Source organism: Bidens hawaiensis, unplaced genomic scaffold (assembly GCF_021521415.1).
Source record: "Bidens hawaiensis isolate Kalapana, Puna unplaced genomic scaffold, B.hawaiensis_p1.1 tig00001575_1, whole genome shotgun sequence".
In the NCBI taxonomy this organism is placed as follows: Eukaryota; Viridiplantae; Streptophyta; class Magnoliopsida; order Asterales; family Asteraceae; genus Bidens; species Bidens hawaiensis.
This window is the reverse complement of record NW_027491088.1, coordinates 601448-673536: the sequence shown is the minus strand read 5'-3', so window position 1 is coordinate 673536 and position 72089 is coordinate 601448. Positions and strand designations below refer to the sequence as shown.

General features: G+C 37.1%; 1 pseudogene; it reads left to right on the top strand.

Annotated features, from left to right (window-relative positions):
• Positions 1 to 24348: 24348 nt before the first annotated feature.
• LOC143584850 (polyadenylate-binding protein-interacting protein 9-like) lies at positions 24349 to 41850 on the top strand (annotated as a pseudogene).
• Positions 41851 to 72089: the final 30239 nt, after the last annotated feature.

Here is a 72089-nt window from a genome sequence, read left to right as displayed (position 1 = left end):
CTTTTAGAATTATTATTATCATTACTATCATTTATCATTAATAATATTATTATAAACTTTATTATCAATTCATTTTATGAAAACCGAATTCTTGATCTAAAAGCCGTCTTGTTTCTAGTTAATATTGGTTTAGTTATTTAAAAGCTCCAATAAAATAATATTATTTTTATTTTAATTATCAAAGTTATTAAGACGTCTAATATACTTCATTGGAACTAATCAAGTGCTAGGTTTTTAATGCGGGTATAAGCTTTAAACATGGTAATATAATTAAGAAAGAAAAAAATAAAGAAAATTGAACAATAAATATAAAACATTAAAGCATCACCATTTTAGTGGGATGCATGATCATGAGGTTATTCTTAAGGTATGGAGGGTTTCAGTTTTGTTTTAATTATCGGCAAATGTAAGCGTTCTAAAATATAGACAATACTATTTTAAAGAGGAGATTCGGACTCAGGTAATAAAGATAGCAAATGTTATGTCACTATATCAGATTTCTTCAAAAATACAAAACATAAAACATTAAATATTTGTTAAATGATATTTAGTGAAACACGTTTAAAAGCTAAAATCCGCGTTAAATCCTCTATAAATGATTTATAAGTTAAAACGGGTCACGTTCATCCAATTGTCACATCGCACGCCATTAATCCATCACGTTTCTGTTTGTCATTTTCTATCATCATTTTTCAAATTAAAGAAATTTGATTCCTTTATGTTAGCAACCAATCAAATCCAAGTATCCAATCAACCGGTTTCTTTATTTTATTGATTGGTGTTGCTAAACGTAATCAATCTCCCTTTAGTTTTACTAAATATATTCACTCCCTCAGATTTAGCATTAAATATAATTTAAACATTTTTTTATTCTTTATCATTTTGTTATCTTTTATTATTGTTATTATCTATACTAAATATAAAGAGAATCTCAACTATCTCTTAATTTTTAAGAGATCTAATTTATAATGTACAAGTCAATGAAGCATTAAAGTAAAATTTAGTTATGCAACTAAAAACCTATAAAATATTTATAAACACCCATTGTTTTATTTTACATTGTCAACTATGAAATTAGAAAAACCCACCCAACTATATAATTTAATTACAAAGCAATCAGAATAAAATAAACTCAATCTACACATAAACTTCTATTTAGTTGTGGAATCACAAAATGATCCACATATCAATATATACCAAAAATTTATTAATATCAAATGATCGACAATTTTTAAAGTGAAGAAAGGGTTTATTATATTTCGACAAAGTTGAGGGCGATAACCTCAACTTTTATCCGACCGAGTTCCTAAGCTCACTAAATGTTAGTGGTTTGCCGCCTCATAAACTTCGACTGAAGATTAGATGTCCAATGACATTGATGCAGAATATGGATCCATCACGTGGTTTATCTAATGGCACAAGTGTTTGATTTTACTTATTTTTTCTTCATGTTTTTCCATCATACTAAGTTAATCATTTTTGTATTACATAAAGGGTCATTTACATATATCCCCTCCTTAACTTCATTATTACATATATCTCCAACACAAACTTAAATTACATATATCCCATTCCTTAAAAGCTAAAAATATCAAATTTACCCATTTTATTTAATTTTATTAAAATTAAAATATATAATGACAATTCTGCCCACCCCTTTTCTTTTAAATTACAACTTCAAATTTGCAGCTTTTACCAGATTCCATCCAAATCTAATTATGTTTTTCTTCGGATGTTTGATAGAATCCAGATACCATATTTTTGTTTCGAACCTAATTCTACATAAGAGTCAAAACTATTAAATATGAGTATATCTTTCTCGCCGGAGATGGATTTTAGTACCGCCACAAATCTCTTTCGCCGGACCTGATCTAATTGGAATCAGGTCACTTTAGTTTCACCAGAATAATCGAGCTTGGTGCATCACCCTTTTCGCCGCCGCCGTCTTCTTCATTCTCATCATCCCACCGTCGTCACCACGCTACCGTTATCGGAAATAATGTAACGCCATCTATTTACTTCATCCACGGATGCTGCCGGAGATTTAGCAGCAACCGACCGTTTACTTGTCTTCGTCTTGCGTCGCCGGAAATAAGGGCCTCATCGGAAAACTGATTGTGGTTTTCTGATTGACATGGGGGTGTTTGGCCTGGCTTTTTTAACAAAGCTTATAGCTTTTTTTTTATAAAATAGCTTAATTTAGTGTTGGGTTTAGCTTTTTAAACTTATGCTTATGAGCTTATATAAGCTCATTTAGAGGAGCCTATGTGAAGATGGTTTTTTAGCTTATTTGAATAAACTTATTTGTTTAAGGTTGTATGTTATTTATTTGCCCTCAAATAGTGATGGATTAGTAATTATTGAAGCAACAAATTAAAGAATGGTGGATTTAACAACTTATTAAGACACATTATTAACTTGTAGAATATAAGCTAATCCAAACACTTAAAAATAACTTATCAAATCATAGAAAATAAGCTATAAGCTAGTTTCAAATATAAGCATAAGCCAAAATAAAAAAGCTAGGCCAAACACCCTCATAATCAATTGATTGGAGAAACAAATTCAGATGAGGTTTAGGTTTTAGTAAAACATTTTGATATACTCTCTAAAATGGCATTTTTGTCATAATGTTTAGTTTTATAAAAAAGCGAATATATGTAATTTAAGTTTTTTTGTTGGGGATATATATAATAAATGAAGTTAAGGATGAGATATATGTAAATCTTCCTTACATAAATTAGGAAATTATAATGAATGAAACGTAGAAAAAGTTTGACTTTTGGCATGTATACTAACTACATATAACATTATTACTTTGTTAAAACATATATAAGAGACTAATATTATTATTTTTTTTCAGTATCGAAACCTGCTATAGAAGATGTGACAATACAAGTAGACAGCAAAAAAGAATCTCAGCCACCACCAAATTTATCAGGGGCGTCAACCTCTTTGTGAATCTTTAGATAACATGTTCGTCAATGATGAATGGTGGTTGAAAAATCAAGATAAGAAAATTAGGAATTATAGTTTCCTGAATTAGACAATAATTTTAATGTCAAATTATATTTTATTCACACGTTTAATGGTTATGAAAAAGACATGCATATTGATGTTGCTAACTTGAAATAATAATAACAGTAAAAATAGATATATAATAGAGTTTTGAAATTATTATACGAATAACAAAACTAATGAACTAAAGTACTATTATACAATATGTCGTGAGTTGACTTATGAACCAACATAAACGACTACAACGTTGTAAATTGTCGTCGCCGCCGCATTGCACGAACACTCTACTAGTATATAAAAACCATAGTTTTTAAGGAACTTTTTTTTCTTATTTTTCTTCTTACATTGTAAAACACTTTTTTTAGTTTTTAAAAATAACAAAACAAATTATGTAAAAAACATTTTTTTATTTAAAAAGAAAAAAAAAATTCTACCAGTGTTTTAAGTTTTAGAGTGAATTTTTAATTAATTTTTTGAGATAGCTTAATTTTTTGAAAAGAAAAATCGAATTGTTTATTAATAAATAAAAATGATTAAATAACATACCACTTAATCAACAAATTGGTTCTTTTCTCATGTGATACTAATCTTATGCGCCCGAACCTTAACAAAAAATATTCAAATGATTTTTTTTATCAGGAGGGGAGGCATATGATAAGATCAAAATATATAAAAAAAAATTAACGGTTTTATATAGACATTATTATATGATTTATATCATTATTTCTTTCAAATACATTTTTGTAATGCATCTAATAATAAATAGTATCACTATGATCAAGAAAAATCTAAGAAAAAAAATGAGGAAGTTTTAAAATAAAGAACAATCATCATCATCATCATCATCATCATCATCATCGTACTCAGTATATCCCACCAATAGCAAAGCTATAGTAGGGTCTGAGGAGGGTAAGATGTAGACAGCCTTACCTCTACCTCATAGGAATAGAGAGGCTGCTTCCGGTGAGACCCTCGGCTCGATAGTAGTTTTGCATCAAGCCTTGGACATAAGACACATAACACTCAACCATCGGGACACCGACCGATTGGTGCATGTACCCTTGTCTTTCGGCTATCAACGCCACCACATGATAAAATAAAGAACAATTATTGAAGGCAAAATTGTAATGGCACGTTCCATAAATTGGTATACTATAAAATACAAGATTTGTAATTCAATATTTAATTTACTTTTGTTTCGTTATCTCATTCTAATTAAAAAAACTTGGTTATATATATTTAGCTTGAGAATTTGTACTAAGAATTAATTAAACAAAATTGTAAAGAAAAAAAATATAAATAAGAGGTGATTAAGAGTTCAAGGAGAGAAAGTTAACTTTTACTTTTAGAAGTGAAGGGAACATTACAAATTAACATATCTATTAACTTTTCTTTAATGGTAAATTTCTTATTTTCTGGGACTTGAATTCATGATCTTTAGATGTTAAGAGGTTTTGCGTATCGTTAGTTTTTTTTCTAACCTTAAACGAGTTAGCGTGTTAAGTACTTTATATGAATTAACTCGTTTATTAAATGAGCCGTGTTTAGGTTTGCCTGCTTAATAAACATATCATATTGGTTAACCCAATATCACGTTGTGCCAGAAATTGCAGCCATAGTTACTAGTTTACTAACATTGATGGTGTCAAACATAAGGTTAAGGGTAGTGGGGGGTGGATGGCTGGGCGCGGATGACGTGGCCGGCATGCACACCACTACCCCCTGCCGTAGACGGGGGCGCGGGCGGCCGTCTTGGATCGGTCCACGGGGCTTGAACTAGTCGTTGGGCATGGGTTGGATAAAAACTTTGGGGTGGATCAATCAAGCCCCACTACACCCAATGAAGCTTGATTCAGGGGCTTGATCTTGTGTCACGTCAACTCCTACGTGTCGTGAATGTATTGGATCACTTGAGGCTTGATCAAGCCCCACTACACTTAGCCTAAAATCGACGTGAGAGATACTAATGCATATGTGTAGTGTGACACCCGGTAATTTCCCAATCCTATAAACTAAGTAATCAACCTAATAATTAGGTGATTGTGAATATTATGCGCGCTATATTAGAATCAGCGCGGGCATGTGTTATGTGCGCTCTGCGCGAGCGCGCTATGTTAGAGTCACGCGGGCACGTTATGTGCGCCCTGCGCGAGCGCGCTATGTTAGAGTCAGCGCGGGCACGTTATGTGCGCCCTGCGCGAGCGCGCTATGTTAGAATCAGCGCGGGCATGTGTTATGTGCGCCCTGCGCGAGCGCGCTATGTTAGAGTCAGCGCGGGCACGTTATGTGCGCCCTGCGCGAGCGCGCTATGTTAGAGTCAGCGCGGGCACGTTATGTGCGCCCTGAGCGAGCGCGCGATGTAAGAACCAGCGTGGGCATATGTTATATGCGCCATGCGCGAATGTTTTGGCTTTATGTTTTCATGTAACTTAACTTTATGTTGTCTAATGGGTTGACCGTCCCGCATGATGCTAAGGCGGGTGCATCCCAAATCGTTTATGCGCGTGCAGAAGGGGAACTAACCTCCCCGCATGGCGGGAACATTGAGAGTTAGTTTGTCTGAAGCTCCAAGATGGAATTGACTTCAACATAACTGATCACTATGTTGAAATACCAAGACCACCTGGGGAATCTACAAATGAAACTCAATGTCCCTGACTGCGAGAAGGTTACGAACCTACCCGCAGCAAAGAAATGTCCTTCACGCAGAAAGCTATGCGCACAAAGTTATACGCGCAGAACACTTAGTCTATTCTCCATATGTAAGGAGATTATTCCCGCCCAAAAGGAAACAGTAGCGTGTTTCAGAGATTTCCACTTTTTAACTGTACACTGACAAAAGCATCTGAAAAAGCATACTGTAACATGAAAAGTCAACTGTCAGCCACCCTACTCTCACCAACCACAGACCTGCATGTCCTGTCCAAATCAAATCAGAACCCACTCCTCCACTTTTAAATAAATAATAATAATTTCCATACTTTATCATCATTACACCTAGATATGAAAAGATTACAATCCCCTAAAGCAAGGGATTGTGTTCCCTGAATCTTGCCTATAAATATGTAACCCAAATTATCACCCAAACACACTTCAAACTTCTCTCTTAAGAACTGCAACCTTGCACTAATCATCTCCCAAGCATCCGTTGTTTTCATTTCCGATCCTGTTACTAGGTAAGCCGAGATTATAACCTTGAGATCTACTTTCCAACCCTTATGTTCTCCTATTTCTTGATCTTAATATATATACTTCTTGTTATTTAATCGTATTCTAGACCTTCAATTCCGAGGCCAACACCAAGAAAACCCGAATCTCGATTAATCCCTTAACAAAAACCACATGTGAGTCTCACAGCCCCTATTTTCACTATTTTCACTGTTTTTAAACTGTTTTCGGGGCGAGGGACACGTACTTAAATTACGATTTATCATGGTATACTTACAAGTTATGCGAACGATTGTGTTTAAATTATGTTTCATGATGAGCAATGCAAACGGTTATCTATGGTTTACGATGTATGTGCGCCAGAATTCGAGTAAGTGATCACTTTACCATTGGAACTCTAAGGATAGGGACTGCTGGTTTGATCAACCCACTCGTAGGGGTCGCACCTCTTTGCATGGACGAGTGCCTAGTATGGTCATGGGGCAGTACTACGGGATTGAGCCCGCTCGTAGGGGTCGCACCTCTTTGCATGGACGAGCGCCTTGTTTTCCGGCACAACGTCCGCGCGTAACCCGCTGGACAGTATTATTGATTAGCTCGTAGGGGCAACGCCTCTTTGCATAGACGAGCACGGTTTTTCAGAAATGTCCACGCGCAACCCGCGGGACGGTATTACATTATTTTAGCTCGTAGTGGCAGCGCCACTTTGCATGGACGAGCACGTCCTCCAGAAACGTTCGCGCGTAACCCGCGGAACGGTTCTATCAGAAATATGTTGTCAGATCTATGTTTTCATACGGTTTATCAAGCATATGTTTAGACATAAAATCAGAAATGTGTTACAATATGATTTTTCGCCAAGACTATGATGCAATACGATTTATCAAGTTACTAAAACTTGTGAACTCACTCAGTTTATACTGATTCAAATGTTTTACGTGTCTTTCAGGAGATAACTAGGTAGCGCATGGAGTCACACTTAGAGCACCTCACGCTGAACATCTAAAACTAGCTTTTTGGAAGATTTTAGTTCTATCCCTTCGATGCGCGTGGTTGTTCCCGCCGCGCAAGGGGATATGGCGTGGAAATCTTCAACAGTTTCTATACTTGGATGTTTTTTTTTTAAACAATGTAATGTATTTGTATTAAACATTTCATGCGCAATGAAAATCTTACTTTGAATGTTTGCAATGACCCGTGCTTAATTATCAATCCCCACTCGCGCGCGCCCGGCTGTTTCCGCCGTTCAGGGCCGGGTGTGACATGTAGTCATTTATTTATTTGGATTTTAGGAAACCACTTGGGAGGATGAATGTGAAACATTAGGGACTCACATCCAATTATCCAGAAGGCCACATGGAAAGCCTTAAATTATTGCAGCAATGTGTAACATGGTTTTGGCTATCTTGAACTTGTGCTTTTTGTGGAAGTGGACTGTGGAGGTGGGCTATGTTCTTCCATTTTCCTCTTAATAGTTGCACACATTGTTTAGGAATTTGCTTTATATTAAGGTGGTGTTTGGGTTAACTTCTACCATTTGCTTATTTGTTTTTTGAAAAACAAAAGTTATTTGGCAAAACTCCTCCAATAGGTTCAAATTAGAGCTTTTCAAAAGTGTTTTTACTTTTCAAAGAACAGATAAATAAATAATCAAGTTTTAGAAGCTCACCCAAACCCCCCCTATCTAAAATAATCTAAGACTGTTGGGGGGTACTTTTTATTTTGGGATACTAGATTTTAGTAATACAAACTTTGACCAATTGGTTGGTGTTAAACTTAACTTTAAAAAATGTATCAACAATCACAACTTTCTACCTGTTTTCTTCTAACCAGTTTTTCACTAGCAGAGTTAGACGCGGACCATGATGTATATACTTATAATTTGGAGTGCTTATGAACCGATTTCGAGTCCACAACTGGACCAAATGGTACCATTAATTAGTGACCGGTGGTAGACACCACGTGTACATGATTTATTTGAGAATAAAAAGTTTTATATTTTGCACTTTTCTACTTTTCAGACATTCGAAATATACGTGCAATAATTTGCAAACATAAAAGTATAAAACTATGTAGAATGAAGTGGAAATGCAATGTGCCAACTTTAAACGCATATGTGCTGACGTGGGAGAAATTTTGAGGCGCCATATTCGCAATCTCCATCGTCCTTTCGGGTGCATATATACAGTTCAATAGTCATGCACTAATCATGTTAACACGAAAAAGAGAATGAGCGGTACACAGAAAAAACAATGGCTTTAGGCTTTCAGTTTTTTAACACACTCAAATTCTAAAAAGCAATAGATTATATGTAAGTAATTTTGGTTTTGAGATTGTTTAGCCATAAGGAACGGTCTATAATTACACAAACACAAGTTTGAAAGTAATTTCTTACAAAAAAATCATCAATTTTATTATGCCCTTAGATTTCCAAAAGAATTAAGACCACCCTCATAAAACCAATCACAAATACTATTAAATATATAAAAATAATATATAATATGATTGGTGTCAGGGCCAGCCCATAAGATGAGGTGGATGATCGGGCATGACCCGCTCTCCCCAGGGTCATAACTGTTAGAAAAAGTTATATACAAATTAATTTTAAACAAAAGCTTTTCAAAATGGGTCTTTATAGTAGCTTTGCAATGTAAAAGGGTATTGTATATGAAAATAAAGGTTTTGGGTTTAGGGGCCCCAATTTTTTTTAAAAAATTTAGGGCCCTGGATTTTAAAGGTTTTCGGGAACAACCCTAACTGATAGTAAAAAGTTTTTTCAGTTTTTAAATTATTTGAGTTCAATAATGAATTATTGGGCTAACAGTAGGAGTTGGGGGGGGGGGGGTGTTTAACGCTCCGGTGTTTTAATCCATAGCAACCGGCCTTATAAAGAAGAATGGGTCCCCGCCGTATAGCTCAGTTGGTTAAGGGGGCGTAAGACTTGGGACTATTTACCTCTCACGTCGTAACCTAGAGGTCGTGGGTTCGAAACCGATCCTAAGCGTCAATCGCCTTGCCACTGAGTGAGGCTGATTTACCTCTCACGTGATGGGCCTGAGACGGTCTGGCGTGGGCCGGTTTACGTGTCCGGAACAACACGTTTTGGAACAATAAAGAAGAATGGCACCCATTTAAAATACAATCAGTTGATCCTTTCACACACTTCCATTTTCTTCCACTGTGTTTGGGCACACCCGTGATATATACTTCTCATAGTTTCAATAATTCTGACACTCTATATATTCCATGCCCATTTACACAATAACATACATACATGCACTCTTGTGTCTTGATCGCACATGGGACGTATGCTTTTTCCTCTTTCAAATAGTACTAGTGCTAAATGGAACTATTAAACTTTAAGATGAACCCAATACCTCCGGTCTTACACGTCGATTCTTCAATAGCCGCACATTTATACATTACCGTAGTGGTACAAAAAAGATTATTGTTTAGCAAAGGAAATATACTACACCGCAGATAGAATTAGATATATGTTGTACTGTTTTTATGTTTCAGAATCATATACAAATAATTTTTTACATGAATACAATGAGAACTAATTTGTTGTTATTATTATCTTTGTTGTTATTTGTTGTTATCATAATCAAATACAAATCATTTTTTAAATATATACATTAATATTGTATTACTTGATGGATCTTTCTTTGGACCAAGCGCCGCGGCCCCACCATATTTTTCGCTCAGTACGTAGTGTATTTTTTGCGGAATATATACACACACACATTTATTGAGTCCGGCACATGCAAGTTATTTGAGTCCGGGTCAACCTCCAATTTACAAAGAAATAAAGTTTGTCTAAAGCCAAAGAACGAGAAATCGTTTATGAAATAAACGTGAAGATAAATAAATGCTAAGAAATAAACCTTCATAAGGCTAAGCCCAAGCCCAAGCCCAAATTAATTTCAAACAAAAAAATAAACATTAAGCCCAAAATCAACCCTACCATCTAGTCAATGTTCGAAAACAGCAACAAACGGGGTTTCTATTGTGCTCTGGCCACGGTGTGACTTACTGACTTGTGCGGTTCGACACATAAGTCAGAACCGAAGTTGAGAAGCAAGTAGGTGAATTTGTGAAATCGTTTGCGTGTGAAATCGATAATCGATTGATTGGGCGTGAAATCGATTAATTGAAATAGTCAACAGAAGCAATTAGAAACCAGGTTTGACAATTCGCATTTCACCATTTTGTATTTTTTCCAATTTGGTGGTTAAGGTATAGAATTATTGTTTGACCCAGATTTCCGACCCCGAAACTTAGAAGTAAGGTAAATTTTTGGGTCTTGTGACTTTTGGCCCATCCATACAAGATGTTCAAGATCCGCCGCTGATTGTATTTGGCCTAGGTGCAGAACATCAAGGAGCGAACTACTTGGTAAATGAATCAATGAACTCGGGAGATTAAATGGCAGCCGGATGACTTTTTCCAAGATAAATCATCAATTCACTTATGCATTCGGTTCTTTATGGTGATTATCATCTTATATCGATTGTTGAGATTTTTGTATTTGTTGTTGATTAGAAGATATGACAAAACGTTGGACCATGTCGTTGCATACCACGATGGCCACTGCCGGCAAGCTCAACAGTAATATCGAAACCCTACTTGAGGACCCGACCACATATCGAAGCTAGCAGGTGCCCTTCAGTATTTAACCTTTTACAGGTCCAGCTACTTATATCATAACTTTAATTTGAGCTACTAGGGATGTCAATGGGTCGGGTTTTGGTCGGGTTTAGGTATTCCCAAACCCATACCCGGTTATTAAAGTCCATCTCAAACCCGTCGGGTTTTAATAGGGTAATTACCCGTCGGGTTTCAGGTTTCCCATCGGGTTTCGGGTTTCCTATTGGGTTTTGATAAAATACCCGCCGGGTATACCCGGCTCAAAACCCGCCGGGTTTTCACAAAATATAACTAATCAATTACAAAGATGGTTACTTTAAAATAAAATATCTCAAATAATTAACATAAACAAGCTTCGACAAATTATATATATGGAATATAGTATAATATAATATAATAAGCTATATCGGGTACATTGGGTATATAATCGGGTAAATGAGTTTATGTTATCGGGTATATTAGAGATCCCAAACCCGTCCCAAACCCGCGAAAAATTTTAAAACTAATCCCAAACCCGTCCCAAACCTTAATGGGCCGGGTATTACCCGTCCCATTTATGTCGGGTTTCAGGTTTTCTCATCGGGATCGGGTTTCATTGCCATCCCTATGAGCTGCAGACCCCACTCTGGAAACAGAGATACCCACATTAATAGCGGGTCAGATTCGTGACAACGTCAGTGCTATTTATCTCATCGGTAACCTGATTCAGCATCAACGAACAAAACATATTGAGATCGATATCCACTTTGTCTAGGAGAAAGTTCAACAAGGACAAAATCGTGCTCTCCATGCGCGTTACCAATTTGCAAACATTATTTACCACTGCTAGAAAATGAGTACCATTGCTACGCAAATTTGTGACGCATTACCGCATGCTTTATTTGATGATTTTCACGCCAATATAAGGAGGAGGATCACAACTTATACAACTTTTCAATATTGTATAACACCTTCACCATATTTAGTTTCCAAAAAATTGTGGCTAAATTATTGATCGATTGTATACCGGTATATATTGTGAAGAGTTGAATGAAGATAATCAGGAATTAATTAATCACTGAGGGGTTGCATTAGAATAGTCAAATAAAAAGCATTTCGTTTAAGATAAATACATCACAAGGAAATAATCAACTTGATTAATTTACACAAATGCAAAGCACTAACTAAGGCAGTAAATGCCTGATATTTTTTTTTTTGAACGGCCAACAAAAACACCATTATATTATTTCACCAAACCGCAAGCGAGTAGCTCGCATTGTACACCAGGACAAAAGAGAAGAACAGTTTACAAAAATAAAATGTTATCTAATTTTTCACCAACCAACAAATTGTAAGTCGAATCTTCTCCATATTTCCCAGTTTAGAGCCGTGTTTTTTGATCTCGCCTTGACCCATAAAAATGACATGGCCTTTCAATTTGTAAATGCCTGATATGCATGTGCAGTCGTCTACCATCCGATTTTTCAATTTCTTTTAACAATAAAGAAATATAAAACATAAGATAGCTGACGTGGATCTGCTTGTGTAGCAGCATTTTATGTCTGGGGTTCACATGATGAATTTGACCCAAAGATGTTGGGTCGGAGTTGACTCAAAAAACGACACCGACTCATTATATAATTCCCAGACAAGTTGTTTTCTTATATATGTACTTGTTTGTTGAATACAAATAATTAACGTGTTTCATCTCTTAAGTTACTAGTAAACAGGACCCGCATGTTGTGATGAAATAGTGAACAACATGAAAAATAAAATAAAACCAACTGTTTGCATACGTGCCTTAACGAAGCGAATCTATTGGGCATTGATTCGTCACCTAGCAATATGAGTCGGGCTAAATAAGTATAAAAAGAAGGTTAGACAAGAAGTTAAAATCACTTTTGAAAACACTAGTAGTAGTGCCCGCGCGTTGCAACGGGTGTCCCAATTGATGTTAAATTTCTTTGTTGTTACAGCCCTCATTCATTATTTAAACCACACTCATGTTGTAACACATAAACCCTAATAACTTCTTCACCGGTCATTATCGTACCGATATATGCTACAGCAAAATTTATATTCGGTATAATTTAAGATACAAAAATACCAAATTAATATAACATAAGCTAAAAATCAACAAATTAAAGATTAAAAAACAGATGCACACAAGATGTGTATCATGTCAACCCAGGCTGACACGATTCAAACCGTAGAAAAGAATAATATATCATTCACAGACCATGCCAATCTAAAAAAACAACACTTTGTACTTCGTAAACAACCCTATATGGGTATGCTAAAACTTCGAATGAAGTCGAGGTTAAACTTGGAAGATCTATGTAATGAAGTACTCTATTTATATGGTTATTATGTATATACATATAATATATAACTACATTATAAATAACATTATCATTTTTTTCGAACGACCAGTTTGGATCACTAAGGATCACTAAGGCCACTGACACACCCGAAACTGACAGGCCAATGAACCACCCGAATATATATTAGGGCTTATATATAGCCAACCTGTTAGTTTTAAATACCAATAAAAAGAATAAATAGTTTTAACTTTAAGAAAATAATTGATTGAGTCAAAAGATATAGATACAGATGTGTACTAATTGTAATAATCAATCATTCAGAGATTTATCAATATTTAGGTCTGAATATATGCATATCAAGTCACAAACCTCTATACATGTTATGTCACCAACCTCTATCACATGTATATATATAATTACGTACATTGAAACCACCGTTAAGGATGAAGTTGAGCAGCCATCAAACAATTGATCGTCAACAACGTTATAATACATGGAAGATAGCGTGTTATCAAACTTTGAGACCGCTTTATGAACCGATAATCCACAATATCGGTTACTGATCCTAGCAATCTAAATGTCTATGATTTTGTTGAGCATGTTGATTCTTATGCTTAACGGTTGTTCAACAAACTCCTTTTACGCGGTCCACTACGTAACCAACAAAAATATATTTTATTGTGTCTGTTTGTGGTGATATTTAATTTTTTACACAAAGTCAACCCGGTTTACCTTTGCTACTTGAATTTCAAGATCATCGGTATTGATCTCACTTGAAACGGTCCTCAACATGCAGATGAAGAACAGATCTGGTTTTTTAAAAGCCACATTGTGCAGGTGCCGAAAAGTTATAACTTCCAAGAATTCAGTATCAATCTGAAACACGAATACAACCCGTTTAACCCGATTCTTTAATATGTTAATACTTTTTCTACAACAAAATGCCTAGTTACATGAAAAATTATACCTATGTATAGATTTAAATCGGTTTCAATTTTAACTTTTAGTTTTAGGATGAGGTACTCAAATCAATTTAACTTTTGACATTAAGTGATAAAACAAATTTTCTAAAATGATTAAAAACTAAACAGTTCAAATGGGTCAGCCTGCAACCCCCCAGGTTTACATGAAAACCCCCTGTTTATCCAAACGTGTTCACAGGTTCGACCCAAAACTGAAACAGCCTCTACATTGGCGTATAACTTTCGATCTACACAACATATTCAAAATTGAAATAATTATTAGACCACATTTAGGAGCAAAGTTTAAAATTAAAACACGAAGTCAAAAAAATGCAGAAGACAGTTACTCTTTGTAGTGTACTTCAGTTTGCCAAATAGAACGGGAAAGACTTACAGTGGTATATAACTGAGACGGATCCGTATTCAAGCTTTGAAACAAAGGCTAGACATAATTTCATAAAATATCAAAACTGAAAGGATAACCTTGTAATTTATAATCTCACTTCAACAAAAGGAGATATACTAAGCATTTATGTCATTTTTGTTCAACTTACGTAGGGTTGGATGCATAATCTTGACCCAGGGATGACTTTTCGGGCTTCTTTACAGCTTTAAAACCCGCATCATCTCTGCAGTAGCAAGAAACTGACAACACCTGATTCACTTATTAATGTTAGATCATTACATTTGAGGGAAAATTTAAAAAAGCTTCAACATAAATATCCCAAAGTTGATCAATAAAACCCACTGTTAGCGTTGTTGATTTGTATTCATGAAAAATATTATACAGAACAAACAATCATAGCCATCATAAGAGATTGAATTCAGAAGACAGATTACGTAAAACACTCTGGCTCAAAAAATATAAATAAAACAAAACATAGTGAGGATATACGTTTTATCCCTAAATTCAAAAACCATAAAATATGAGTTTAATGTCAATCATTCTTAAAATAATCATTCGAAAACATCATAGCAGCTAAATATTACTATTGTTAACTACTACTCTTCAATATGCTAAAAACTTTTAATCTATTTTATAAAATGAGATAGAAACATAGAAACCCTAGGCACAAATCCTAAAAATTAAATATAAAGAACAAAAAAGCGGCAAACGTAAAAATCAAATCCTAACAAAGTACCTGGGTCAAACGTAAAAAGCAACTCCTACGTCCCGATAGCAAATGTCATGGTACACCTCAATTGACACAAAAACTTACTTAACAACATCAAAGTCTCATACTTTTGACCTGAAATATCAAGATTCAAGATTCTCAGAAGGCAATGAACACCTACAAGGTGTAGTGATCATTAAAAAAAATAAATTGTGCAGCTAGGCTATACGCCATTCTCATTTAGAATAAAATTTTAAAAATGCGTATCACTATTTGTTGTTACCTATAGACACATCCAAACTTTTAATTTAAAAAGTTAACAGTCGTATCATATCCGATCCAATTCAAGCCAACATAAATGGCAACTCCATAAAAAAAATACATATCACCAATCATAACATGAATTAGCACAATATATTTAATTCCAACTTGGCAGATGCCATTGTTATCAAACATTATTTTGATTATAAGAAGGATACAAAAGTAAAAGGAGCAAAACACTACACATATTATAAAATTAACCTCTTGCAAGACTATGAATACATTGAAGCCATACCTCTTCCCCTAATAACATTCAGCTTTTCAATCACATCTGCAACAATTGTTTTCAGAATTGAATTTTACACTTAACTAATTCATCAAAACACAAATGCACAAAGATATGTATACCTCTAAAAAAGACCTTATGAAGAACTGAGAGATACCGATGTTCAAGCTGCCTATTCGTACAGATATAATAAATAACAGTCCCATCCCGTCTTTTCTGATGTACCTTCATAAACAAAATCGGAAACCCCAAAATCAATTAACAGACAATGATTAAACACTAAATCGATACAATTCATAACTCGCCTCATTCATGAAATGTACAATTATTCATTGGTGTTGACAGAGGATAGGTTGTGGCCGGTGATGGCAATGATAGAGGGCAGAAGCTGTGGTTACTTAAGGTAAAGCAATCGTCGGTTTCTTCAATGATGCGTTTGTAATCGGCAAAGCCTTCAATGCGTTGGGATGCTCCGGCGTTGTAAGTCCTACGTAGTAATAAATAAACTGCTCCGATTTCAACGACGATACATGGGGTTTGTAGGTGGAAACTGGGAGGTTTAAAAAGCCTTGTTAAACCGTCTATTGATTATGTATTAAGTGATTGTAACGGATGGTTTTAATGATTGTATTTAAGGCGATGGATTGTTGTATTAGAATCACCGGAATATGAACCTTCGCCGGAATAGTGGCCGTGAGCATTTATTTCAACGACGTCGAAGTTAGAGATGAAAGATAAACAAATTAAGTTACCAACCAAAACAAAAAGCCTTCTACACTCAAGAATCGAACATGTCTATGTGACTTGTCTCAATCGGCTAATAAATTCCACTACGAAACCTTTTGATAGACGTACAAAGACTGAAAAGTTGTAATTCTGTAGTTAAAAAAACAATCCCCCCCCCCAAGATATATAGTATGTAGATGTGAGTTGTCGATCAACCGTTTTATGCAACATAATGTGAGGCCATCGATTCTTCATAAACTAACCCGGATTGTTTCATTAATATAAATCGAGTCTTAGACTCTTATCCCAAACTGGTTCGGGTTGGTTAACCATGGTCAAAACTGGTTTGGAAGAAACCGGATAGGGTTTAAGACCATTTTGGAGGCAAGAAGGTGCAGCCCAATCAAACCGGTTTGGATCGGGCTGAAACCCGTTTGAGACAAAAAAAAAACAGTTTTTTTGACATGTTTTTCAAATCGGGTTGGGTCTAAACTGGTTTGAGGGAATCGGATTATGAACTGGTCATGAAACAGCGGGTTGGATCATGAACCGAACCGGTTTGAGCCAAACCAATTTGAGCGGAACTGGGTCGGGTTTGAAACAAGTCCATCGGGCCCAAACCGGTTTTTTGTACATGTCTAGGGATTGGCAATTTGGCATCATTCTACTGAATTGGGCCTTCCGGCCCATGAGCCCAATAGAGTATTAGAGGTTAAAAGTTAAAAACAGTCATAAAAGCTATATTATGGATTTTCATGCAGAAGAGATCACTGACAAATGCGATTTTTAATGCTTTAATTTCCGTAATTAGACCATGAAGTGTTTGATAATTAATTACATCTCAAAAAATAAGATGACATAAAATGCTGGATGGGCTGCTTAAGTCAAAAGATTCCAAGTGTAGCTTCAGTAGTTCAGTTGGCATCCGGATGAGTTCTTCGCTATAAGTACAAGTGTGTGTTCACATAATTATAAGGGTTAAGAGTGAGATCCCAATTTTGTTAGTTTATTACGCTTCCGTTTATCATCGCTGTTCTAAGATTACGTGTTGATTGAATTCATTGGTTGTTAGTTAGTAGTGCATGATTGAGAGTTACAGATCATAGCAGAGCTACTGATACGGTTCGGGGAATGACATCTAACTCCAAACTAAATAGCTTAGTTGGTTGATAATGATAAGCGATTTAACATAAGTAATCAAATTCTTAATAAGCTTATAGCCAATAAGCGAGCCAATATATATAGTACGGATGGTATATATGGTCATGAAGACAAGACAAGTGACCAAAATTATGAAGTGAAGTGACAAACGAAGTAAAACATATAAGCAATTTGCAGAGACAAGACAAGCGACCAAAATTATGGCGTGCGTATGAAGCATGCATGTGAAGGACTTGACAATAATTAGATAAGAAACACCAAAATCGTAATAATAACAAAACATGATATGACAGATTCTGTTATGTTGAAGTTTGGAGATCTAATCTATAATATTCGGTCACCATTGAATTAAATAATCATGATTAAGTGCCAACCTTGTTATGGAACACAAACCAAACCCGGCCTAGAGAGGTTGGTATCAAAATATACGACAACCATAAAAACGAAGCATCATTATCAGCCTCCACCAACCGAAGCATCATCATCAGCCCCACCAAGCCATCCCTCTCGAAACTCAAAACCAATGAAAGGTGCTTTCCCATGTGGTACCTTTAAACCCAAAATGCTTGTCCACTTCTGTTAATACTTTCAATATTGGTAAGGACCACTAACACACCACTGATTCATGGCTGCCATTGCAAATTACTGTATACATCTCTAGCACCCAATTAAATAGTCGATACAACAGTACTTGCACGTTGTAAACATCCACTAGTAAAAATTGTTATATGTTTTATAGTATTTTGATCGCTTTTTTATGTGTTATTTATGTATTTGGCACTCAGGTGACATCAATCCACCAAACATTATCAAAATGCCAAACTAACGAAAAAAAAAGTAACCTAGCCATTTTTCTGTATGCCATGTAACTCTCTAGTTATTTTAAATAGTTATGCATAAAGACGGGAACTATCCGACACCATATCCACTTTAGGTGAATTTTTCTGATTTAGTTCAATTAATGCTAGCAAAAATCACGTCATGCATGAGAAACCCTCCAACGCATCATCTTTCATTGGTGTATCATCAACAAAACATACACGCCATTGCCATCACCATTTTCTTTATTTTAGACAAGTATCTTTTTGTCTTTTGTACTTCATCAATGTGTATTTTCGTACCTAACAAACAACATAAAGTAATAATTTATATCACATCGATACATTAATCAAACAGTAAAAAAAAATAAAATAACAATGATCCATATCATCACCCCCGCAACAAACTGTAGGACATGGGTTACATTTTATTTAAAAAATAAAATAAAATAAACGCTAACGATACTCTCGTTAGTTGGGAAATATTCTAGTACGATACCGTTTACAAAACTAAACAAATACAAACTTTTATATTCAAATTGATATGATCCAAAGTCTTTGGCGGGTAGTTTAACAAGTCTTCATGTAGTATCCTTGTCTTGTGTCTTCATCACATTTGGTCTTCGACTAAGCGCTTTGACTACAACAAAACGCAAACAAAATGTTGACGGTTGTGGCTGAGGATTCGTGTTAAACACGAGTCCCTTAAAACAGATTTCGGGTCTCTACTAAAGAGTCTGTCTGTCTCCAGGGTACAAGAGCCGAAGCAGTATGTACTGCCGGAAAAGGCTACGCGCCCGAGGTTACATCGGTATATCGATGTTCTTGAAAATGAATAGGTTAGAATAATGTGGTGAAGGAATCAAGTAGAGAGTACTCCTCTCTAACCATATGGATTTTTGAGTGAACACCTTTTTCAAGTTATTTTAAATGAGGCTTAAAGCCAACTAATATATTCAAGAGTTGAAAGAAAACAAGTGTCACACTTAATTATTGACTTAATGTAATAATAAAAACTCATTAAGTGTCATCAAGCCACTTTACTCAAGAGTTTCACCAAACCAAGAGGTTTATATTATTATTACAATAATTAATTTCCATTCACATTTTCTAAATTTTCCAACAATCCCCCGCATGAATGGAGATTGATCAAAACACACTCAATATATCCAATAGAACCTCGACGGTTGAGTATTGCAGGATAGGTAAGTGTTAGCTTTGAACCTTCCTTTGTGAAGTATACTTAGTCTTCTAGCGGTTAGTAGACGCGATGTCCTTGAACTAACCCCCATTTGTGTAGACGACAATACACTTCACACAATACTCTCCCTAGCCGAGCACATCCCCTCATTGTCGTGTCCATTATGGTCCTGGAACACTAGCCTGGTTCTGTGAAAGCTCTAAAAATTGCGCACCCCACAATTTCATTCGAAGCGACCTCACTTCTCTTAGGTGATTATCTATAAATCATTAAAAGCAATAAGGTTATGATAATTTACATAAATCATTAACCATAAATTATGCTTAGCCTCACAACATGCCACTGTTGTTATAGGAATGAACTAGGAAGTAATTAAACTCCCTTTATAATTTAGGAGGATATATATATATATATATATATATATTAGCTTATATGTCAACTTATATATTGGCTATGCCTCCACAGTGACCACCCTTAGATATATAATTAGGTTGTCATATTGAACTTAGATATTGAGATCTCCAGTCAACTAAGTTAGGTTTTCCTTCATATATCATTTTTTTCATGGGCTTTAGTCTCATTCCACAACTCCATCTTTCATCAACCCTTGGGTTGTTAGATCCAAAAACTTTATCTATGACTTTGTCAAGTCAATACTAGATAATTGCAATTAAGATGAGTTGTTATGACGTGTTCTTAACTTGTAAGTTAATATTGCGTCTAGTATGCCAGATCATACATCTAGCAACCATTTGGCATTCGAGTCTAATCACTAGATTAGATCGTTATGACCATTGTGTACTCCACGAGGTCACATGTTTGAAATGTTTAGATAATAATCCTTATTGGTAAACCTTCCACGTTCAAATGCAAAATACCCCCCACATTTAAGTGTTATTGGATAACATAATCCAACTTTCAAATGGGATAGAGAAAGGTTCTTCCTTCCAACAAAAATTTGATAAATCATATCAATTACCATTTCTACATACTTCTAAAGAGTAGTTTCTTTAATGGCTTCCCCAAATTTCTTGCATTTTGATATAGTTTGTTTAACTTTACTTATGAAGACAACTCGACACTTATGATTTGAACAAGACCACGTCTTTGTATCAGTGGTTCATAACACGTGCCTTAGTGTTAGCTTCCACCACTTTCTAAAGTTTAAGCTAAACTTGTCATAAGGTTGTTAACAAATCATCACAGATCTAAAATAAACTACCATCTAGAACATACCTAAAGAGTTTGAGGTCTTCTTAAGATCCTCACAAGTTATATTATTTCCTTAGATTAAATGAAAATTTCTTTAAATTTGTCTATAAACAAATTCATTCTTTTGTTGTTGATGTTTCAAATTCCGCGTTAATTAGTCTTTAATTTATAAAGAACCATAATTAACAAGTATTAGTCTAGCATGCTTTAGACTACAATACTTTAGCATGTGAACAGAAGATGCATCATTCTGATCCTTCACAACCATTACAATATCACTTTGAAACACTTAACCCTTTGTTTAGACAAAATTATGAGACTTATTCATAACCCCCAAACCTTAATATTTAAGAAAGTCTCACGAGTTATTGTATATAGCGCATACATAACTTCATCATTCATTTAAGGAACATAACTTATTTTCCTTTGATCTCCAAGGCTTTATCATTGACTTATATGGACTTTGAACATAAGTCTTAATCTAAATCATTTTGATAAATACATTCATCATGATTAATGTTACCCATCTACAATCACTATTATGTTGAGATAAAGTCAATTGGATTAACACTCAAGCTCTTGGTATTCACATTTGCATAAAATAATTTATACATTTCATTTTTGTTTCTTGAAACTATTTATTGGGATACTCTTCCGGAATGAAAGATAAAACTTCCACATAGTTCAAACAAAATGAATATCTCATTACCATATATTAATTCATATGTTACAATTCACACTTAGTGAATTTCAAAAGAGTTAATACGTATTAACATATATTAATTCATATGTTACAATTCACACTTAGTGAATTTTCAATGAGTTAATACGTCATTAACATATATCAATTCATATGTTACAATTCACACTTAATGAATTTCCAAGGAATTAATACGTCATTAACATATATCAATTCATATGTTACAATTCACACTTAATAATTTCCGAGGAATTAATACGTCATTAACATATATCAATTCATATGTTACAATTCACACTTAATGAATTTCCAAGGAATTAATACGTCATTAACATATATCAATTCATATGTTACAATTCACATTTAATGAATTTCCAATGAATTAATACGTCATTAACATATTTAATTTCAAGGAGTTACACATCATTTTTTTTCATCTTAATATATTCACCTCATTATTATATTACCCTCTCATGATGTGATTATATATTTGATGTCTCGTCTTACACTTTAATCTTCGCAACAACTCACAAGTTGTTTCTTATACGAAATTATTTTGACGACATTTACACATCAAATTATTAAGTGTTATTATCTTCAACACTTTCGTCATCCGACATGAATAATCTTAGTGATATCGTTTTATATTATGTATACAAGTATTCCCTCAAATAAAAATCCATGCACACATATCCTCATATCCCCGTTTCACTTTTGAAACCATACTCTTGAACAAATATGTTCAAATAACATCAACTTGTTACAACTACTACACTTAAGTAGCAAAGCTTGAACAATCAATCTTGTTCACACAACACGAAGTTGCTGTCACCATAAAGTATCCTTGAGAACGTTATCTTAGTATAACATATACTACTTTTTGCAAGAGTAGCGAACCGTTTAAAAATTTAAAATATGCAAAACTTTGTTTAGAATCATTCTAAATCATTTCCTTAGTTTTACAAAATATTATATTATTAATATAAAAAAATTTATAAAATCAAATATCACAACCTAAAACATCAAACAGTTTTATATGATTTAGATTTAATATCTATGTACTTAAACAGTTTATAGCGCACATGTCTAAAAAAATGCTATAATGCGCACATTATAAAGCTTAACATTTTCATATAATAACGTTTTCAAATGATAGAGTTTATAAAATAAACCATTTATAAATGTTTCTAATGCGCACACTAGAAAATTAAATGTTCACATAAAACATTTTCAATCATCATGGTTTTTAAAATAAACAATTTCCAACAAACATGTTAGAACTTAAACAATTCTAACGCGCACGTTAGAGGAAAAACAATACATACATGAACCAATAAACATTATGACAAAACCTTATAAATTGTTGGTTTTCTAGTGTATAGCCCAAAGATCGCTCCATTAACATCGAGTCAATGCTTGAAATAAGTTAATGAGAGGAATATGAACAGACACACGTGGAAACTTTTATGCACTATTTCACCAAATCACACATGTACGTCTCACTACAATATTTTCTAACACGCCCATTAGAAAATTAACGTTTACACAAAACGTTATAAATAAATCGTATCTTACACGCATGTTAGATATTTAACGTTTACAAGAAACGAAAATGGTTTACTTAAAACCATTTCTAACACAATTGTTAGACATGAACGATTGCAAAATCACAATGATAAGCGAAAAGACACAATGGTGTGCGAAAAGACACAATGGTATACGGAAACACACAATAATGAAAAAAGACACAATTATAAGCGAAAAGACACAATGGTGTGCGAAAATACACAATGATAAGCGAAAAGACACAATGGTGTGCGAAAAGACACAATGACGAAAAAAGACACAATTATGAGCGAAAAGACACAACGGTGTGCGAAAAGACACAATGACGAAAAAAGATACAATTATAAGCGAAAAGACACAACGGTGTGCGAAAAGACACAATGGTGTGCGAAAAGACACAATGACGAAAAAAGACACAATGATAAGCGAAAACACACAATGGTGTTCGATAAGACACAATGACGAAAAAAGACACAATTATAAGCGAAAAGACACAATGGTGTGCGAAAAAATACAATGACGAAAAAAACACAATGATAAGCGAAAAGACACAATGGTGTGCGAAAAGACACAATGACGTGATTTTTGTTTTAAATTTTATATAACAAAAATCATACTCATATTAAAGATAAAAAAAACGCTTGTTATTATGATAAAAATTTTTTTTTTTTAAAATTATACGAAAAAGTTATAAACGTTCTAAAATGATGAGGGTATTAACATGTGTCTTGCATGTGGGGAGAGAAAATGTGTACAATTACCTTTATACCCTTTTTCCTTTGGTCCCCACTTGACACATGTCAATTATTTATGGCTTCTCACACTTCTCATTTTTATTACCCTTTGTAGAATAACTTGACCCGTATATTATTATTACAATAATTTATTTCCATTCACATTTTCTAAATTTTCCAACATTTTTTCAGCAAACCCATCCGCCGATGTTGTTTATAAAAACAACAAAACAGAAAGGCTTCCTGTTTCTCTCGTAGAAACCCGATCAAAATCAAATTGCTCAAAATACCCATTCTCTATACTCAGAAGCTGTTCTTTTTTAGCTAATTTTGCAATACCACAATTATCAGAACTATGAACACCACACTGCTTACTTTCTTCACCCTCAACTTCCTTCTTTAATCAACACTTTTCATTCTTTTTTTTTTCTTGGTTTTGATAAAAAAATTGAATTTTTATAAATTCTATGGCTGCTGGACCTGAAACTGAGGCTTCTGTGGTCAAGAGTATGGAAAGTGAGAGTCTTGATTTGGTACATTCCGATGATAATAATAAAAATAGTAATAATGTGACTAATTTGGGTCCAAAATCAGAAATTAAAATGCAAGAATTTATTGTTGATATAATGATATGTTGTCTTCTTTGAAACTGAATCCTTTGGCTAAGGAATTTTTTCCATCTTACTCATCAACTGATCACAATCATCCTGGGATTGAAGGATATCCCAATAACCCAAGGGTACCTATCTCTCTACCTAAACTTTATATTATATCAGTGTAAAGTTATTATTGGCTAACGGGTCATAGTTTAGATTATTAAAATTTTGTTGGCCGGTTATGTTAAATTCTTGAATTTGTGTCATAATTTTACCAAATATTGCTTTCTAATGTAGCTATGATATAAGAAGATCATTTTTATTTATTTATTAATGTTTCTTAAATTTTCAGGGTGTGTGACAAGTTAATGTTTTTCTGCTAATTTTCTTGATGTTTTATTGGTTTAAAATGAGGAACCTTGAAAGAAAAATATATAAATAAAAGTTTTCGATTTGCGATTCTTAATATAATCTTGGATGGTTGATTCTGGATTTCTTTCATATGTTAATAAAGGTCATCAAATATGATAGGAGTATACAACCTTAAATCATTTGGATAATATTTTTGTCACGTACATGTTCGATAATTTTCTTATATTATCGCTGAAGAAACACTAATTGACCCCGGGCAGATTACGGATAATCTGGGGGTTAAATAGATGTTTCCCACGAGGGTTAGGTCCGGCAAGATGGTTCCTCTGATGACCTGCAAAACAGACACCGTGAGCTCGTCACTGAGAAGGGGGGGTGCCTCCTTGTGACCACCCTCCGGCGTGAAAATCAGAGTAGATTGCTCTTGAATATAAGTGTATATTAAGAGATTGCTAGAGAAGATAAGATAATGAGATATCAGATAATGTAAGATAATGTAATGTGTCCATACCATTCCAAGGTGTTGGAGTATTTATAGCCGAAGGTAGGTTTCCAAGAAGGTACAGCCGGCTGAATAGTATTCCTGTTCTGCCAACTGTGGGCTACGCACATGCCATGCTGGTAGTTGGTGGGTAGGCAGCGGCTGATAGTGACCAGGCCGGCTGTGTACTATTCTTTTCCACAAACTGCAGGCTATGCACGTGCTACGACAGGTTGGTGAGTAGGCAGCGGCTGATAGTGACCAGGCCGGCTGTGTACTATTCCTTTGTCACAGTGAGCTGTCGCTGCTTTGGTAAGACCTTTTGTCCATACCTCGTCAGGTACAGTACAAAAGGTCCTCCAGTAGCGTACGGACTGGCTCATTTGGGCGGGAGTATTCCCGGCTTTGGGCGGGAGTGTTCCCGGCTTGCTCACTCCTTCTTCAGGTGACATTACTGAATTATTTAAGAGTTAAGTGCCTTGTGCGTGTAGCCTTGCTGCGCGGGTAGCCTTCCCTGATGGCTAGTATCCGTTACTGCGGGAACAGGCGGAGTACGTCGACCATTGGGAGGCTTTTCCTACGGGAACAGCTTGCGTACTGCGCGTAAGGACGTCACGTCTCTGAGCATGGTGGGTCCTGCGGATCCAGTTGGTTTCTGCGCAGACGTCTCTCTTCAAGGTGAGTCTTGCGAGTTTAGCCTTTGCGCAGACGTCCCTGTTGAAGGTGAGTCTTGCGGTTTCAACTGCGCAGACGTCCCTCTTTGAGGTGAGTCTTGCGGGTCCAACTGGGCTCAGCTGGAACCTACCTCTTCAAGTCCCCCCAGTCCAATGTTCTTCTCATGAATTGTTAATAAGTGAGGTGAACTTTTGGACTTAAGCAATGGGTTTTGAAAAGGGTTTAGTTTTAAGGTTTTCCATGGGGATTCTTCCCGCGGAAGTCCTAATGTCACATGCAGAAATTCCCGACTTTTCTGCTTGATCTTTGGGTATGATGCGGGTAGGTCTGTAACCTCCTCGCAAGTCAGGAGCGTTGAGTTCCACTTGTGTAGATTCTCCATGAGGTTTTGGTAGTTTTGAACATAGTGATCAATTATGTTAAAACAACCAATTCCATCTTGGAGCTACCAGCAATCTAGTTCTCGACGTTCCCGCTATGCGGGGATGTTATTCCCGTTTCCGCAAGCATGGCCCAGAAGATCCTTCTTGGTTTCAATTCCCTGCGGAGTGCTAGGTATGTGAAGGGTTTCGCCTTGACACTTTACCCGCACTCGTCTTATAGTTACTTTACTTCCAAGGTATTCCTGGCTTCAATTCCCTGCGGGTGCTAAGTATGTGAAGGGTTTTGCCTTGACACTGTACCCGCACCCGTCTTATAGTTACTTGGTTGCCGAGGTATTCTTGGCTTCAATTCCCTGCAGGTGCTAAGTATGTCAAGGGGTTGGTGAGTAGGCAGCGGCTGATAGTGACCAGGCCGGCTGTGTACTATTCCTTTGTCACAGTGAGCTGTCGCTGCTTTGGTAAGACCTTTTGTCCATACCTCGTCAGGTACAGTACAAAAGGTCCTCCAGTAGCGTACGGACTGGCTCATTTGGGCGGGAGTATTCCCGGCTTTGGGCGGGAGTATTCCCGGCTTTGGGCGGGAGTGTTCCCGGCTTGCTCACTCCTTCTTCAGGTGACATTACTGAATTATTTAAGAGTTAAGTGCCTTGTGCGTGTAGCCTTGCTGCGCGGGTAGCCTTCCCTGATGGCTAGTATCCGTTACTGCGGGAACAGGCGGAGTACGTCGACCATTGGGAGGCTTTTCCTGCAGGAACAGCTTGCGTACTGCGCGTAAGGACGTCACGTCTCTGAGCATGGTGGGTCCTGCGGATCCAGTTGGTTTCTGCGCAGACGTCTCTCTTCAAGGTGAGTCTTGCGAGTTTAGCCTTTGCAGACGTCCCTGTTGAAGGTGAGTCTTGCGGTTTCAACTGCGCAGACGTCCCTCTTTGAGGTGAGTCTTGCGGGTCCAACTGGGCTCTGCTGGGACCTACCTCTTCAATCGCGTTTGTAGTTAAAATTTTGTTGTGTATTATACAAAATTGGGTTTTGCTAAGTCATGGACTTTCCACCAACTGGTTGACTCGTTTAGATAAATGTTTTACACCCCTGGTTCTATTACTTTGAACATCAAAACACTAAAAGAGTTCATTTTTCAATTTTTGTTTTCTTAAATTAGAGGAGAAATAACTATGGCAACTCTCGGAGACCGTCATCTTTCAAAGCTCAACGAGAAGATAGCATTAAGAGAACTGTTTATGTATCGGATATCGATCACAATGTTAGTGAAACACAACTTATATATTAATATATTATTATGTACTATTTTTTTCATAGAATTCATATTATCAAAAGGGTTTCTTTAACATGGTTAACTATTAAGGTTTTGGATTGTCGGGTTTATGGCGATCCACATTCACGTCTGCACTTTGCGTTCGTTGAGTTTGGTGACGAGAGTATGACATTTTCTTTTTTACCTTTTTAGTTTACCAGTAAATGAACAACTTTTAGAAGTTTACATTAACATGCTGCAGACTCTGCAAGGGCTGCCGGCTGCGCTAAACCTTGGCGGTGCGATGCTTGGTTTTTCTCAAATTATTGTTTTGCCCTCGAAAACCGTCATCCTTCCTGTGAATCCAACTTTCCTCCCAAGGGTATGTAGGTCTTATGTTGTTTCGAATCATTAGTAGTTACAGAGTCTTGAGATACTACTCTCCAAAATTTATTCAAAGATTGATAATATCTATTATATTTCTGTTTTGTGTTGATAACTTGATACCATAAAAATCAGTGTACATTATTATTTTTCATGAGAAGTCTCTCAACCTGATGTTGGTGTGTTAAAATCTCCCAACTTGTAAAAAATACAATAAAAAGTCACTAAACTATTTTTTGTTAATAAAAGTCCCTATACTTGTCTAAAACACAAGTATCTGTGATTTTTTTTAAAGAGAAATATGCAATTTGCCTCCCTGGGTTATATCGTCGCTGGATGGAATAACACTGAAAACGAAATTGGGCATTTTGCACGTCTGTGTTTCTTCGGCGGGTTTTTTGACTCCTGCCGTTAGTTGACCAAGCGTTGACTGTTATTGGTGAAGGGTAAAGTTGTCATTGTACATTATAATAATAACAATAAATTAATAATAGATAATAATAATAATAATGATCTGATGAAGCTTCATCATCATCAACCTCATCACCCTCCCGTCCACCCTCCCCGTAGCACCTCCACCACCGCCGCACCTCCACCCTCCCGTCGCACCTCCACCACCGCCGCACCTCCACCCTCCTGTCGCACCCTCCTCGTCGCACCTCCATGATGATGGTGAAGATAGAATGATCATGATGAGGAAGCCAGATCATATTTTTTTTTACAAATTTCTTTATACCCATTTCAAGATATTTCAGATCTGCCCACTTTTCTTAAAAAAGATCCCTACATATATACATACCATACATTGGCGGTGGTCTTGCCGACGCCGCCTTTGCCGGAGGTGATGACGAACGGTAGGGTTTGGTGGTGGTGGTTGGTGGTTTGGTTAGGTGTTTGTGAAGTGGGTTTGATGGAATGAAGGTGGATGAGAATAGCGACGTCATCTCGCCGGTGACGGCGGCGGAAGATGATGGGGTTGGAAGATTCCTAGATCTGTTTGGTTGGTTTGGTACATGAGCAAATAAATCCATGGATTTACCAGGTAATAAATTATTTGATCAACATTCTTTTATGACTAGGTTTAAATTATTTTAATTGATGTTTTTTATTCATGACTGGGTAGATCACTGTACAAAGACAAGGAACATGCTGAAGTTGAATTCACTATAAGTTCATTCATTTTTTACTTTTGTTTTTGTTATTATTATTATTATTATTATTATTATTATTATTATTATTATTATTATTATTATTATTATTGTTTTGGATAAAAATCTGCTAAGGATCAAGTATCCAAATCTGTTAAGTGGGGTAAGGTGCTAACTTGACAATGACAAGTGTATAAGCGTGATATTGGTGAACACAAAGGTGTGATTACGAGGGAAAAAGCCCTTAATCACGATAGTCTTACTTCGGTCAAAACTTATCGAGGTAATTGTTGGTAAAATAACTCCGGTCAAGGATTAATAGGATAATCTTTGGTCGAAGCACTTTAGTCAATGATCAACAAGGTAACCTTTGGTCGATGAGTATATGGTTATCGTGGTCTCCGGCACAAAAAACCCCCGGACGGTGAAAACTATCACCGTCGATTATCTAGTGTGTAGAGGGTATTAATTTCTGCTCTAGTGTGTGTGTAAGTAAATGTGTGTTTCTAGCTCGATCGTATCTCGTATAAATAAAATAATAACAATAACAATAATTCCTATCTATTCGGAAGTTTTCCACTTAGCCGCTCCACGACCTTTGACCACGTGCCAATAGCCACCCAGTAGCGAGATAAGCGGAAGAACGAGTCTCATAGCCGTTGGTGTTATTTAATCATCAATCTTGTAGAGAATTCATCCATGATTAGTTATATTGAATTAGGATCCTGGATCCACATTCTAGCTATAGGATACACTGTGAGGATAGTTGATGCAAGTATGTCTTTAGAGTCGCTACACCTGTCTAACACATCACCATACTGAATGCAATCATTAGTAAAGAAATAATACCGAGGATCGTCGATCCTTTATATCCTGATATATTTTTTACGGATAAACCATCTAAAATACAGTCAAGGATAAAGGATCCTCAGTGTAAAAATCATGGCCTAACAATTGCCCCCAAAATGGCGGGTGATTGTGTGAAACAGCTGTCATTTTGAAATTTGAAATCCTGCAAAACAGAAGGTGATTAGACGTGTGTCAGGTGGTTTAATATCCACAAACCATAATTATGCGCCGCCTATATATATGATAACTATAATATTCTTATAACCACATATCCAAGCGTCCCTCAGGTATCTTTCTTTCTTTTCGTTAATCTTCCTTCAACATGTCAACTGCTTCTACATCTTCCTCCTCTTCTTTTTTCCATCCTGATGACCTTTATTCACAAAATCTCCTTCAATCACCCTCCTCCGAAATCTGTAAATTCACAGATTCGGATAACGATGAAATCCGATCACATTTTCCAGTGGACACAGTTTTTCGAACCTTCGATCCTGCAGCTCGTACTGACAGCATTTCGAAAAACTGGGTTTGCTTTCCGGCCCAACCGTTTCTCATCGGTTATAAGTATCCTTTCCCCAGTTTCACACCAAGGTTCTTCAATTTAGCGGGAATTTTTTATATCCAGGCCATGCCAATGTTGTGGAGAGTCCTTCATACAATAGAAAGGATATTCGTAGAAGAAGGATTCGAGTTCGGCTTAGAAGAATTAGCGTATCAATACAATCTTGTTACCCACGGGTCCCAACGCTTTGTCTTTAAATCAAAACCTCACCAAGAAAATCCCATTTCCAAAGTCACCCTTAATAGTACCCTTTGGAAAAACCAATTTTTCTTCGTAAGACGAGATTCTATTCCGGGTGGAACTAACCTTCCCAAAAAGTGGATACCAAAGGGTAGGATCCAGGATCCTTAGGTTACTAAGACAGGATATTCTATCCTTCTGCTAATAGTTTTTATCATTTGTGCAGTTGAAAATTTCGAATTGTTGGCTGATCTTCCAGGAGTTGAAGATAGAGTGAAGAGGTTTCTGTCATTAGATCCTGCAATTAGGACTTTTCAAGCAAAGTTTGTCGAAGCTTTTCAAAGATCAAACTCAGAATCAGTTATGCCAAGTAAGAATATTAACTCTTAATATAAAAAGTATTAATAATTTGAAAACTTATCTGTCAATTTGTTGTTTATAGGTGCTCCGAAATCAGGAAAATCTGCTTCCAAGTTTTCCCTTAAGGATATTTATTGCATGCTTACCAAGAAAAAGACCCCGAAATCAACCCCTACATCCGAGCCTCGCCTGATCACAACTCGAACAAAGTCTGGATCCAAGAGAAAGAGGAGTTCAGATACGGAGGATCCCTTTGACACCGAAAAGCAGATTCTGGACATGCTTTCTTCTGTAAGGATCCTTTATCTTTGTTAATTTCTATTATTCCAAGCATCTTCCTAAATTTATTCCGCTTTCACTCATAGGCCATTAATTCTGCCCGACACCACTATGAGAAGACTGTCGCAGAGCATAAGAAGACCCTCGCTGTGTTGAGATCAACGGCTGCTGCCAAGGAGAAAGCCCTCTCGAAGATGACCAAAGAGAAAAGAGAGATAGAGGCACATGCTGCTGCTTTGGCCGTCCAGATGCAGGACGAAATCAATCGGGTTGCCGAAGAAGCGAAAGTATGGGCAGCCAAGTCAATCTTTGAGGCCAGAATCAAAATGTTTACAGAAGCTAACGATCCATCTTTTGATAAGTCTTCATGGGAGATCAAAGAATGGAAGCAATCCTTGATCGACTTGAATGGAGGCGAGGATGAGACTGAAGCTATAATGGTTGAAGCGGGCGAAGCAGGAACAAGCGGTGTGAAGGATCTGAATGAAGCTGAAGGTGGAAACGAGTCACTGGTGGAGGTGAAGACAATCATATGAACGGGCGATGAAGGATACGAAAGACAAGGCCTAAGCCCGTTTTATTTTGTTTTTATTGTGTTTTTATGAAAAAATACTATGGTCTGTATTAAACAATAGTATTTAGGATAAAGGATATATGATCCTTAAGACAATCTGCGGGGGTGAAAAAGGTGGATGGATCCTCTGTTTGTGGGGATGAAGCCTTTGTTGCCCCTGTTTTTAATTTCCTGCACTTTATGAACTATTAGTAGCTTTTACTTAACCCGGATGTGGTCCATATTTTCGTATGGTGAAGTCCGGGTTAGGTAATTTTGGATAAGTCCTCGGGGCTTATCTTAATTAATATATAAATCTTTTGACTATTTACAAGTTATTTATCTTCAAAAATTTGTTAGATATAACTTTTAGCGTTATTAATAGTTTGACAAATATTCTTAAGTAAAAGGTTTCTAGGATAAAAGATCCTTAAAAATTTTTTAGAATAAAATATCCTTAAGGAAGAAAATATTTAGAAAAGAATATCCTTAAATCATAAATTTTAAGATAAAGTATCCTTAAGATAGACAAATTTTTAGTATTCAAATAACTTTAAGAAAATAGTCTTTTCAATTGGAATATCCAAATTTATTGCAATGAATAACAAGATTAAGTTTAACGATAAAGATCATACCAGAAGGTCTAGATAGACCTAAGTTACCAGAAGTATTGAACTCTTAATGTTCCTTACAAGAGTAGTTTTAGGATCCGGGATCCTTAGTTTCTCGATCTTCAGTAATAACTTAGAAAATTCGCTGCAAATAATTCATATTATTAATTGGGATCAAATCCGTTAAGATGGGGACAAGCCCATAAAATAAACTGGGGACAAGCCCAACAAATATTCTGGGGACAAGCCCAATAAACTGGGGACAAGCCCATCAAATTTTCTAGGGACAAGCCCGTGTAACTGGGGACAAGCCCAACAAATATTCTGGGGACAAGCCCAATAAACTAGGGACAAGCCCAACAAATATTCTGGGGACAAGCCCAATAATCTGGTGTTAAACTGGCGACATGGCCCTTGAGAAGAGGTGAAAACCCCTTAAACCTTAGGGGTAAACTGGCGACAAGGCCCTTGAGAAGAGGTGAAAACCCATTAAACCTTAGGGTTAAACTGGCGACAAGGCCCTTGAGAAGAGGTGAAAACCCCTTAAACCTTAGGAAATGGTACGTCTACCATATATCGTAGGATCCTCCATATAGCCGAAAACAACGAAATTGTCAGCCACTAAACGTGTACTGGTCCCGCTGCCTCGGACTATACGTCGGATATCGTGCGCAACTGGCGATCGTGAGAAAGGTGAAAACCTTTAAACCTTAGGGGATATGACCATCGGGGGTCATACCCAATCGTGGGCAAAGCCAAGGGAAATAGTAAAGTACCTTATATGTAAAGGAGATGTGTCCAATCTCTTATACATTGAACTTCTCCTTAGAATCTGCATTGTTACTTAAAAACTTGGAAAAGATGAACGTTAAAAATATATTATCCTTAGAATAACAAGAATATAAAATGATAAGTAATCAGATAGATATTACCTATTTTAAGATCCTTGATCCTTTAAGGATAATATATCCTCTCAGGATATTGGATCCTAATTAGAAAAAATATTTCTTTAGGTGGATAGCATTCCATGCTCTTGGTAGTCTATTACCTTCCATTGTAAGCAAATGATATGCCCCCTTTCCTGCTTCCGACTCAATCTGATAAGGTCCTTCCCATTTGGGCGCTAGCTTCCCATCAGCCGGATTTGTTGTGTTTTGGAAGGCTTTCCTTAAAACCAAATCTCCTTCCGGAAATCTTCTGATTATGATATTTTTGTTGTATACCCCAGCTACCCTTTGTTGATAAGCTGCCATTCTGATCTTTGCTAGGTCTCTGAGTTCTTCTATAGTATCCAAGTCTTCAAGAAGGATATCCTCATTGGCTTGAGGATCACGGATGCTCGTTCTCGCAGTAGGAACCACCATTTCTGTGGGAATTACTGCTTCGGATCCAAACACCAGTGAAAAGGGTGTTTGACCTGTTGCATTCTTTGGAGTTGTTCTGTCTGCCCAAAGAACATAAGGAAGTTTTTCAGCCCATTTTCCCTTCTTGGATCCTAGCTTCTTCTTCAGATTGTTGATGATGATCTTGTTGCTAGACTCTGCTTGACCATTGGCTTGAGGATGAACCGGAGTGGAAGTAATCATTTTGATGCCCCAACTGTCACAAAAGTTAGTGGTTCTGTTCCTGATAAACTGGGAACCATTGTCACAAATAATTTCAGCAGGAATACCAAATCTAGTTATAATATTTCGTTTAATAAAAGATATTACTTCCCTTTCTCGGACTTGTACAAATGCTTCTGCCTCAATCCATTTGGAGAAGTAGTCAGTCATGGCAAGCAAAAAGACTTTTCCACCGGGTGCTTTTGGTAACTTACCTACAATATCCATACCCCATTTCATGAAAGGCCATGAGGAGGATATAGGATATAAATGCTCTGCTGGCTAATGAAGGATGTTTGCATGTCTTTGACAAGCATCACGTTTCCTTGAATACTCCACTGCATCCTTCTTCATTGTTGGCCAGAAGTATCCGGTTCTAAGTATTCTAGAAAATAATGCTCTTCCACCTGTGTGATTACCGCAATCTCCTTCATGAAAATCCTTGAGTACTTCTTTGATCTCAGGATCCTCAATGCATCTTAAGTATGGACATGCAAGAGATTTTCTATATAGCATATCATCTAATACAATGTACTGTGATACCTTGAGTTTGAAGGATCTGGGATTCTCTGTTGTTGGAATTTCTCCTGTTTGTATATACTTTTTGATCGGGAGGATCCAGGATCCTTGATTGTCCAAGGATAATGGATCCCAAAGCACAATCTGCTTATCATTTGTTATTTCCCCAACTTCTTGCTCTCCTATTGCTGGCGAGAGTATGTGAATAATTGGGATCTTGGTTTTTTTTGGTATTTTTAAGGATGAGGCTAGATTTGCCAAAGCGTCTGCCCCGACATTTTCTTCTCTTGGTACCTGTACTATACTAAACACTTCGAAGGATTTTGCTAATTCCTTCACAATTTCTATATATTTGATCATATTTTCACCTTTTACGGTATAAGAACCGTTAAAGTGGTTAGTAATGAGTAAAGAATCCATATAAACTTGAAGATACCTGATCCTCATATTTTTGGCTAAGAGTAAACCTGCTATAAGTGCTTCGTATTCTGCTTCATTGTTGGTAGCTTGGAATGCACATGCAATGGACTGGGGTATTATGTCCCCTTGTGGCGATTTCAGTAGTATGCCCAATCCCGTTCCTCTTACGTTGGATGCTCCATCTGTGAAGAGGATCCAAGGATCCTTGATCTTTCCCAGTTGTTGGACCTCCAAGTCAGCTTCTTTTTGTAGATCACTAGTGAAATCAGCCACAAAGTCCGCCAGTTCTTGAGACTTGATTGCTGTTCTTGGCTCGTACTGGATATCATATGCACTTAACTTCACTGCCCATTTGGCCATTCTTCTTGACAACTCTGGTTTTCTGAGAACATTCTTCAAAGGATAATTAGTTCTCAAAATAATAGGATGAGTTTCAAAATAATGTCTCAATTTAGTAGAAGCCATAATTAAAGCAAGAATTAATTTTTCAAGATGAGAATACCTGGCTTCTGCATTTAACAGAATTTTACTTACATAATATACGGGGTGTTGTTCACCTTCATGATCCTTAACGAGAACAGCACTTACTGCATTAACTGAAACTGCTAAGTATAAATACAAGGATTCTCCATCCACAGGCTTCATTAAGGATGGTGCTGAGGATAAGTAATCCTTCAACGACTTGAGTGCCGCCTCATGTTTTTCTGTCCATTCAAACTTCTTATTCTTTCTAAGAATACCGTAGAAGTCTTTACATTTCTCGGAGGATCTTGAGATGAATCGGTTGAGAGCGGCTATTCTTCCTGTGAGCCTTTGGACATCCTTTGTATTTGCAGGAGACTTCAAATTGAGGATGACTTCAATCTGCTCGGGGCTTGCTTCAATTCCTCTCTTAGTCACCATATATCCCAGAAACTTTCCAGCCTTAACACCAAAGTGGCATTTTGACGGATTCAGTTTCATGTTATATTGGTCGAGGATGTTGAATGCTTCCTCGAGGTCTCTAAGGTGATCCTCAGCTTTCTTTGATTTTACCACCATATCATCTATGTAGACCTTCATAGTCTTACCCAATTGATCCTTGAACATCATGTTGACTAATCTTTGGTATGTTGTCCCTGCATTTCTTAGTCCAAACGGCATAGCAGTATAACAGTATATGCCGGTAGGAGTCATGAATGATGTATCCTCTTGATCAGATGGTTCCATCTGAATTTGTTGGAATCCAGAGGAAGCATCCATAAAGGTAAGCATTTCATGTCCTACCGTTGCATCCACCATGGAATCTATATGTGGTAATGGGAAAGGATCCTTGGGGCATGCCTTGTTTAAATCAGTAAAATCGACACACACCCTCCACTTTCCATTCTTTTTTGAAACAACGACCACATTAGCTAGCCATCGAGGATATTGAACCTCTCTGATCATACCGGCCTTAAGAAGTTTTTCAACTTCTTCTTGTATGATCTTGTTCCTCTCAGGAGCGAATTTCCTTCGCTTCTGATGGACGGGTTTAAAAGATAAATCAAGGCCGAGTTTATGAGTGATTACCTCTTTTGAAATACCTGTCATGTCCGAGTGCTTGAAGGCAAAGGTAGATCTTCTTCGCCCTAAGAAGGATATTATATCCTCCTCAATCTTACTTGGGATACTGGATCCTAGGAACACCTTTATTTCAGGATCCTCGGGGTCCAATGATACTTCTTTAAGGTCTTTCTCCTGAGCTTCCATCACGTCCCTAGGATGTTGCTGTAGTTGCTATGCTATGGTCGGCTTGGTTGTTGGCTTCATTGATGATGAATAATAATTCTTGGCCTCCGCTTGGTTACCTACTATATTTACAACTCCCAAGACGTAGGTAACTTGATGCACTGGTGGTAAGTTGAGGCTACAGCCTTCATTCCATGGAGCCACGGCCTACCTAAAATAACATTGCAACAGGAAAGGTTATCTATAACACAAAATTTTTGGTATGAATTTAACCCTTCGATATAAATTGGGAGGTTGATGTCCCCCAGTGTCTTCTTGGTTTCGCCACTGAAACCAACTAGCACCGATGTTCTAGGGATGATTTCTGAATCCGGGATGTTCATTTTCTTAAGGACATCATGTTGGATAATGTTGACCGAGCTACCGCCGTCTACTAGGATCCTGCGTACATAATGGTTAGAGATAAATAAAGTAATAATCAAACCGTCATGATGAGGATCCTGAATGTTCAGCTTGTCTTCCTCATCGAAGAAGATTCTCTTGTCTGTTGTTAATGTGGTCGACACTATTGGAAGATCTCCGTTATCCATATTGATCTCCTTGGCGAATCTTTTTGTGGCAGAGAAGGAAGTTCCACATATGTCTGAACCTCCCGAGATGAAATTAACTGCTCGCACATCTGGCTTGTCTTGTTGAGGATCCTGGATCCTTGAATTAAAAAAGATTCTCTGATCAGTCACTCGAGTAGTGGGGATGAGTGGTCTTCTCTCATTATCCAACTCGAATTCTTCTACGGGACTCTCTGCTACGGCACAAGAATCTCTAAACAATTCGTAGTCTCTGGAGACAAAGTTGATCACATGAGCATCCGGCGGTAGCGGTGTTGCTTTTTGTGGAAGATCTTCAGGATTCTGGATCTTGGATTTCTTCCTTCCCAAGAGTTCTTTAAAGTGACCCTTGCTCAGGAGGTATCCAATTTCTTTCCTTAAGGCGATGCATTCGTCTGTCGCGTGGCCAAAATCTTCGTGAAAAGCGCACCACTTAGACTTATCCTTGAAGCCGACAACCTTTTCATTCTTTCGGGGCCACCTTGCTTTTTCTCCCAGATCTTTCATGGCACAAATCAAGCCATGAGTATCTACAGAGAAACAGTAATCAGAGATGCAAGGATAGTCTTCATCGTCATCTCCTTCTTCAACTGCCCGTACGTTCTGATTGTTAAACATGGCGTACGGCTTCGAATTGTTGTTCCTATTCCAGGATCCTTTATTCTTTTCAGGAGTTTCTTGCTTCGTTTGTCCCCCGAGACGATCCTGGATCTTTTTATCTTCTTCTAAGCGGATGTATCTTAATGCCCTGCTTCTGACTTCATCTAATGTCCTGCATGGAGTCATCACTAAATCATCATAAAAAGGGGAGCTCTTTTGAATTCCCATCTTGAATGCTTCAACAGCAGTAGTCATATCAAGGTTTGGGATTTCTAGAGCTTCCTTTCCAAACCTGGTAATGAAATCCCTAAGGGATTCATCACTAGGCTGGATAACACGATATAAATCACTGGTTAACCTCTCAAATTTTCGACTACAGGAAAATTGAGTGTTAAACAAATTAACTAAATGAGAGAAAGATGTAACCGAGAAAGGGGGGAGACTTAGCAGCCATTTTAGTGCAGCTCCTGTTAGTGTGGCTCCAAATCCTTTACAAAGGCAAGCCTCTTTGAGTCTCTCAGGAACAGGATTAATTTCCATTCTCTCCCGATATTGGGCAACATGTTCCTCAGGATCGGTGCTCCCATCATACGTCTTCATGTTGGGAGTTTGAAACCGCTTCGGGATTTCAGTATCACATATGGGCGGAGCGAATCTGGATAATTTGTGACTCCCCTCCGGTATTTCAGGGATTGGACGTATCACTCCCGGGACACTGGATATCATATCCTTTAGCTTCTGTAATTCTCTGCCATGGCCTGGTTGATACCTGAATCATGCATGGGAACATGGTTAGTATCTAAAGATATAGGATCATACTAGTTACCTCTCTGCGGGGTGGAGTTTGGTATTCCAGACGAGTATCTGGGATAAGAGGAGTCAGCAATCGGAATAGGTCCTCCAGAAGCTATGGTCCGCATGGGGATTATATCTTCTTCATGGACTTCGGAGGATCGTTGATGTTGGAAGCCTGAGGATCCTTGATTCGGAAAGAAGGGTCCTTGATTCGGGGTGAAGGATCCTTGAGGTTGGGTACCATAGGATCCTTGTGGAAGGATGACCGATCATTACCGATAATATGAGGATCCTTGATTCTGCTGACCCATGGATCCCTGTTGAAGGATAGATGATCCTGGCTGAAATAGCGAGGATCCTTGAGTTTGCTGACCCATGGACCCTGGTTGAAGGATGGATGATCCTTGCGAGAACTGCGCCATGGATTCTGGACTGCTGAAATCCAGCATCCTGGGCATCAAGGGGGTGAGATCCTCTGCTGGCCTCATGTTCTTCTTGAGATCCTCTATCTCACGTAGGATCCTCTGATTAGTCTTGTTCTGTTGCTCCATGTATGCTTTAACCTGCGAAAACATAGATGAAACATCACTGTTAGTATTAACCACCGGGGCAGCAACAACAACATTTTTTAAGCTCTGGAAGACTGGTAGTTGAGTCTTGCTCCCAGCAGCAACAGGCCGTTGCGTTCCCGTGATTGGCGGAGGCATCGGTGGAAAAGTCCTCGATGAGAAAGGAACCGTAGTCGGCATGGTTGATGAAGCAGAGGTTGATTGAGAGGCCATTGATAGTGATATGGGTATGAAAAAGTTGAGAATGATAAGAATAAAATGGATTATAGCACCAATTGCCCCACGTTGGGCGCCAAATTGTTTTGGATAAAAATCTGCTAAGGATCAAGTATCCAAATCTGTTAAGTGAGGTAAGGTGCTAACTTGACAATGACAAGTGTATAAGCGTGATATTGGTGAACACAAAGGTATGATTACGAGGGAAAAAGCCCTTAATCACGATAGTCTTACTTCGGTCAAAACTTATCGAGGTAATCGTTGGTAAAATAACTCCGGTCAAGGATTAATAGGATAATCTTTGGTCGAAGCACTTTAGTCAATGATCAACAAGGTAACCTTTGATCGATGAGTATATGGTTATCGTGGTCTCCGGCACAAAAAACCCCCGGGCGGTGAAAACTATCACCGTCGATTATATTAATAGAACGAAAGCTGGTTACAAATGTGGTGGAGAATATGATCGAGATTACAGAGTATGCTAGTGTGTAGAGAGTATTAATTTCTGCTCTAGTGTGTGTGTAAGTACATGTGTGTTTCTAGCTCGATCGTATCTCGTATAAATAAGATAATAATAATAACAATAATTCCTATCTATTCGGAAGTCTTCCACTTAGCCGCTCCACGACCTTTGACTACGTGCCAATAGCCACCCAGTAGCGAGATAAGCGGAAGAACGAGTCTCATAGCCGTTGGTGTTATTTAATCATCAATCTTCTAGAGAATTCATCCATGATTAGTTATATTGAATTAGGATCCTGGATCCACATTCTAGCTATAGGATACACTGTGAGGATAGTTGATGCAAGTACGTCTTTAGAGTCACTACACCTGTCTAACACATCACCATACTGAATGCAATCATTAGTAAAGAAATAATACCGAGGATCGTCGATCCTTTATATCCTGATATATTTTTTACGGATAAACCATCTAAAAGACAATCAAGGATAAAGGATCCTCAGTGTAAAAATCATGGCCTAACAATTATTATTATTATTATTATTATTATTTATTATTTATTATTATTATTATTTCATTGAACGAGATCTGTCATGTTTTCCAAATCAAAGTTTCCAGGCGACGATCAATTTTAAGAGAAGATGAGAAAAGAGAAGAGACAAATTGAAGTGAGAGAAGGGTAGGTGGTAGCGGCGGTGACGGGCGGCGGTTGTTACCGGAGACGGTGGTTGCTGGCTTCAGTGATAAAGAATAAAAGGCTTGTTCATCTATCTTTGATTTATAAAAGGCTTTAGTGATTGATTAATCATTTGGTATATGAAGATGATGAAGATAGGTAGATGATGATGATGATGATGATGATGAGGAAGTGATGAATATATATTTCATATTGTGTAAGTATAACAAACATTAGTTCAGTTCAAATGGTAAGTTTTGTTTGTTGTTAAACAAGAGGTTAGGGGTTCGAACCCCAGCCTCTACACGATTTTGAAATATAAGTTTTAGAATTAATTATAGGCTCAGGGTTAAAACGGTAATTTCAACATTTTTTGGTCAGTCAACTCACGGTCAACTGACGGCTAGGGCACAAACTGACCCGCCAAAATTTCACAGTGGGCCAAAGTTCGCAAAATATTTTTCAGTGGTTAACCCATCCAGCGACGATATAAACCAGGAAGGCAAATAGCAGATTTCTCTTTTTTAAATAAAGGCGAAAATAGTTAGATAAAAAAAAGAGAAGAAGAAGAAGAAATTTTTACCATCATATTTTGGCTAATTTAATGCAAAAATTAGTTTAGGTGACTTTTTCGTGTATATTTTACTAGTTGAGGGAATTTAATATGCCAAAATTAGGTTGAGTGACTTCAATATATATGGTTTTTATGATGTTAATTCTTCTTTTTTACCTACCTTACTATTTATTTCTCTTGATGTTTTGGGATTTAATCAGAGGATGAAAGAGAGATGTGCGCAAGAACAGTCTACTGTACAAATATTGACAAGAAGGTTTGTGACCATTTTTCTTATTTACTTCTGATTTTAAATCAATTTCCTAGAATAAAGAGCGAAGTCAAGAATTTCTTTGAAACAAGATGTGGTGAGGTTAAACCGACCCTCAAAATTTGAATTTTATCACAAATTTTTCATTACCTGAGGTTGTAACCGTCATTTAAATTTTTTGCGTGAAGGTCTCTCGACTGAGGCTTTTGGTGGATAATGTTCATATAACCCGCATTGCTTTTGTTGAGTTTGTAATAGTAAGTTCAAAACTTCATTGCATATGATGGGTGTTGAGAGCTCGAGACCGGCTCACTAAAAATTCGAATCAAGCAAAGCTTAAACTGGCCCGAGACTTGAAATTAGCTTGTTTAATAAATAAGCCGAGTTTTACTCGTTGAGCTTGACCCCACTCGTCATGATAAATATATAATTTGTATTTAATATATTAAATGCATATTTATATAATAATTCTTGCTATATATAAAATCATGATAAAAGTAATTATATAATATATATTATGTTATATATATAAATTACAATTAAAAAATATATAAAAAATAGTTATGAATAAGATTTTGTAAACGATAAATGATAAACGAGCTTGAGCCTAAAAATATCTTGTTTAATAAACGAGTCTTAGCCCAAGCTTCACTAATCGAGTTTAAGCCGGCTCTTAAGCCTGAACGATCCTAGTTATTTCTACAGTTTTTTATTTTATATATTGGATGTGTAGTTATATAATAACTTAAAAAGTATTATATATAGAATTTTGATAAATAATTATAAAATATATATGGTTGTATATACAAAAGTTATATATAATTAAAAAATTATATAAAGTAATTTCAAATAATATTACGTGATTTATAAATAATAACCGAGCCGGACTCAAGCTCTAGCCTAGCTAGTCATGCCCGGGTTGGGCCGTTTACACCCTAGGCGTTGTACACTTACTAAGAGCATCTAAATCAAGGAACAATTACCAAGGTTTGAACACATGTGTCACTTCCAAACTTGATAAAATTCAAACTTCATTGTTGTAGCTAAAAGTTTGTTTAAGTGGGTTTGTATTATCAAACTTCAAACAAACTGTCATGTTGGATTTTCAAAAGGTTGTTTATTAAAAGAGAGTATATATTTTCACAATTGTCATATTGTTATGAATACACCGACGAATTGGGCAAGTTGTATAACACCTTTTCCACAATTGTCAAATATGGTCACATGAACACTCCAAGTAATAATCTAATAATATGAATTTGTTGGCAGTTTCACTTTTACGTAGTATAAATAATACTACAATGTAAATGAAATATTATCCAAGTACACATTCTCATCTTTCCTTTTATCCTCCTGTTTATTTATTCAAATATTACTTCAATAATATCGTTGTAACTAAGGCTAATATTATAACACGTTATCAGCACAAGCCGCTTATATCCTAATCAAGAAAGGTAATAGACACAAAGGTATCTACATAAGCATCATAAACACTTCTTTAATTATGTGCATTGAAAATATATCTATGCATATACATATACTAAGTAATAACAATAATGTGTATAAACATTTGTGAAGTTAAGGAGGGGCGAAGTTGACTTTAGGCGAAGTTAAAAAAAAAAAAAAAGAGTTTTCGTCTGTATGGCCAGGTGTACACGATTATTGTGAGACCGAAGACGTTGTTCCGTCAACGAGTGAAACTTGTTATCTCTTGGTCTTACGTGTGAAAAAATACGTGTCAACTCTGGATATGGAGTTGAGGTTGTGAATGGGATATTGATTGAAACTGGATGTTGACACATATTTAGGTGTTTGTGGGCAATGAAATTGTTGTTGTTCGAGGTTGACCAACTGAAGAAAGTCAAATTGAACTGAAGGTTTTCGTCATTACTGGATTGCGGTCAGAGCATATTATTTATGTTATTTTCAAGGAGTTCGAGAATTGGATCCTGAAACGTGATGCTTATTTATTAGAGTGAAAATTCTGGAACAAGTTGGATTTAATCGGGAATTAAAGTGTTTATGTTCTTGATCGTTATCCCTGGTGATTGAAGATGCTTCGGATTAATTAATGGTCATGTGTGTTAGATTCTGTCAAGGTGGTTTTGTGATGAAATTGATCACTTGATGTTGAATAGTTGAAGATTAAACCTTATCGTATGCCGACGTGTTGGTGAAGTTGTGGAGGGAGCCCAACTTCACGTGTTGTGAAGTCAGAAGGACTCACGTGATTGGTTGAGATGATCAATTAGGCACGGGGATGCATGCATTTCAAAGACCTCAATCTATATAGTCGGAGAAGCTTACACTGAAGGGGAGATCTGATATGGAAGACGCTGGGTGATTGGTAGATTTGTGAAGCTACAAGACAGTTTCAGACACGGCTGGTTGAAGAGCAAACAGAAGATCATCAGTTAAGAGGGAGTCTGTTGGTGCATGTTTTGTAACAGATGATCTTTTGTGTTTGTTAGAATTGAGAGCAACGGTCAAAGGGGAGTCTGTTGGTGCATGTTTTGTGACCGTCGCTATGCAATTCTGTTCAGCCGAAACGAAGTACGAAGTTTGAACAACTTCGCCATAGGCGAAGTTATAACAACTTCGCCTTTGGCGAAGTTGTAACAACTTCGCCTACTGGCCCAAGCCCAAGCCCGTGAAGTTGTGATTATATATATTGGCTGTGTCTTGTTTAGGTTGAAAATCCAGAAAAGTTAGAGTTTTGTGTGTTAAGTTCAAGTAGCTAGAGAGAAACCGAGAGAGAGAGTCGTGTGGGATGACCCGAGGTAGAGCTCACCTCGGGTCGGCCGTCATTTGTTTTCATGTTTGGTATGTAAGTGTTTTGGTTATTTTATAAAAGATTTGCAGATTTGTTTATCCCATTCGTGTGTTTGTTCGTGTGTTTATGTATCTGTAATCGTGTTCTTCGTCTTCTACACCAATAAACGAGTCTAGGAGGATTCCGCACACCTAGACCTCGTGCGGATCTCGTATCGATCGGCGACACCCCCCGCGGGGACTTACAACATTTTTATTAAAATTTGATAACCATTCTAATTTTTATATGCACACTAATATATCATTTAAAAGTTAGAATTATTTACACTAACAATTTTATTCTTATTATTATGCATAATAATTATATATTTTATAAAATAAACTGTATTTATTATCTTATTTATTATCTTACTTTAAAATAATTAATATTATATATATATACACACACACACACAAACGGTAATGTTACCGTTATAAAACGGTAATATAGCCGTTGTAAAACGGTTATAAATTTTCACTATAAATAACCAATTATTAACCCCATTTCATTTACAACAAATATTCTTCTTATTAAATTTATCCAAAATAAAGTTTTTCAAAATGATTCACCCGGTTTTGCTGTTGGTCACTATAATGCTTATACTACTTCTCATTCTAATTTTTAATCTCCCATCTGAAGATTTCGACATTTTCTTTTTCTTTTATATGTTTATAGCTCTACCAATGTATTGTATCTCATTGTTGATTGATATATTGTAAGGCCCCGTTACCGGTAGCCCTACTTTCGTGTTGGATTTACTCATAAACGCAGTTCTAAATATCAAAGTTAATTAAAACATTCGCGGAATATAAAAACTTTCGTAAAACATTTCATAGCAAAACACATCTTGTCTTAAAACAACATCTTGTCTTTCAAAATGAACAAAACATTAAACTTAAACGTCTTGAATCTTCCGATGCCAGCCTCTTATTCAGTGCCACGTATCTCCTCAAGCGAGCTGCCTCATCCTACTCGCCTGCGTGCATACTAAAAGTCAGCTACGCTGAGTGAGTTCTAGTTAATCATACATTATACAATACACATAAACTTATATTCTTTCAATCATACTTTCATACTTTCATACTTTCTTTTGTATTAACTTGCTTTCATATCTTACGTTATAAAGAGCATTACGCCCTACATTCCTCGAGTATTATTAGGGCTCGGTACCCTCCTTCCTCGAGTATTATTAGGGCTCGGTACCCTCTTTCCTCGAATATTAGTAGGGTTCGGTTCCCTAGTTCTCGAATATTAGTAGGGTTCGATTCCCTCTTCGTTACCATACAACCATACATCATACCTCGAGTATTATTAGGGCTCGGTACCCTTTTCGTAACCATACAACCATACAACCATCCTTTCCTTCTTTTATTAACTTTATCACGTTCATACACATAAGCATACATATCTTACTTACCTTATATATAGCGTTACAACCTGACAGTACGTGCAATATCCGAAGATCGTTCACGTACCATCAAGCAATCATTCATACATTTCACCTTATTCACATAAGGCATACACTTATCTCTTAGGATAAGTGTATTAACAAACATATTGAGTATGCACACAGCCCCGAAAACATAACACATAAATGGGGCTAGAAACTCACCTGAATCCTGTTACACTCTCCGTTAATCGTTATTCCCTTCTTGAGCTGTGAACGGCTAACTGTATAATATTTACATGTATCAATTAGCTACTACCACTCATGTTGTATTTCTATCTTTATATAACCTACAACGAACGGGGGTCCGGGGGCAGCGCCCCTGGCAGCGGGGTCTAGGGGCGGCAGCCCCTAGCAGGGTCCAAGGGGCAGAGCCCCTGGCTGGGGTCGAGGGTTTTTAATTTATTTTCTCATTTGCTAACTCCAGCGAACTTATCATTAAGCGAACTTAACATTAAGCGAACTTACTGTAAGCGAACTTAGTGTTAAGCGAACTTAACATTAAGCGAACTTACTGTAAGCGAACTTAGTGTTAAGCGAACTTAACATTAAGCGAAGTTAAGCATTCAGCGAACTTAACTCAGGCGAAGTCAGTGATCGGCGAAGTTAACCCTAGGCGAACATATGCCAGGCGAAGTTATCAGTTAGGCGAACTTATCACCAAGCGAAGTTATCAGTTAGGCGAACTTGGCCTTAGGCGAAGTTATCAGTTAGGCGAACTTGGCCATAGGCGAATTTATCAGTTAGGCGAACTTGGCCTTAGGCGAAGTTATCAACTAGGCGAACTTGCTTGCAAGCGAACTTGCTTGCAGGCGAAGTTCGCTTGTAGGCGAAGTTGTCAGCAGCCGCCGCTGTTCATCTTTAATCCCCAAAATCCTTATCGTTTTACCGAGAAATCCATGGGTATGGTATTTGACTAACCCGCGATCATTCCTATGGTCGTTTTTGGATAAGGTTTGACCCGAAAATACGTAAAGTTTGGACCTTTAGGCTTAAAACGTTCAATAAGGTTTTCTTTAACGGGCCGCTCATAATCGCAGATTCGTTAGGTTCATTTTAACATCAAGTTTGCCACTTTAATACTAGTTTAGGCCCGATCTGCTATGGGTTTAAGTCTCAAGACTAACCATTCATAAAAACGTAAACTTTAACATGGAGAACATACCTTTAACGCGTTTGAAGGTTACGGTATAGCTTGGTTACGAAAGTTAGGCCTCGAATCTATCTTGTATCACGAGAATATATCCAGAATCGATGCTTGTGTGGCTCGGATCTCACCTTCACTCTCGGCCGAAGTTTTATGGTGTAGGGGTGTGTGTGTGTTTTTGAATGTGTAGGGATTTGGATGGAAGAATGAAGATTTAGGGTTTAAGGGTGGTTTAAGGGAGTATTTATACTCCTTAAAGCCCATGGACCTAAGGCCCATTACCCTTAAACTATCTCAATTAAATCCAAGTCCATGATCATTTCTTGTTTAATATTAGCTAATATTATTAAATGCCCGACCATTCAACGAAATCTTTCTTTATTTAATATTATAAAATTTAGGATGTTACATATATATGGATTCTAATATTTATCTTATTATTTGCTCTATTATGTTTAGCAACAAAATGTCAAATATAGCAAAACTCGAATCCCCTGCACTCAACATTGCTGGAGAAAACTATATGTCTTGGACAGCAAATGTCAAAAGACATTTAAAATCTATGGATGTGTTAGAAACAATCCAAGAATACAATGATTGCTCTGACCAGGATAAAGCAAGAGCTGATGTTTTCATCCATAAATATATTGATGAATTACTACAGCATGAGTATTTTAATTATGATAACCCATATATGATATGGGAAGATTTGAAAAGCAGATTCGGTCATCTAAGGGAAGTTTTACTTCTTACTTCTAGAGATGAATGGAACAGTCTTAGGTTCCAAGATTTTAAGAGAGTAAATGATTACACCTCTGCTTTATGCCGAATTTGCTCAAAGCTAGAATTTTGTGGGTATCCCGTAACAGAGGAAGAAAAGTTAAAGAAAACTTTCTCCACATTTCATGCATCAAACATAAACTTGCAAACACATTATCGTTTGCAGAATTTTAGGAGATACTCTGATTTAAATGCATTGCTCCTTGTAGCAGAGAAAAATAATGAATTATTGATGAAAAATCATCAATCTCGTCCCACGGGTTCATTAGCAATACCAGAAGCACATGTTGCTCACAAAAGTTCTCATAAAAATTCTGGTCATAAATGGGAACAAAGTCGAGGACGAGGCCGTGGTCATTTTGACAAAAGACATTTTAATGATCGTAAGCTTTCATTCAAATGGAACAATAATTCTTACGGTCGTGGTCGTGGCCGTGGTCGTAACCAGAGAGCCAATAATTATCATGTCCCACACAATACCAATTCCAACCACCAAAATAAATGGAATGAATCTGGTAGGTCCGAAAACAATGGCACTTCATGTTTTAGATGTGGAAGTACAAACCACTGGGCAAAGGCTTGTCGCACAGCTCCACATCTGTGTGAACTGTACCAAGCCTCCCTAAAAGGAAAAGAGAAAGAAGTGAACCATGTTGATAACTTTAATAATATCAATGCTGAGCTGAGCATTGAAGACTTTGAGGTGGAACTTTGAAACAAAGTTACTTGACTACGATAATTAGATGCAATTATTAAGTGTGTTCTCATTATCTTTAATTATGTAGTTCCTCTTTCATGTACTACTTGTGTTTCAATTAAATAAAGTTCTTATTAAAATATCATATATCTTCGTTATACACTTATTATTTTTCTTAATATTTTTCAAGATTTAAAATGAAAATCACCGGAGCACAAGATCAAACAAATGAAGAAGATATATGTATAGCGGATAGTGGAGCCACGCATACTATACTTAGATCTAAAAAATATTTTTATAAACTGAAACCAACAAAAGGGATCATCAATACAATATCAGGTCCTACAAACTTGATAGAAGGAGTGGGAAAAGCTAATTTAGCATTACCAAATGGTACAAAGCTCAAAATAGAAAATGCTTTATTTTCCCCAAAATCAACAAGAAATTTGTTGAGTTTCAGAAACATATATCATAATGGATATGATACTCAGTCAAGGACTGTTAGTAATGAAAAATATTTTCGTATCATAAGCAAAGGTCAAATATTGAAAAAATTGCCAATGCTCCTGGTTTGCATTATACATATATAAATGTGCCTCAAGCACATATGGCAGTCAAAGAAAATTGTTGCGATTCTGGTATCATAAACTTATGGCATGACAGATTAAGCCATCCAGGGTCCACAATGATGAAAAGGATCATTGAAAATACACATGGGCATCCACTGAAAGGTCAAAAGATCCACAAAATAGATAAAATGTCTCATTGTACATCTTGTTCTCTTGGAAAATTAATTACAAGGCCTTCACCATTAAAACTCGATAAAGAAACACCAATGTTTCTTGAAAGAATTCAAGGTGACATATGTGGGCCAATTCATCTACCATGTGGACCATTTAGATACTTCATGGTCTTAATAGACGCATCCAGCAGATGGTCTAATATCTCTTTATTATCGACTCGTAATGTTGCTTTTGCAAAATTTCTTGCTCAAATTATCAAATTACGTGCACATTTTCCAGATTGTACCATTAAAAGAGTACGGTTTGATAATGCGGGAGAATTTACATCACATGCTTTTGATGATTATTGCATGTCTGTGGGGATTGTTGTAGAACACCCTGTTGCTCATGTAAACACACAAAATGACTTAGCCGAGTCGTTGATCAAACGCCTACAGCTAATAGCTAGACCATTAATAATGAGGACAAAACTCCCTGTTTCTATTTGGGGTCATTGTTGGTGCATGTTTTGTGACCGTCGCTATGCAATTTTGTTCAGCGTTGTTGAAGTACGAAGTTAGAGCAACTTCGCCATAGGCGAAGTTGTAACAACTTCGCCTACAGGCCCAAGCCCGCGAAGTTTATATATATATATGTGTGTCTTGTTTAGGTTTGGGAATCCAGAAATTAAGAGTTTTTTGTGTTAAGTTCAAGTAGCTAGAGAGAAACCGAGAGAGAGAGAGTCGTGTGGGACGACCCGAGGTAGAGCTCACCTCGGGTCGGCCGTCATTTGTTTTCGTGTTTGGTTTGTAACGAGTTTTGGTTATTATATAAAAGATCTGCAGATTTGTTTATCCCGTTTGTGTGTTTGTTCGTGTATGTGTTTGTGTGTAATCGTGTTCTTCGTCTTCTACACCAATAAACGAGTCTAGGAGGATTCCGCACTCCTAGACCTCGTGCGGATCTCGTATCGATCGGCGACGCCCCGCGAGGGAACCTACAAGTGGTATCAGAGCTTTTGCTCGATTGTGTGGTTCGGGATTATCACGCGGGTGTAGAAATCGTTCCGTTCGACTATTCGCGGGACGAGTTTTCTGAGTTTTTGTGTTATACTCACTCCTACAATCATAAACAACCCATAACACCTTCACAAACCTCGTAAAATCCAGAAATCTAACCTGCATATTCATCGTGTTCATCAGGCGAAGTTGCCATCACTGTTCGTAGGGTTTCAGCGAAGATATAAGGTTAAACGAAGTTATCCACAACTTCGCCTACCTTCTCAAGTTCGCCTTTACCAGCGAAGTTACCCACAACTTCGCCTACTTCACAAGTTCGCTTACCTTAAGCGAAGTTATCTACAACTTCGCCAAATCAGGCGAATTTAAAAAGAAAGCGAAGTTCAGAATCAGCGAAGTTCAGACTTAAGCGAAGTTATCCACAACTTCGCCTACAGTACTGTTAAAAATAAAATTTTTATTTTTCGGGTTTCTGTGTGTTTCGTGAAAGATGTCTTCAATCAACATTACGGAACTAGTTAAGATGGAAGTGGAAGCGGGTTCGGCTACAAAGGCACCAAAGATGCTTAAGAAAACCGATTATGTAGCGTGGAAAGATCGTTTTGAACAATATGTCAAGTACCAAGATGCTAAGATGTGGGTATGCATACAAGATGGTTACATTCCACCTACTGCTGAGTATGAGGGTCGTGATCAGATAAAGAAATACAAAGAGATGGAAGAAGAAGAGAAGAAAATGTATGAGGCTGAAAGCAAAGCTCATGCTGCGATTACTATGGCTCTTCCACAAGAGATTCTACACACCTTTAGAAAGTATAAGACTGCTAGAGAGCTTTGGGAAGCTCTTGAAAACCGTTTTGAGGGTAATGTGGGAATTCGTGCTTCAAAGATTAAACTACTTAAAACCCAATTCTCAGTCTTCAAGTACTTGAAGAATGAATCACTTGATGATATCATCACTATATATTATCATCTGATGACCGAACTCAACAATTATTCAATTGCTTACAAAGAAGATGAAATTGTTGAAAAGCTTCTTGATGCTCTCCCACCGAAATGGGAGATGTACACTGTGTTGATGAGAGAAGACAAAGACTTTGCTGACTATGACCTGGAAACAGCAGTTAACAAGCTACGAACTTTTGAACTAAACATGGTTCGAAAAGAGACACCTACTGATCAGGTTCAAGATCCAGGAATGTATGGTGCAAAAGTTAATACAAGTTCAAGTTCGAAGTCTGATTCATCTGCTTACTACTCAAAGGGAGAGTCGGGCGCTAACTCAACACATGAAGGTCATGTATCTCTCAACATGAATGGTGATGTGTGCTTTGTAGCTGGAGGATCAAATGCTTCTAAACCTCAAGCAACCCAAAGTAGTTTTTCCCCAAGTGTTTCGAACAACAACTACTCAAAGATGCCCATGAGTGTTAAATCTGCTGAACAGCAGTTTGCTCTCTATGCATCTTTCATTGCTTCATATGAAAATTACATTCAGGGTAAGATTGTTGATCCTGCAACTTTGGATGAAGATTATGATCAGATCGATGCTGATGATCTGGAAGAGATGGATCTGCAGTGGCAGATGGCGATGATTGTGAGAAGGGTTAAGAGGTTTATGAAGAAGACAGGTAGGAAGTTTGTTGGTGAACGACCAGGGTTCGACAAGTCAAAGGTGCGCTGTTACAACTGTCAACAAAATGGCCACTTTGCGAAGGAGTGCACGAATGAAAGAGTTGAGCGTAGTCAGAACAGGTCGACACACCAGAATGGGGGTGGTAATGATAATAGAGCCATGATTTCCAGACAGAATGGGGAATATAACTGGAATCTGCATGTTGAAGAAGTGTTCGAACAGGCCAATATGGCGAACATCGAAACTGCAGATACTGAGGAAGTGACTGGTGAAAGTGAAGCTTACATGGCAGAGGCTCAAAATGAATCTTGTATGGCAGATGTGAAAGATCAGCTCACCGAGGTAAGTACTAAACTCCCTTGCACTAAGTGTGAAAATCTGTCTGAACAATTGACAACTATAGCTGATCAGTATGTTAGTTTGGATGCTCAATTTAAAAACTTAAAAGAAGAACATCATTTCACTAAAGCTAGAGAAAATAGTTATAAAGTAAAAATAAAAGCTAGTGAAAAAGATATTAGAAGTCTTAAAGCAAATCTAGCTGAAAAAATTAAAGTAATTGATCTGAGCTATGAAGTGTTAGAAGAAAAAACCAAACTAATAGCTGAAAGGGATAAACAGATAGCTGATCACCAGGTGAAAGTGGTGGAACTTAACAGGAAACTTGAGAAATTTAGAAATTCCACCGCTATACTTGATCACCTCGTTAGTGATCAAGGTTCCCCAGTTAAAAGGGGAGGAATTGGATATCATGAAGTTCCGCCACCGTACAATCATAATTACACTTATGATCCTAGTAATCAGAAATCTGTTGATGTTGATTATAGTCAGACAGTTCCGGTTAAGGTTACTAGTAAAGAACCAGAAGTTAGTAAAGGCGAAACAAGTAAGCCTGTTTCAAGTGTTAAAATTTCTGCTCCTAGTCCTGTCTCATCAAACTCGGACAAGTCATCAGAGTCGAGTGAGACAAAAGAAAAGGCAGTATTACCAAAAAGTGGAGAGAAAAATAAAACAACTGGAAAGAAATCTCCACTAAACCCGTATGTTCCACCATATGTGAGACAAACGGGCAGTAATGCAGCCTCATCATCTAAAACAACTGTTGAAAAGAAAGTTGAACACAGGAGTTGTTTCAGATGTAATCAATTAGGACACCTAATTACTGATTGCCCTCTGAAGCGGAGATTCAGAGGTGTGAGACCTTCAAAAACTGAGAATAGAACTAATCACTATAATGGTAAAAATGAAAACTCTTCAAAGTTCAGAAATTGGACTAATCCAGGTTTTCAAAGAAATCAACCTCAGTTTTTCCACGTTAACAACCAAATCATGAGAAATAATTCATTTAATTCTAGAAGGTTTGGATGGCCTCATAGTCAATCTCCAAGAAGGTATCCTTTCAGGACTTACAGAAACTACTCTGATACTAACTTTGGACAGCCAAGGTACGGGATGTATCGACCCAAGACCAATAGGTCTTGGGTCCCCCGATTTTAATCATTTGCTTTAATCGTGCAGGAACAGTTGAACAGGGCTGCAAACAATCAATGGGTTGTGGATAGCGGCTGTTCCCGGCACATGACGGGTAACAAGAAATTGTTACACGATTGGAAACTTGTTCAGGGAGGAAGAGTGAGTTTCGCTGGAGAGAGCGGTGGAAGGATTACAGGAATTGGGACGGTGACTAACGGAAAGATGACGTTAGAGAAAGTAAATTTTGTTGAAGAACTGAAGCACAATCTGCTGAGTGTTTCGCAGATTTGTGACAAAGACTACACCGTGCATTTCACCAAGAATGAAGCGATCGTGCTATATCCTGGTTTCAAGATACCAGAGGATTGGATTGTTATGAAGGCTCCAAGAGAAAAGAATACGTATATAATGGACATGAGGTCGACTGAGATGACCACAGAAGAATCGTGTCTTCTGTCGAAAGCAACTGAATCGGAGTCCGAATTATGGCATAGGAGAATGGGGCATATTCATCTTCGAAAAATGAACTACCTTGTCAAGAATGGGCTTGTGCTGGGTGTTCCCTTGAAGAATTTCAACTTTGAAGATCAATGCTTATCGTGCAAAAAGGGAAAGCAACACAATAAATCCCATCGCACCAAGAAGGTTAACTCAATAGTCAGTACCCTAGACCTACTTCACATGGATCTCATTTGGCCTCCCACTCACTTCATTTCAACTTTCGGCTCCGGAAATCGTATCGTTGCCACCTCCAACTCTTACTCCAACGGAGGTGGTGGCACATTTTATTGAGTCGACGGTTGTGGCCACTGCAGGGTTATCGGTGACGATACCACCTGCGGTTACGTCTACTTCTGAGGTCACGGATACATCGGCAATCCCTCCTCAGTACACTCAAGATATATCACATCTGAGGTTTGATTTCGATGCAACCTTATCAGACTCAGAACGAATAGCAGCACTTGAACGGGTCGTGGCAGAGCAGTCAAGGATTAATCTTATCCAGACCCAGGCTATTCAACGCCTAGTTGCAGAGAATCAGATGCAGTCGTCCCTGCTGGTAGAACATGGAAAAATCATAGATGCTCTGAAGGAGTTCTTGGCATCTCAGGGGGAGATGAGCTGTAAAGGCAATGAGTTGAGGATCAAGAGGAGAAATTATCGAGACGATGATCCCAATGCATCGAAAGGTGCAGGTGGTGAGTTGCCAAGAACTGTACAAGCTCTTGGGACTTCCACAACTCAGGGGGAGTCGACAACTGCAGCTGGTGGTGATGATGTGGTGGTAGTGGAGGTTGAGGAGATGGATGATGACTTTATGTGTGATGATGATGTATTACCGAGTGATGAGATAGAGAAGATTGGTGAACAGATTGTGATTGATGATGAGATAGAAGAGGGAGAGATAGTAGAAAAGAATGTAGAGCATGAGATTCCAGAAGTCGATAACGCAGATATGAGTAAAGATATGGGAAATGATGAGACTGAATGGGAAGAGCAGCCTAGATGGAAAGAAGGCTATGCTCAGTGGTTCGTCAAAACGAAGAAACCAGTGGTCCCTACTATGTTTAAGAAGACTTACAACATTAGAGGCTATGCTGAAGCGAGAAAAGGGATTATTTGCTGGATATACGATGAGCAGTTGAGGCTCTTCGTGATTAAGAGATATGATGGTATTCAGTACTTCAAAAGAATGTTGAGATCGTTGAACACACTGCCAGAATGTGAAGTAAAAGACTTAGCCAGATTGGGATTGATAAATCGAAGTGATGATAATATGGCTAGAGTCATCGGGAAGATAGTATGGAAGGAGAGTATAAAGGAAAAGAAGTTCGAGCTGCTGAAACCACAGAAGGGTAAACTTATCAAAGATAAAGATAGAGGGTTGAGAGCAGATGGCAAGCCTTGGATGATTATGAAGTATAAACCGATCCGGTGTTTGAAAGAAGTGCCGATGAAACAAATGCCCAAGGATGTGCTCAAAGAGTTGAAGTGGTGGTATGTAGATTGTGAGACAGCTGAAGCAGTGATGGAAGATGAAGATGAACAAGAGCTGCTGAGAGTCTATGATCCGATGCATCTAGTGAACCTGTCTCGAGCTGATCTGCAGGTGCTGAATGAGAAGAAAATCTTTTATATTCCTGCTTGGAAAGACAAAGCGAGGAAATATCAAAGAGTTGTTTCGGTATGTGTACGAGAAGGAGTGAATGCTTAAAGATGAAGATTCAAGATTGTTGAAGATTACCAGACACGTGCTTGAAGATAAAGAGATGAAGCTACTGCCAAGGGGGAGTCTGTTGGTGCATGATGTCAGTAGTTCAGTGTCTAGTGTCTGTAATCGAGTTTGTAATGTTTTGTATTTGATGTAAGCGAAGTTAGCTAACAAGTTCGCTGATATAGGCGAACTTGTTAGACAAGCGAAGTTAGGGACAACTTCGCCTGAACATGCCAGGCGAAGTTGTCGTGATATATATTGATTAGGTTACGGCTTAATCAATAAGAAGTTTTATTATTCAAGTTTACGAGTCAGAGAGTCCTGTAATCAGTGATTGATATCACGTGTTTAAGGTTGCAATATAATGAGTATTTGTTTATTGTAACGTGTGTTCGATTGTGTTAACTCGTATCGTCTTCTACGCTCGTAACGTCTTACGTAGGGATTCCGCACCTACGTAGAACGAGATATCTCGTGTAGATCCGGCTGGGAACCTACAATTATCTGTTGGTGCATGATGTCAGTAGTTCAGTGTCTAGTGTCTGTAATCGAGTTTGTAATGTTTTGTATTTGATGTAAGCGAAGTTAGCTAACAAGTTCGCTGATATAGGCGAACTTGTTAGACAAGCGAAGTTAGGGACAACTTCGCCTGAACATGCCAGGCGAAGTTGTCGTGATATATATTGATTAGGTTACGGCTTAATCAATAAGAAGTTTTATTATTCAAGTTTACGAGTCAGAGAGTCCTGTAATCAGTGATTGATATCACGTGTTTAAGGTTGCAATATAACGAGTATTTGTTTATTGTAACGTGTGTTCGATTGTGTTAACTCGTATCGTCTTCTACGCTCGTAACGTCTTACGTAGGGATTCCGCACCTACGTAGAACGAGATATCTCGTGTAGATCCGGCTGGGAACCTACAAGTGGTATCAGAGCCTTAGGCTCTTATGCTATGGTTCGAGATCTGCGTTTTGGTGTTTCTGGCATGTTTCTGATGCGTTTCTGGCCGATCAGCGCCGCAGGCGAAGTTATTGGGTTCAGGCGAAGTTGTTGCTTAAATTTTAGGGTTTAGGCGAAGATATAAGGTTAAGCGAAGTTATTCACAACTGCGCCTACCTCACAAGTTCGCCTATATCAGGCGAAGTTTTATCAGGCGAAGTTATTGCCAGGCGAAGTTATTGCCAGGCGAAGTTATTGACAGGCGAAGTTTTAGCCAGGCGAAGTTATGGACAGGCGAAGTTAAAGAAAAAAAAAAAAGGAAAGAAAAAAAGGTGTTTGAAATTTTTGTCTGTATGGCCAGGTGTACACGATTATTGTGAGACCGAAGACGTTGTTCCGTCAACGAGTGAAACTTGTTATCTCTTGGTCTTACGTGTGAACAAATACGTGTCAACTCTGGATATGGAGTTGAGTTTGTGAATGGGATATTGATTGAAACTGGATATTGACACATATTTGGGTGTTTGTGGGCAATGAAATTGTTGTTGTTCGAGGTTGACCAACTGAAGAAAGTCAAATTGAACTGAAGGTTTTTGTCATTACTGGATTGCGATCGGAGCATATTATTTATGTTATTTTTAAGGCGTTCGAGAATTGGATCCTGAAACGTGATGCTTATTTATTAAAGTGAAAATTTTGGAACAAGTTGGATTTAATCGGGAATTAAAGTGTTTATGTTCTTGATCGTTATCCCTGGTGATTGAAGATGCTTCGGATTAATTAATGGTCATGTGTGTTAGATTCTGTCAAGGTGGTTTTGTGATGAAATTGATCACTTGATGTTGAGTAGTTGAAGATTAAACCTTATCGTATGCCGACGTGTTGGTGAAGTTGTGGAGGGAGCCCAACTTCACGTGTTGGTGAAGTTAGAAGAACTTCACGTGTTGGTGAAGTCAGAAGGACTTCACGTGATTGGTTGAGATGATCAATTAGGCACGGGGATGCATGCATTTCAAAGACCTCAATCTATATTGTCGGAGAAGCTTACACTGAAGGGGAGATCTGATATGGAAGACGTTGGGTGATTGGTAGATTTGTGAAGCTACAAGACAGTTTCAGACACGGCTGATTGAAGAGCAAACAGAAGATCATCAGTTAAGAGGGAGTCTGTTGGTGCATGTTTTGTAACAGATGATCTTTTGTGTTTGTTAGAATTGAGAGCAACGGTCAAAGGGGAGTCTGTTGGTGCATGTTTTGTGACCGTCGCTATGCAATTCTGTTCAGCGTTGTGGAAGTACGAAGTTAGAGCAACTTCGCCATAGGCGAAGTTGTAACAACTTCGCCTACAGGCCCAAGCCCGCAAAGTTTATATATATGTGTGTGTGTCTTGTTTAGGTTTGGGAATCCAGAAATTAAGAGTTTTGTGTGTTAAGTTCAAGTAGCTAGAGAGAAACCGAGAGAGAGAGTCGTGTGGGACGACCCGAGGTAGAGCTCACCTCGGGTCGGCCGTCATTTGTTTTCGTGTTTGGTTTGTAACGAGTTTCGGTTATTATATAAAAGATCTGCAGATTTGTTTATCCCGTTTGTGTGTTTGTTCGTGTATGTGTTTGTGTGTAATCGTGTTCTTCGTCTTCTACACCAATAAACGAGTCTAGGAGGATTCCGCACTCCTAGACCTCGTGCGGATCTCGTATCGATCGGCGACGCCCCGCGCGGGAACCTACAGTCATTCAATTATGCATGCTGGATCATTAATCCGTGTGAGACCAAGTGCAAATCATAAATACTCTCCCACACAACTTGTTTCTGGAAATGTGCCAAATATCTCTCATCTTAGAATTTTTGGGTGTGCTGTGTATGTTCCTATTGCTCCGCCACAACGCACAAAAATGGGTCCCCAAAGAAGGTTGGGAATATATGCTGGATATGAAACGTCTTCCATCATAAGATACCTTGAACCTTTAACAGGTGATGTATTTACAGCATGTTTTGCTGATTGCCATTTTAACGAGACAATGTTCCCGGTATTAAGGGGAGAAATGAAAAAGCAAGAAAGAGATATATCATGGTGTGTGCCATCATTGTTACACCTAAACCCTAGATCAAAACAAAGTGAGACAGAGGTTCAAAAAATAATACATCTACAAGAAATTGCAAATCAGTTACCTGATGCATTTACTGATATAAACAGGGTCACTAAATCTCATATACCAGCTGCTAATGCTCCAGCTCGAGTTGAGATTCCAAGCAAGCAAAACCATAATAATGCACCTCATGAATCTCAAAAACGTTTAAAACGTGGAAGGCCAATCGGTTCAAAGGATAAAAATCCTCGAAAAAGAAAGGACTCTGAGAAGGATACTGACCCTAAGGAAGGAATGATTGACAAAACCTTCCCTCAGGAAAGAATAAATGATATAACATTTCCTCAGGAAGAAATAAATGATTCTAATAAAGAATTGTCAATCAACTATGGTAAATCACATATAATGTGAGATCGAGATGAAATGGAAAATATTGATGATATATTTTCTTATTCTGTGGCAAGTGATATCAAGGAAGAAAATGATGACCCTGAACCAAAATCTGTAGATGATTGTAAAAATCGACAAGATTGGAACAAATGGAAAGATGCCATGCAAGCTGAATTAAATTCCCTAAATAATCGAAAGGTTTTTGGACCTATTGTCATTACACCAAAGTCAATGAAACCTGTAGGATATAAATGGGTTTTTGTGAGAGAACGAAATGAGAAAAATGAAGTTACAAGATATAAAGCAAGACTTGTAGCTCAAGGTTTTTCTCAGAGGCCAGGAATTGACTATGAAGAAACGTATTCTCCTGTCATGGATGCTATTACGTTTAGATATTTAATCAGCTTAGCAGTCTCTAAAAATTTAGAGATGCGTCTTATGGATGTTGTCACAGCTTACTTGTATGGATCACTAGACAGTGACATCTATATGAAAATTCCCGAAGGATTTAAACTCCCCGAAGCATTAAGCTCAAAGCCTAAGGAAATGTATTCCATCAAGTTACAAAGATCCTTGTATGGACTGAAACAATCTGGAAGGATGTGGTACAATCGTTTGAGTGAATATTTGATAAGCAAAGGATACACAAATAATCTTATTTGTCCATGCGTCTTCATTAAGAATATAGCATCAGGATATGTGATCATAGCTGTGTATGTAGATGATCTCAATTTAATTGGGACACAAAAAGAAATTAATGAAGCGATTGCTCTTTTAAAGAAAGAATTCGAAATGAAAGATTTTGGAAAAACCAAATATTGTCTTGGTTTACAAATTGAGCATATGCATAATGGGATACTTGTGCATCAGTCAACTTATACTGAGAAACTCTTAAAACGTTTCAATATGGACAAAGCAAATCCTTTAAGCACACCGATGGTTGTTAGATCACTCAATGTTGACAATGATCCATTTCGTCCTTGCGAAGATAATGAAGAGATTCTTGGTCCCGAAGTACCATACCTCAGTACAATTTGAGCACTTATGTATCTTACTAACTATACAAGACCTGACATTTCTTTTTCAGTTAATTTATTGGCAAGATTCAGTTCTTCCCCTACTAAAAGACATTGGAATGGCATTAAACTAATTTTTCGGTATTTAAAAGGAACTGCTGATTTAGGTTTATTTTATCCTAACGATTCAAAAGAAGGGTTAGTTGGTTATGCAGATGCAGGTTTTTTATCTGATCCCCATAAAGCAAAATCTCAAACTGGATACGTATTTAAGAATGGAGGAACTGCGATTTCATGGCGTTCTCAGAAACAAACACTCATTGCAACATCTTCAAATCATGCTGAAGTCATTGCATTGCATGAAGCTTTAAGAGAATGTGTATGGTTAAGATCTATGTCACGACACATATTGATTTCTTGTGGACTAGAGAAAGATCGAATTCCAACTCCTATCTATGAAGATAATGCAGCCTGTGTCTCGCAAATGAAGGAATGGTATATCAAAAGTGACAGAACAAAGCATATACCACCAAGATATTTTGAGTATACTCGAGACCTTATTAAAAACAATCAGGTTGAGATGAGATATGTCCAGTCCAGCAACAACTCAGCTGTGACACCCCGCATTTTCGCGTTAACTTTGTTAACCCAAACTTTGTTATCTTACACATCATGCATAACATTTACACGAGTCAATAACAAGTCACACACATTAGTCCATCAGTACGCGTTGGTAATTAATGTCGAATCAAATATGTTTAAATAATTCGGATGCAATTGTTATTTGTTAGACGATTTTATGTGTTAAACTTGGTACATTATGCTCTCTTAACATGCTATTAGTTATTATATAAAAATAATACCTCAATAATATGTTTATAAAGTTATCTATGTGAAATTACATGCTAAATGATTATGTGTTTAGTTCATAGTTTGTTTCATGAAATTATGATCAATTGCGCGTAATTTGTATGTTTTCAACTTTTTTAAAATATTTCTAACAATAATATCAACGAGGCTTTATTTTTATTAATTGAGTTATTATTTTATTCAAAATGACTCGTTATAACCCGACTTGGTGTTACAGTTGCTCGTTTATGTAAAAACTCATTTAATAAGGGACTATTCGTGTAAATTTCGATTAAAACAATATTAAAATAAAAATATCCAACCCTAATTTCCTCAAACCGTCGATCTACAGCTGCTCACCCTCTCTCACTATTCCAAACCACCAACAAACCCTAATCATCTTCAATTCAACCTCAATTCTTGCAATTGGTGGTGTCTTTGAGTGAATCTCATCGTTCCTCTCACTAGTTGGTAAGTTTTATGCATTGACTTCATGTTTTGATGAGTTATTGTGAAACCCTTGATGTTAAATCTCTGTAATATTGATTATTATGATGTTAATTGATCAATTATATACCTAGAGATGACATAAACATGTTAGGGTTTGAGTTTTGATGATAATAGTTAGCTGACAGATTCGTTCTCATTTATTGTTTGGTCTGTAATTCGATGATAATTGATTGTTATTGATCGATTCTTGATTCTAGGATATCGTATTCTGAGTCTAGTTTCCAGAAAGGTAAATTTTATAATTTTTGAATGAGTTTTGAATAGTTTTTATGATTTTACAAAAACATATGTCAAAGCTGCTTCGGGGAGTTATATTCTGGTCTGTCTTTCTGACACCATAACTCCCTAATCACAAAACCAAATGGTTTGGTTTCACTTCTGGAATTTAGTATTATGAGTCTAGAAGAAAACCCAATTGTATTTGAATAATTTGGATAAATGAGTTAAGAGAACCATGAAAATACTTTTTGTTGAGCAATCTGCTGAACTGTTGGTACCTACCTTCAATGATTGAATTATTGTGAGTTTTGTATGCATGAGAAAAATATAATAAAATTTGTTTAAGAAACCTAATTCATATATACTACTGTGGTAAATTTTGTAGAATTTATTTCTAATTCTTTCTTAGTGAATAAAATCCGTTTGTACATACTATAATTTGTCTTGTTAACTGCTTGATCAGAATTTGAATTATATGACAATTGCTTGATGGTTTGATCCCGATGTGACATAGGATGCATGCTAGAACAACATAAAACTATTGACATTAATTTTAATCACCAATGAGTAATTGGTCAAGTTTTTTTTTGTGTGTGAGTCCATACGTGGGTCTAAAAGTCATGTGGTGTTGAACACACTCTCATCACTTAAATACTTGTACTATGTAATAGTTAGCGAGTCAAGTGCATCCTTTTGGTTTTGAGAAAAGTCATTTACACGTGATCCCAGGTGAGTTTATACTTTTCCTGATTGTTTTCTAGAGATAAAACACAAAACTATTTTCGTATACTGGTTTTCTGGACTGAAAACACAACACATTTGCCTTACTTGTTTTCGGGGAGAAAACACAAACTACTTTCTGATACATGTTTTCGGGGAGAAAACACAAACTTACTTATATACATGTTTCTGGAGGAAAACACAACGACTCGTTTTAGATTTTCATAATTTCTTATATATTACAAGTTTATACTATATGCCTTTATATCACTTAAAGTCCTTACATTACTTTGAACCAATAGGATGGGATCGCGGGGCAATATTGAGTAGTACTACTGGGTTTGACAAACCCCACTCGGGCTAGTCGCGCTAGCACGGCTGTGATGTCGTAAAACGAGTGTTATATTTACCTAACTTTTATACGCCAGTGTTGGTGATAGACCTGGTAAGAAGGCATACATACAGTCAGCTTCTGTTCAACCGTCTAGTAGCTTGTAAATGGGTTAGCTACCCTGATATATTTTGAAATGTGCTAAATCCACTTATACATATTACATTTATCATTTTCTTTGTTCTAACTTATGAACTCACCAACCATGTGTTGACACTTGAGTATTGATACTTTCCCAAGTCGCTAGGTAGTGCTAGGGAGCACGCAACACGCTTGCTTGGAGTTTTCATTATTGCATGAACTTGTATTTTAGATTGTTTTACAGTTGATGGGTTGTGCATGTTTAAGCACGTGGTTACTATTTTAAACTGTTTCCTTTACGCTTCCGCAACACTTTTAAATTGTTTGGTTTGGATTTTGTTTCTCATGTTTGAATGAGACTTAAATAAATCTTTTGAATATTTTAATTTGGGTTTTTGGTATAACGAATGAGCTAGATCCTGGTATGTCACAAGCCTCACGGTAAAATGCCGTTAGTCGAAATTTGAGCGTGTGACATCAGCTGATCTTTTCACAAAAGCACTTCCCACAGCAACATTCAGGAAACATGTTCATGATATTGGCATGCGCCATGTACGGGCAATGTAAGCTAAAGTTTTAGGAAGGTTTTTAATGTAATATGAGGGGGAGCTATATACTGCGCTCTTTTTCCCTAAGCTAAAGTTTTTTCCCATTGGGTTTTTCTCTAGCAAGGTTTTTAATGAGGCAGTACTTCAAGACCCCGAAGTTTTGAAAAGGTGTCATCCAAGGGGGAGTGTTATGAATCCACCGAAGAATTGGGCAAGTTGTATAACACCTTTTCCACAATTGTCAAATATGGTCACATGAACACTCCAAGTAATAATCTAATAATATGAGTTTGTCGGCAATTTCACTTTTACGTAGTATAAATAATACTACAATGTAAATGAAATATTATCCAAGTACACATTCTCATCTTTCATTTTATCCTCTTGTTTATTTATTCAAATATTACTTCAATAATATCGTTGTAATTAAGGCTAATATTATAACACATATCTCATATTCACCAACTACACATTCACTGTAAACTTTTTTTTGTTTTCTAATGTATTTTGTATTTTATGTTAGAATAATGCAACAGTCATATATATGTCATATGTGAAGAAAATATAATATACAACAACTCAAAGCCCTCCACCGGTCACAAGTAAAGTTAAATTCAAAATAATAAAAAAAAAAAAACTATAAATACATACTTAAACATATTCCAAACTCATACTCAAAAATTCCAAAATATCTCTCTAAAATAACTCCTACAAACTAATGAATTATAAAAACTAAATTTGTTATAAAATTAATTTAAATAGATATAATAAACTAATTGCAGAGGTAGGTGATGATGTGGCAGTTTGTGATGGTTTGTTGTTGTGAAAAAAATGTGAGTTTTTAAGAAAAGTTTGGAATATGATGTGGCGCTGATGTGGCAGTTTTTAACGGTTTGTTGTTGTGGATGCTCTAATAATCATCTTACCAATAACTTTTGCATGCCGAAAATGCAATTATGGCGCTTGATTGTTGTGGTCAGTTGTTAGGAACACAAACAATTAGGTATGGTTTACTAACCGGCAGCTGCGTATTTTTATTTGAGGCCACTTGTGTTTTTATAAAAACAATGTCTTTGTTACATTTTCAGGGTGAGTCTTGTTAAACGTGTCCAAAACCAAACCAGATTGAAGGCTTCTAGAATCTTGGAGAATATTTATTATAATAATTAGTTTATTATTTTAAGATAAGTTAGTCTTATTTTATTTAATCCTATTTGTTTTAGATTCAAATTGTGTGTTTGAGTTAGTATAGGATTAGTCATGTATGGGCTCTATATAAGCCATACATTGTATCAAAATTATTAAGTTTTTCTCGTTTGTCGTTTTTTTAATAAAAAGGTCGATCGTGTGTTGATCAAATCCCGTGCTTGTGTTCTTGATTCACCCGCTAAAAGTTTAACAAGTGGTATCAGAGCCTAGGGCTCGTACCGGGAAGCGGTTTGAAGATTCAGAGCAGCCTCCACCAACGAGTGTGTCCGTCGGTGGAGGGCAGGCTTAAAGAAAGTGGTTTTGAGAGTCGACCTTCGAGCAACGGATCAGCCCCCGTAACATCCGGGGGCTGGGGAGAAACGCTCGATCAACAACGGCCAGTTTTCGGTAGTGACCGAAGTGTTAAAAGAATCACCGTTGATCTGTGAAATTATCATGGATTCCAAAACTGTGGAAAACGTCCATGTGAGAGTTTTTATAATTTATATATTATAGTTCAAAGTAGTTCATGTGCCTAGTGCCTATATATGGTGGGAATTAACTTGGGTAGTGGAGATAAATGCTTAATTGGCTTGCATGAGAATCAAACCATATTGATTTGATGTGAAGGTAACTTTATGATGAGGGTATGATCAAGCAGAAGAGGGAGTTTTTAACCCGTTTTTATTTTTATCGTGTTTTATTGTGTCGGACACTCTCTCTAGCCAAGGAGAAAAATCGCAGCGAGGAGTTCGATTTTTATGGCGGAAAACCAGCGGCCGTGTCGCGGATGAAACGAAAGAGCGGGGAGCTAAGGAATTCATTTGGCGATCGACCAAGAAAAAAAATGAATCGACATGTGGTTGTCGTATTTGTTGGTGATTGAACCGATCGCAATCGAAAGAAGCGAGGGCCGACTTGTTGGTGTATGATGTCAGTAGTTCAGTATCTAGTGTCTGTAATCGTGTTAGTTTGATTTGTATTGATGTTTTAATTAACTTGTCTCACAAGTTCGCCTAATACAAGCGAACTTATGGACAAGCGAAGTTATCAACAACTTCGCCTAGCCTGTTAGGCGAAGTTGTCGATAACTATATATGTTTGGCTACGGCTTATTTTGTAAAGAGAGGTTCAGTACGTGTAATTGTGATTTGGCTATCACGTGTTAAAGGAGTTGCAATACAACATGTCTATTGAGTATTGTAACGTGTCTTTGTACTTGGGTTTAACGTATATCGCGTATAACACTCGTATCGTCTTACGCAGGGATTCCGCACCTACGTAATATGAGATATTTCCGTGTAGATCCGGCTGGGAACCTACAATTGGTATCAGAGCTTTTGCTCGTGATTGTGTGGTTCGGGATTATCACACGAGTGTAGAAATCGTTCCGTTCGACTATTCGCGGAATGAGTTTACGTTGAAATACCGAGTTTTTGTGTCCTACTCATCTCCCACTATCAAATATAACCCATTACACCTTCGCATACCTCGCAATACGTCAAATTAAAACCTGCAAAAACCGTTTGTTCATCAGGCGAAGTTGCCGCCACTGTTTGTAGGGTTTAGGCGAAGATATGAGTTTAAGCGAAGTTATCTTTAACTTCGCCTATCTCACAAGTTCGCTTGAATTAAGCGAAGTTGTCATTAAGCGAAGTTAACATCAGGCGAAGTTAAGAAGTAAGCGAAGTTAAGGTTTTTAGCGAAGTTGAGTATAAGCGAAGTTAAACTTAAGCGAAGTTAATCATAACTTCGCCTACTGGGTACGGTTCAGAATAATAAAATATTATTTTTGAGTTTCTTTGTGTTTTCGAGTCGTATTTCTTTCAAAGATGACTTCTTTGAAAGACCCCTAACGGTTTTTAGCGCCATGTACACACGTATACCACAGCCTGAGGGCTATGTGTTCCTAACGGTTTTAGGAACACATAGTTCCTTGTAAACAATTTCAAATAACAAGTTGACTCATTTTAAATAAGTAAAAGTTTGGGGGCGTATTCACCTTATCTCTTTAGGATCGGCTTCACTCACCGTCCAAGGGTCTTTCCCTTTTCTTTATCTCGCACTTATAGTACAAGTATAAATATTTGTTAGTCGGATACACGATCCGGCTTAAGACCTTTAGTCTTATTTTATATCTCAATCCTCGATTGAACCTTTAGTTCAATTCTTGTTTACTTAAAAACCTTTAGTTTAAAAGTAAATTATAAACCTTTAGTTTATATAAAAACCCGACGTTTCTTCTTCTCCAAGAAACGTAATTATTTTCTTTTATTATTTAAGAATACTCTTTATTCATTAAATAATATTTCATAACAAAGAATATTTACATATATACTTACACACATATATACGTATTCAACAATATTCAATAATCATACTTTCATTCGTTTCTTTGTTATGTTTTTCTTTTCTTTTATCGAGATATCGAGTATAACCTCGACTTAAGGCTTAAGCCTTTAATATAATATTGAATTATATAGAATTCATTATTACGCCTAACCTTTGTGGCGTATAGAAAACCTAGGGACTCGAGCAGCACTTCAATGCCGCTTCTTTTCTCGAACGAATCAACGAACGCCAATCTTCAATACACGTCGGCACGTACTTCGAGAACAAACACCATCTTGGTGTGTGGGTGGAGTGTGGCACGAACTTCAAGGAAACATCGGAACACAAGCAAGATTCGAGGCACGCTTATCGAGGAAATCGTTTATATGATTGTCGGGTTTTAGAGAGAAGCTAGTGAGAGAGTGAACACCCGACCCAACAACATCATTGCACGGGATCATCATTGTCGCTTATTGGAGAATATGGAAAGTGAGAAATGAAAAGGTGTTCGAAGGGAAGGATGTTAAAGTGGTAGAGATAATCGGAGATATCAAAGCGCTAGGTTTTCTTTGGTTTAGAAATAGATCCAAATATAAATCGATAGATTGGTTAAATTGGTGTAAATTTAATTTCATGTAATTGTTTTTCGTTGTGGCTCTGTGTTGCTCTCCGGCTTGTGGAGTCAGGGCGCGTTTGGGTTGTTTTTGTTGGTTTATAAAAGTGCATAGTTCAGGAAAAAAAAACAGCATCATTGACTATAAACTTAAAATTTGAAATAAGTTTTGTCTTGTAAACATTTAGGTATCTATAAACTTAAATGCTCAAGATCTGCAACTATGTATATATACTTGTGCCTGCATGCATATGTTGATGATAATGTAAAGAAACCACTGTCCATTATAGACCATCAATTCATTTTCCCTTTCGATACATGCTAAGATTTTAAAATACATCAACTTTCAGATTTGGCAATAATTTTGATTGTCAACGAAAATTGGGAAAGAAACCCACTGGGAATTTTGGGAATTGTGACGATAAGATTAGGCCGGCAGGTGAAGCAAAAATAAATAAATAAAAGGAATTAAATAGTCACCCGTTTCTTCAAATTTAATCATCCTCATTTATGTTATTCATTGTGGGAGGCGTTGTGGCATCATGAGCACCTTACCACGTTAAACCTTTGCTGGGTAAAACAAAAGGTTGTGCCATGCCTTTTTCTTCTCCCCTTCCTGTCAAACCGATGGTCAGGCAGGCCCTATTTGGGGGGGGGGGGGGGTGGCTGGGTGATCGACTGCTCCCGGCCCAACACCCCATTAACCCACATACCACAACGCTTAAATTAATGGGTGACTACTTATTGTCTCACTGCCTACATGCCAGTGATTTCACGCGATAAGTAGCACTTGCTTGTTTCGTTCCTTTTTTCAACTATAAACTTTTATAAACAACCGGTGTATAAACTACTCTTCCTAGTTATTCCACAACACAAAATCTTATATTAAGGCTTCACGGTTTATAACATTATATAACTTGAGCATCAAAATTGTTCAATATTAAGGTGCGTAAAAATGATGTCATTCTCGTGAAGTTGAAAGTTGAACAATGATGTTGATTTAGAAGTAAAAAAATTTAAAAGGTTTGTGTTAAAGGTTAAAAAAAAATTAAGTACTACCTATTAAACAGGTCGCCATATATAATTCTTAAGTAGTAATTATGAATTAAGAAATAAACTTCTATATTGATGTTATGTTGAGATTATAAAATTTAGTGAGATTATAAAACAATAAAGTGTTTTAAATAAATAGAGATATTGAATTTTAATAATCTAAATTTTGACATTTTGGCCATCAATAATCACAATTTAAGAAATTTCTTATATTAATTTCTGTTGGGAAAACAATAGTTTAAACTTTAATCAACCTTAATGTCTTGATAATGACTAGATTAAAACAATGTGACATAAAATAGTTCTAGTTCATTATTGATAGCCTATGTCACACACATGTCCCTTAATTCATCACCATTAGTCACAATTAAGAACGCAAAACTTAATCAAGAATACAACCATCTAAAGATAAAGATTATCAAGTTTATGCCTACAAGGTTAAAGTCAAGATTTCTACAACAACATGAAAATGAAGAAATCACTAGACTAATTCATTGAAGACGAATTAATTCACAACTTAGTCAAGGTAGGTTGTTAGTTTTTATAAACTTAGAATAAGTTTATAAGCTGTTAGGATCAAATACAACATATATAATTAACGTGCTAAACATATAAATAGTTTGAGTAGTTATGTTGATGCTGACATTAGATGTTAGGATAACCCTTAGAGGGGGTCAAGCTCCAAGCAATAAAGATAAAGAACAAATATTTTGGAACGATTTTCTTCTCTGATTTTTTTTTTAACTTGAAGTACAAATGCTTAAATAAACAATCTAGCCTACACTACATGCACTTTATTTGGAGAACAATAAGGGAACATGCAAAACAAACATGCAACGTGGGCTATCCCCACTAACTCTTTTCTTAACTTCTATTCCTAACTTGTAGCACATCCATTTGACTGGGATGACCGGGTTGCCACTTCCTGCCTCGGGTCTTGGGTATGGGTCGGTTGGGATGGGTTCGGGATCGCATCAATGCCCACCCCTTGAGAATCGACAAGGTCGTCGATAGCAACAGTGGACGGAGCAATGGATGATGTCGGTTGTAGTCCCTTCAAAGTGACATTGCCGTTTTTGTGATGGAATGTTAAAGACGGGACCGAAAAATCTGCGGTAACTGGTCCTAATGAACGAAGCCATTCGAAACCCAAGATAAGCTCGTAACCTTTGAACGCAAACAAAAAGAGTGGCACTTCAAAAGAAGACTTGTCAAGGCGAAGCGGAACCGTCGGACAAAAACCTTGACATTCAAGTGGCTCACCATTTCCAACGCGAACCGGAAAGGGCATGGTGGGTTGGACGGCTAGCTGTACCAATGTGGCCATATGGGGTTGGATGAGATTGTGAGTACTACCCGAGTCCACAAGGACACTAACCGGGCGTTCATGGATGAAACCGGTAAGCCGCATGGAAGTTGATGGTGCGAACCCAAAGTAGAGGGCTGGGGTAAGGCTGAGAAAGCGAGGAACCGTAAACGAATCCTCAAGTATAGTAACCGGAGTGACTGGTGGGTCGTCAGGAAAATTGTCAACTATGAGCAGAAATTGAGGGGGGTTGCAACGATGCCCCGGAACATACTTTTCGGGGCACTTGAAACACAGTCCAGCCGCACGACGTTGTTGCAATTGTTCGGGAGACAAACGGGTTGTGGGAAGTGATGGTGTAGTGGTATTTGGGGCTGGTAACAAAACCGGAGAATGGGTTGGTGTGGACAGCAGGTTAGGAGAGGTGAGTGCGGTTGTTAAAGGAGTCGAAGGAGCAGTGTATGATGTAAGTGCAGATGGTGTTGGGTTGGCTAGACTTAGTTTGTCTTCCACCAATTTTGAGAGACCATAGGCTTGGTGTAGAGAAGTTGGTTTGAGGATGGCGAGTTCAGATTGGATTTCAGGTTTAAGGCCGGATAAGTAGCAATTTAGTAGTGCATCTTTGGGTAGACCGACTATGCAGTTGCATAGTTTCTCGAACTCCTTTTGATAAACGGTCACGGTTGAGGTTTGCTTCAACTTGAATAAGGCTGCTTGATGGTTTGCGTATGTGGATGGACCAAACCGCAACTCTAAGTCACGGGAGAAATCAGACCAAGTCCCGAGCAATTCGTTATTGTCTAGGTATTTATACCAACTTAGCACCTCCTCGGTGAAGTAGAATTGTGTCAAGGCGACTCGTTCGGTTTCGGGGGTGCGGTAGTATTTGAAGTAGTTGTTGGCTTGGAAAATCCAATCCAAGGGGTTTGAACCATCAAACATGGGTAGGTTAATTTTTGGATGTCAAGGGTTGTTTGTGTCTGCAAGGGAAGGACCGAAAGAGCCGAATGAAAGGTTTTTGGGCATCTCTTTTTCTTTGTCTTTCATGATGGTGGCGATCAATTTGTTGGAGAGTTCTAGTTGATGTTGGAAAGAAGCTTGTAAGGATTGAAATTGGGCATCCGATCGAGCTTGGGTTTGGGCAGCGGTTTCGGTATTATGCGAGAGGAGTTGATCAAGTTTCTCACATAAGGAATGAAAGGGTTCATCGGAAGGATCTTTGCGTGGAGGCATTGGGAGTGGAGAAATGAAAGCACCAAATTGTTAGGATAACCCTTAGAGGGGGTCAAGCTCCAAGCAATAAAGATAAAGAACAAATATTTTGGAACGATTTTCTTCTTTGATTTTTTTTAACTTGAAGTACAAATGCTTAAATAAACAATCTAGCCTACACTACATGCACTTTATTTGGAGAACAATAAGGAAACATGCAAAACAATAAGGGAACATGCAACGTGCGCTATCCCCCACTAACTCTTTTCTTAACTTCTATTCCTAACTTGTAGCACATCCATTTGACTGGGATGACCGGGTTGCCACTTCCTGCCTCGGGTCTTGGGTATGGGTCGGTTGGGATGGGTTCGGGATCGCATCATTAGAATAAATATTATTATTTTATAGTTTTTGAACTAGAGTAACTATTATCACTCTACTTCATTGTCGTAGTGAAAGAGCATTCTCAACCTGTCGGTCGTCCACAACTCTATAATTACACTAAAAAACACTAAGTTTATCTGTTTTGTTCAATTAAATCATACTTTTTATACCTTTATCATTATATTTTTCTCTCTTCTACTCACAATCAATTTCAACAAATATAAAAAAATAATATGGGCAAATAAGTTTTCCCCAAATTTACAAAAAAAAAATCAGTAACTTTTCTCTTTTCTTCACTCAGAACCACTATTAACCATATCGTATAATTTACAAAAATCTCTCATAAAAATTTAAAGGATTAGTTGAGAATGCTCTAACTACCATAGTTAAAATGTACACTAAATAATTACAAGTTAATTTTATATCATAGAAACCAATATACTATTTATAAAATTCCTTAACCTAACTTTAGTGTATATGAAAATGCTAAACTTATTGAAAATGCCAATACTCATGAAATCAACAAATAATATCAACAACTAGCAAACACTACAATTAGAGATTTCATCATGAATAAGTTTGTTGTGGACATGGTAATTATAGGTAAGAACTATATATGTTGGCTTGTGTTCTTTTTCAAGATTTCTCTGAAATTAGTTAGCCTTAATTTGGTAAGCTGGCAACGTGTTGCATAAAAAATCAAGGCTACATAGAAGATCAATCAAGTGACAAGCAGGTT